Source organism: Daktulosphaira vitifoliae, unplaced genomic scaffold (genome assembly GCF_025091365.1).
Source record: "Daktulosphaira vitifoliae isolate Bord-2020 unplaced genomic scaffold, ASM2509136v1 Scaffold_4, whole genome shotgun sequence".
NCBI classification, from domain to species: Eukaryota; Metazoa; Arthropoda; class Insecta; order Hemiptera; family Phylloxeridae; genus Daktulosphaira; species Daktulosphaira vitifoliae.
In genome coordinates this window covers 31,833,190-31,905,278 of record NW_026099575.1, presented here as the reverse complement: position 1 = coordinate 31,905,278, position 72,089 = coordinate 31,833,190, and the positions used below count along the sequence as shown (strand labels likewise).

Here is a 72,089-nt window from a genome sequence, read left to right as displayed (position 1 = left end):
TTTGTGTTGAATACTATAAACTTTATTACATTAGGATAATTATTTTAGTGTAATCAGCACACTATTTTTTTCCAACATTAATCACGAGTGCGAATACGATATATCACTGTGCTTGTTAATATTTATTTAACTTTAGATAATAACTTTTAAATTATAGCTTATTCTTTTATGCAATAAAAATGCATAAATTGTAAAAGTATTAATCTACAGTAAAAAAATAATCTGCAATGTAAAACACATTCTTAATGTTTGTCACTTGTTTAAAAATGTAATTTAAATAAACAATTTTTCAATAATAAACCATCACACACTGTAAAAGACTTTATTTTCATTTTTTGTTAAAAAAGTTTAAGTAAAATAAACTAAATAATAATGCATTTTTTTTTTATCATTGTGAACTAAATACACTCGTATTGTAAATAGTGCTACACTTAAATGACAAAACATTGAAAAAAATTACCACAAGTTTGTCGTCCCTCTATTAAAACACACAATATGACTAATTTGCCTTTACTTTACTTACTAGTGTAATTTTTGATCATTTGGTTGCGATAATCAATTACTCAACACAAAACGACAATAGTAACTTATTTAGTTAATTAATAATTAGTCGTCATATTAATTTAGTTATGTTAATATTTGTTTAAAAGTATTCGTAATTTAATGGAATTTTTTAAGTGTAAATAATTTTTAAATTAATTGTTTAAAGTGTAGTCTACTTCGATACAAATTTCTGGCGACGCTGTAATGAATTTCAAACTCGATCCTACATTTCCGTTCTTTCCCTTATTATGTTTGTTGCACTATTTATTCTTTCTATTAATTGTCTTGGTTTAAAATTTCAATTGCGTAGACGTCCTTTTTTAAAAAACCCATAAAAAAATGGCGTTAAGTGTGGGCTACGAGCAGGCCATATAATATCTGGTCTATGAATTGTATTTATTCCGACCGCCTCCTGATGATTCGTCCGGGAAATATTTACACCAAATATTTACACTGAATCCATATTATGATACTATAGTGTATTACATGAGGATTATCTTCCGCTCAATAATGAACACTGTGCTAATTGTATATCCCAATTTTTAAAAAATTTCCTCATCCGTAAATTAAATATTTTCATAAGAATCTGGCTGTTTTATTTTAATTTTTTTATAGAGTTCTATACAAATTTGTGGCTTATAAACTTGCGACAAAAATTCTCCTCTCTTTGGAAATGGTACGGCAATCAATTATTAGAGTTTAAAATTTTCTAAATAGGCCAATAATCTATCTTCATTCTATCCTGAATTTTCTTGGTACTGAGTTTTAGATTATCCGCAATAATGTCCAACTTAACCTCTTCATTCTTAATACGACATATAATATTAGGATTCTTTTGGAATAAAATACAAAAATACACCTACAAATTTTATTTTCAATTGAAATTCATTAAATTTATTATTATTATTATTATTATTCATTTCTTTATTGGTCTACTTTTACCTCATCTTCCTTCAACATTCATTTCCATAACTGTTCTTACAGCTTCCGATTTTTATCTGTTCATAATATGACCAAACTATCTAAGATCTATTTTTTCCTAAAACTTTCCACCTCTCCTATCATATACTCGTTTATTGTCACTGGTTTTCTCATTTCACTTGACTATAATGGGCTTATGAACACTGAAGTAACAAATGTAAGTTTTCGATTGAACGTTATAAATACATCGTGTGAAAATTTCATCTAATGTAGTTTTTTAAAAAAATTATATGCACAATCAAAATTATTTGAAATTAAATTGTTTAATGCATTTTAAATAACTATATTTTAATTTTCGACTGTACAATTCTAAATAATAATATAAAATACAATTTATTATTTAGTATTATTATTAAAAGTATATTTATATAATAATTATTTTTATTTGAACATTTATAATAAATAATTAATAATAAACATTAACATACCTTTAATAATTTATTTACAAAAAATAAATGGATTGTTTGTCCCTGCGTACATCCGAGATGCGATTATTCGCCTAAGTTTTGTTCAGGACACCTCATACTATTTAACAAAAAAATTTACGCCGGCTATCGACCTGACGCAACCTCATTAGTCGCCCCTTACGACTAGCAGAGGGGCCGTGGATGTATTTTTATCTCCTATCCACAGGGAAATAAATAAATTTAATTAATTATATATTTATTGTTTATATAAATTATTTATTTACATATAAACATAATTAAAAACAAATAAAAATATATGTATAATAAATATTTTCTATATATAACATAATATAATAAATATAATCTAATTATATTTTTATAAATTTGTATATAGTATAAGTAATAAATATATTTAATACTTACATTAATTATTTATTTTAATTTGTTTTTTAGCTTTCGATAGAAACTATTAATATAACTTAAAAATTAGTGTTTATTTTAATTAATATAGTTGTTACAATAAATAGATACAATTAAATTATAATATAAAATATATGTAACATTTTATTTTCGAAAATTAAAGTATAGTTGTTAAAGTGCATTAATTAATTAAATTACAAATGTAAGCAGTTGTGTATATTTTTTAGAATTTAAATAATTCACTTATTTATATTGTCGTAACACAGGAAAGAAAAACTAAGTGTGAAAGTGTACCTGTGTGTACGAAGATGAATATGAGGAGGTGGTGCCTGCTGTCTAGGTATTCACGTGCGTGTTGTCGTACAGCAGTCACCGTGCTCGGCTGACACTCCGGGTTAGCTGTGGGTGTCGAAAGGCTGTTGTTATAGGAAGGGAGAATAAGAGTAACACCTAGGTATGAGGTGCAGACGAAGTGCAAGACACAAATACTCTGAAATGTCGAGGAAAAGAGTATATAGGTTAGAAAAGGAATAAACAAAGACTTTACTTTAAACAGTAAGCCGGACAGCGACAACCGAGTACTGAGACTGATGAATGACACAAGGCACTGGAGTCGACTGACGACGATGGTCAGGTCTATTGGGTTTTTATAATAATTACACCTATTGCCGATTTGGCAATAAATATTATTTGTTAATTCACCAGTCTCAGGCAGCGGATGTGCTGTCTGTATTTTATTAAAATAATTCTCACGATTATGAAAACGTGACACCATCACAATATAATTTTGGTTAATTATTTAAAATAAAAAATACAGTGTATTTTTTAAATTCTCGTAAAGTAAATTAAATTCACAAATTATAAATTGATATGTAACAAATTATTGTTATTAAAAAGTAATGTATTGATTAAAATTCAATATTTTAATATTAAAAATGTAGTTGTATGAATTAAAAGTTCAAAATATATAGTGTTCTATATGTAAGGAAACGGATTTCTATTGTTTGTATCAACTGACCTGTTTCCTTACTTACTAAATACTTTTTAGAATATTGTTGTGTAAAATTGAATCGGAAAAAAATCGTTTTCATGACGTAAAAAGTGCCGTATGATATTTGGGCGATGCATCTTGACGTGTCGAGCGTCTAAAAAAAAAGCTCACCTAATGGTAAAAAATGAACGGATTGAAATATTGTTTTATATGATATCTCAGAAATATTTCTGAGAGGGTCTGGTAAAAATATCAGACGTTAAATCGTAAAGGTATCAAAGTATACATATTTCATAATTATCATAAAATATGGATGGCGCTGGATCAGAGGGGTCTATCGTCCGTTTTAACCCCTTAAATTATTAGGCCTCAATACAATGAAAAATTGAATAACTCAACAAAGAATTTTCTTGGTTTTTTAATTTATTTTTACTATAAAAACTACTATCTGGTGTGTTGGTTAAACAAATGCGATAAAATTATGATTTTTTAATAATATTTTAGTATTTCAAGAAAGTTGTGTGGTGACCCAATGTTGTCAAATGCCACATGCTAATGAATGTTTAAACGGTGTATGCGTGTGTCGTCCTAACCCGGATGAAGATTGCCTGTAAGAACTAACAGAATTTTTTGGATGATACTAGATTAATAAAATTTATATTTATTAAACCATAGTATGAAAATTTACAGAAGTAAATATTCACCTACGTTGGGTGTACAATTGGCTAACACTCTTTCATTGTCATTTGCATTTGTATTTTTAGCCATCACTTTTGTTGCAGTCATTAGGAAGACTTTATTTAAGTAATATAATATTTTTATAAATAATTTTTGAGTACTAAATTTTACAACCAATCTAATAATATTTTTGAGGTCCTCAGTCAAGTATTTATTATTATTAGAATAACGCTTAAAATGAGGAACGAGTAGAGCATATATAATTATTTGAATATTGTTTAAAAAATTATTTCAGTCTCATTAAATTTACTTTTTAGTGCACGTATTGATTTTTAAGTCTAATCAATTTAATTGCTCTAATTATCTAAGTATTACAATTTTTATTGTAAAACCAAATGTCGATTAAACAATTGTTTTATAGCAAAATATTTTTCGTGTAATTTAAATAAGACAGTGCTTTCTTGAAAACCGGATAATATTTTTAATAGATGACGAGTTTTTGAGTAGGTTATGAAAAAAACATCTCTATTTCTTGCCTCTCGATCTCGTTTACATTTTGGTATGGATTGGTAAATTGCAAAAAACGAAAAGTAATAAAATTAAAAACTGATGACATTTTGTTTTTTAGTTGATTCTATGATTAGTGTAGATAACTTAAATAGAGCCTCGTGCTTTAAAGTGCGTAGTATCAAAAAACACAGAACCACCACACACTTCGTACAATTGTTAGCTTGCGTCAATCCTACTTTTAAAAAAATTGTAATTATAATAAATTTGTCATTATTTATTTGAAGTCCAAGTATAATGTGAGTCATTTTGTGGCAAACAACCACTCTCCCTTAATCCCTCCAATGAACGGCTATGATGTAAAACACTTTTCCCCAATTTTCTTTGAGACTTCATTTACGTTATCTTCAGAGCACTTCGTGTGAATATTACCAATCGCTCAACTTTCTGTACTACCCTCTGTAGGCCATTCCCATTAGGAATTTGCTTAAAATACTTACACAATGTACCGTACACATGTGTAAAATTGATTTTTGTCAATCAATTTTTAGGACTACCAAGTATTATATATTATACTTTTATATTTAGTAGAAAAATTTATATAAATAAGAGTTTATTTTTAACTAAATATGAATATAAATATTAAATTAGTTCATATTATAAATTAACTATTAACTATATCTTCACAGTTTAAAACTAAATCTTCAAATTAACATATTTTTAATCTTCATCACTTTCCTACTTAATACACATTAAATATTATTAGCCTTTCAAATTTTTTTTGGGAAATAAGGGCCAAACAGTTCCCTCACAGATATTATCTGTCTACGTACTTTCCAATATAGGTTTATATATAAGTAATCTTTTAATTATTAAAAAACAATAAAATAAATAAATAATACGATAAAGATTCAACTAATTTAACATTATTAACGAAATAAAGTAAATAAAATATCTAATTCAATTTATGAATTATATAGTTTTTATATATAATTATTTAATTATTCAATATATTTTATTTATAGTATAATTATATAGTTGACTAAATTACAGTTTTTTTTCTGTACACATGATGTGTTTATGCTGAAATATTGCTTAAATTATAAATAGTACAAATTTTCTTTTAATACATTTTTAGCTGCGGGTTTTGTAATTGTGATTCAATAAGCAGAGCAGGAAGTAATAGTTCTTTAAACGAATTTATTAAGGAAAAAATGCAAAATAGACCACCTAGTTATGATGAAATCGAAAAAGACCGAAAAGTTCCTATTTATATAAATCAAGTAAGAAAATTAATTGTATGTATCAACTATTCCTCTATTAATCTCTGGACAATATCCACCGGATATTATCCAGCCTTGATTTTATAATTTTCTTAATAATTTTTTTATTGATCTTTAAAACGTGTAAACATTTATATTTGTTTTAATAGCCTCCTCCTGAGTACAATAGTTTACGCCCAGGAAAAATAGAAATATTTCGAGGAGTCATTAATAGAGCTTTTTCTATAAGTGATGAAGTAGATATGAATATGTCTCCTCCAAATTACTCTACTTTCACTTCAGTATCAAATACTACTATCAAACCTACTCTTACACAATTAGCAGCATCTACAAATCAGTGTAGTGAAGAAGTAATACTCACGAGGCCTATTTATAGTAGTAGTTCTCAACAAAGTTGAGGTATTGTTTTGTTTAAAATATTTATACATTGTTTTTTCAAAAATAAATTACTATTATGTGAAAAACTAATTTCACAATCATAAAAATATATTTTTGTTTGTTAACAAAATATTAATATACTTGGTATCACACAGTAATTTATTTTAAGTCATTGTAATATAACTATTTTTACTCAGTATTTAATTTAAACAAAGATGTTTAATTCGTGTATATAAATTGTTTGTATACAATAAAGTGTTATTTAATTTTATGCAACCCAATTAATTACATACAAAATTGTGATTTAAAATATATTATGCGGTTATCTGATATTACATTATAACAAATGTTCGTACGGGCTTAATAATACATGACTGTGTTTTATTTTAATCCACTCGATAGTAAAATTAAAATTCATAATATTTATTGAAATTTATTCTGAAAATTTAGATCTGCTGAAAACTAAAAAAAGTAATTTTAATTGAACAAATTTTTTTAATTTTTAAATTGTTTTTATGTTACCTTAAAAGAGTCATAGTTACTCTTTGCCGTCCAGGGAGTCCAACCGATTGCCGGAGGCAGAGGTGCGGGGAGTCTTGAGTCCACTAACCATTTATGAAGTCTGCACTGTAGGCTACTTACCTATCACAACATGAAAGGAGTAGCGCGACCTGTTCATGGTTTGTTATAACAAGTGACATCGCGGGCCTTCCTCACCCAGTATAGTAAAAACCCTAGAGTGGGTTCGCAAAGGTCCACCGCCAAAACTGCTCTTTAGCCGTAATTTAGGGTGCACGGCAGAGCACCACTACTAACTCAATTCACAAAGTGAATTTCAGAGATTCGCTGGGAGTAAAGTGTGACCCTCTGCTCATTAAGGGTCATGCGCGCATGTCAGATGAACACCTCCCCATCTGTCCCTCATGCATTGAAACTAAACCCAACTGAGCCCGGCACCATGAATCTGGGCACGCTTAACCGACAATGTGGGCTTCCAGATTCCCTGGTTTACCAGTGATGCTAAAACTGCCTTGGACTGTTGGCGGTTGACGAGAACGTCTTTCTGTTGTGCCTGCCACAAAGAACCCATCCAGATCCTAAGTGACAGGACTGCTGAAGTCTCTAACCTGTTCAACCAGAATTCTGAAATAGGGATATGAAAATTCAGTTTTAGGAGTAAACTTCAACAGATCGCAAGTTTACCCGCTATTTTTAGTTTTTTTGTGAAAACGTAATGAATACACAGAAAAATATTGATGTTATACTTTGAATAACCGTTTATACTTTTATTCCATTTCCAAACTTAGGGTTAGTATGATGATAGCCTACCAGTTTGGTTGAAACTACTGTACTGGTTCAATTGATACATTATGGTTATTTTTCAATTTTTAAGGGTGATTTCTTCGACTAAATATAATTTGTGATCTTTTGACGTATTGTTCATCAAAATCAGTTAAGTGAGAGCTGAGATTGAGTGGTAAAAAGACATAAAAAAAAAAAAAAACACATTACAGTAAAATTAATACCTTCTCAGTTTCGCATCGAAACTAATAGTCTTAACAGTCAAGTGTCAACTTTATTTTTTTCAATAACAACATACATATTTTATTAGCTTATAAAATAAAAAATGATTGATCGATGACAACTTTTGACCCATTATTTCGGAAGTTACTTTAAAATATAGTGGCTGTGTTGTGTGGGTTATGTTACTTTTATCATTACGCATTACTCTACCGAATTCTTTTTCCTCTCTATATTTATAAATGTTACTGACTTCTGAAGTACTATTTTAAAAACTATTATAGATCAGCTATTTTCTTAATTAGGTTAATTTTTAATTTTATTATCTAGTTAGATATGTATGTTTTTATTTGAAAAAATATAGTTGACGCCGTTGTAAAGTATAAGGGATGATTTAAAACAAAACTTAATAATTAACAAAATGTGTACAAAATATTAATAATTTTTTATAAAATTACAATACTAAATTTAATTACTATAATAAGTATTTAGTCATATATTATGTTTAAAAATTATAAAACTTATAATCAGTATATACTTTAAGAAGTAGGAGTGGATAATGCTTATGGAATAATTCCATAATTTCTTTTAAAAATTAAACATTACAGATTTGCATCTAAGTGTCTTTTATCATAATAATTTTAATAACTGTTAGATATCATCTATAGTTGTTCCAACTATGCGATGTCCTTACTGTGCCGGGTATTTTTAATGTGTCTCTGATAAGTTTTTTGGCGCTAATTCCAAATATGCCCTTAGTTTTTCTTTATTATCGATATTTTAGCTACAGTTTGAGTATCTGTAAAATAATGGTTTTTACATAAAATGTTAATTAAAAAAAATTTCTTTTTCATTCACAAATTATTATTTGTTTCATCACTTTTAATTGATATAATCACTGTAAATGTGAAAAAACTTGATAAGTAAAAAAATTGTAATAATAGCTTTTTTTTATTTTATTTAAAATCTTTAAACATAATAAAATCTGGTAAAAAAAAAAATGTGCAGGTCTATATATTTTGTGTAGAAGGATGATGTGGTAAAATCAGATTTTGATAATATCAACTAATAAAATTAATTACAATAAAAGAAAAAATTAAAAACAGTAGAGTTTTAAATAATAGGCGATATTAAGATAAAATTATATTATATTTTAATATTTTTTATATTATTACAAATTTTATGTTATTATCACTTTAAGTATTTTGTTTTATAAATAATATAATATATTCCATCTATGATGTACTTTTAATTATCGATGATTTAGTGATTATAAGCATTTACAAATAAATACGTTTTGAATATTTAATAGTATTTTAATTTGATTTAGAATAACTAGTTTTAATTATTTTAAAATCATTCTAAAAAGTACTTATTAAAAATGTTTGATTTGAGTCTACTTCAATTGGAAGGAATATGAAATATTACTAAAAGTATCATGTTAATGTATATGTTAAAAATAAAATATTTTATTTTATAGTTATTATAGACCCTTATTTTTAAAAATATATACTTAATGGCTAAAAAAAAAATCACCAAAAATTAATTTTAAAGAAATCAAAAAAGAACTATTGTTTTCTCACCTAATTAAAATTTACTGGATAGACTCAAATTTAAATAACAAAAACTTCTCCTACCTTCGAAAGTTTGAGTCAACATTGATAGGTCTAATCTTCTCAATTCATTTTTTGTTTTGTTGTGTATTATTATAATATTAATTGTATACGTTATTACTTATTTAAATACTCTAATAATATTTTATTTGTGTTAACATTTAATTAAGTACTAGAATAAAATAATTATTCATTAATTTTAGATCGAAATTTTAAAACAAATTTTCTGAGTGCTATTTACAATAATGAATGTAATTAAAATAAGATTATTCGGCAGCTCTATGATTTGTTTTTATCTGTAAGCTGCCGCGGAAAATAACCATCGATAAATTCTGAGCGGTCTAGACACCAAAAGCACGGGACAATCAAACCCAACCTCAGTTTTTACGGCGACATAAATCTTAAAATTTCTCCGTCCTTAATTTGCGAAAATCATTATACGTAATAAATTTAAATATGATAACTATTGCTTGACGCCATTTTTCCTTTATAATAGTTTTTTCATTAGTTTTCAACTGAATTGTATAAGTGTTTAGTAAGTAAGAAAATGGGTTTCTGATGTTCTCATCGTTTGTCACAAATGATTACGTGTATTATGGCTACATGAATTACATTATGCAGTTGCTTTAACCGAGCACGTCAGTAAATACTATTATGTTGATTGATAACTTTGATCAGGTTAAAACAATTAATTTGCTATGTAATGTTAGAATAGATGTCATAAATATATTGTTTTTTTTGTTTTTATTGAAAACTAATACTATTAAATTTTTTAAATATTCTTTCCCATAAAAAACTTTTGATAGATATATTACACGATATTCAGAATATGGGGTGTTAATAATAATGTCGTTTTTAACATTATTGATGAAGGTCAACTATTAACGTGCCTGATCATTATGAGAAAAAAAATGTTTTTGTTATATACTCTAATGTGGTGGTTGAGAGGGTAAAATTTTTTTATAGAATGTAGGAGTTATTTTATTTTTTGTATGATTTTAAAAAGATTATTATCATTTTTTTTAACAAATCCCTTTCAAGCTACTTTAAAGTTTTATTTATCCCTCAAAGTATGCTTTTATATTTTAGAAAAATACTTATATATCATGTATTTTAATTTGTAATATAAAAAAATAAAAATAAAAGTATACATATTATTGTTATGTATACCAAATAAAATTAAAAATTAAATAATGTTAGACAAATATAAACTTAAAACAAATAACAATATTTTTTAATGACTAGATTAAAACAAAAATATTTTGATGAGTTAAAGATTACCAAAATAGTACATTTTTAAAATGACAATAGTAAGAGATTAATGGTAAAATGGCTACAAATAATATTTTAAAACTACAGAAATAATTTAAAATTTTACACATTCAGTCACACAAAAAATCAGTCTTATAATTAAACATAGCTGTAAAATAAAAGTGACTTAATTATCCTTTTTTTAAATTTCATTGAATAATGTGTTATTGTTAATAGTTTAATTAATTATTTAAGTATTTGATATCAAATACATTATCACTAAAGACTATTAATAAAATAATTTTATTTTATAAAAATATAACTTAATCTTGTGCTAAATGGTCATGATCATTAATTTTTTTGGCGTTATCTTCTATATTTGCTTTACTAATCCATAAGCCAATAAATTGATGTAATGTAATAATCAAAAATACTAAAGTTAAAATTGGAGCGATTCGAAATAATGCCGTTTGACAAAATACTAAAAGAGTAATTGAAGTGATTAAACAACAATCACTTAATTCAGAATAGTATTTTCTGAAAAATAAAATAATATTATAAGCATAAATAATTTTATAAGTAACTTTAACTTACAAATTTTGTTTCGGAATATCTGTTTGCCAAATAATACCAGCACATATATTTAATATAACTGAAGAATACCATGATGGATCAGGGGTTAAACTTGGACTATTTCTGTAATGAAATATTATTAATAATTTTAAAATCACTAGTTAATAAAAAAAACGTAATATTTACTTATAATTTCTAGCCCATTCTATACTGCATGGAAGATGGCAACCACAAATTAAAGTCCATAACAAAAACATTGAAAAATTAAAATGAATAGGAGTTAATTTTATATTTAATTCTGGTTTAACCCCTTTTATGAAATAGTCTTTAATAAATATCACAGGATAATAAATTATCTGTTCTACATAATCTTCAACCATTGAGCATATCTTAAAACATGATTTAAACATTTAAGTTAATAAAAAAAATCATATGCAATTTAATAATAATTGAAGGGGTCAACGGATAAAAAAAAATAGTAGAGGTAGTTTAAGCATTTTGATGAATCTGTCATTTACTATTCATTACATTGGTTAAATACATATGTGTCCATATAAAAAAATTCATAAAAATTTAAGGAAGAAAGGACAACCAATTTTTTTTAAGTTATAGTTATAATTATTTTTCAAAAAGAAAAAATTATATTAAATTTTTAAAGATATTGAGTAAGTTATAGTTAAAAATCAATCTCTATAACAGTAAATATAATTTTCAATTTTTTAGGAGTATATCTACTTTTGTAGTGTTCTTCTGGGTATTACAATAAATGTCATTGTTTTTATTCAAAAAATATTACACTTTTGATGTTATTTATCACCTCTATTCCTGACCTCTTCAATTGTTAAAAAAATTGTTTTTAAAATGTATTATACCAGAAAAAAGTAGAAAAATGCTGAAATAATTAGTCCAACAGTTCCACAAGTATTATAAGATATTATAATAGCTATAATTGAAACGATTACTGGTAATTTTCCTAATCCATAAAGTAGCCAATCGGACACTGTTACTGATTTTTTAAATGTTTTCACCAAAATTCTGTAAAATAGGGATAGAAATCATTCAGTGAAAAAAACAAAAAATTATTGATTTTTACCCGACTGCAATGTTATTTATAGTTTTTCCCCAAACCAACATAGTAAGCCATAGTCCTACAGTCACAATAAACATAAATGCGTTGGTAACACAATACAATAATGAAGAAAATAGCAGAGTTTTCAAAGGATTTCCAAGCCAGTCAACACCACCAATAGGTTGATTAATACTTGGCCATTGGTAATGTCTATAATTATAATTTATTTAGTATAAAGTAATTGTAAGAGTTAGTATAAATATTAAGAATTGACAACGATAATTGAATATCAATATAATTTTGATATAGGCAGTTTTTTTGGTAACATTGCATTATTTATATGGTATGTAAATATCGCGATATTATTAAAATTTATTTAAATGGACTTGTCAATAATAGAATTTTATATTTAATATAAATATTACATGGATATTTTTCACGCACATGATGGTATTTTTTAAATATTTAGACACTCCTATAATATAGTACCAAAAATACCAATAATTAATTTATTACAATATTAATGTACTGCAATATCAATATATTTCAGTATCAAAATATTTTCAATATTGCAGTATAATATCCAAAAGAAATCAAAGCAATATTGATGTTCAAAAAATATCGTTAAACGTTGTATATATATAAAGTGTTCTTACAAACAAGTCATTAAGAAAGTCGAAGTTATTAAAATTTTAAAAATTTTGAAAACAGATGGTGTTGAATAATGAAAGATTGAACAATCACTATGATTAGTTTCGGATAATTGTGCAAACTGGCATGACAACACTAATAAAATTATAGTTCCTATATATGAAGGGAATGTTAAGCCATACTTTAATCCTATTGTTCCAATTGTATCCAAGAATGATAACTCTAACCTAATAAACTCATATTAATAACTATTATACAACTGTAATATATAATATATTAACATCTTACTTAATTTGATAATTACATGTTGGATCTAAAATAAACTGTAAATATGGTTCTTCAATTTTCTTTGACACGGGAATATTTTCTAAGGATATTCTAAGAGGTTGATTTGATTTATCACTGGAATAATACATAAAATATGTTAGCATAGAAAAATAGAATGATAGAATGTATTCAAATACAAAAAAGAAAATGAAAGATATTTTTTAATTTATAACTACATTATTAAAATCAATATGTAAAATAATAATTTGAAAATTTTTATTTTGTACATCATCAATGAGTTAAACAAAAGTAAGTTGTACATTAATATAAATTGATGGTTGCTATGAACTACTTAAATTACTTTTATCTGTTCAAAGCTTAACACATAACACTATGGCAAATAAATATTTTTTAGATAAATTTTTGGATTTTTATATTTATGCACTAGTTAATTAAATCTGTAGTATAAAGTCCACCCAATTTGAAAACACTAGTTAAAAATTACTGTTTTATTTGCATCACCTGAAAATTATCACTTCTTTGGTAACTCCCACTTTATGAGTTTCAATAAGTATAAAACACAAGGTAATGATTAGGTAAAATATGTTTATGTCTATGTTTCAGTATTTTATAAAAAATTATGGAATAATGTAATTTATTTATTGAATTCCCCTTGAAATTATTTTCAAACTAATAATAATATTTTAACTAAAGATCAATTATTATTAATTATATAATAAATTAAACAAGAAATACCTTGAAATACCATGTAGTATACCTTGGGTCCATGGTACAATAAATTTTGTAACAGCATGGTGTTTTTTTTTTGAACAATTATATGGTATTAAATAAACATTATACACACAATCAGAACAAATACTATCTGACCAACCGCGCAAAATTGATTTATATTGTAAAGTTCCAAAGACATCTATATTCCACAATACCTTTTCCCATAACATCCCAAACCAAAATTGCCAATATACTATTTTTGTTCTATCTCTTACTTTGTACAAATCAGTATTTAAACCTGTCTAGATATAAAATCAATTGTAATTTATTAATAATCATTTTATTTTTATATTTTTAATGTTATAATTACTGGCTCTTTAGTATTTTTAATTTTAAATACAACATTTGAATGACCAATTTTATAAATATCTTCCAACTTGATTGTTATGTGTCTTCTTTTTAAACGCTTTGAAACTGATATAGTACTATTTGAAGACCAATTTTTTCCAGTTGCACTATGAAAAAATGATTTCATTTTATATTTTTATATTAAGTATAATATATATTTATGTTTTAAGCATGAATTAAAAACAAACCAAAATTTGTTTGTTTCAGGTTGTGATTTGCAAGAGAAGACCCAATCATGGCTATCAATATTTATGGCTTCAGCTGTAATTTCATATCCAAAGTTTCTATTCATTAATGGCACATAAACAAAAATTGATTTTGGTGTTCCTGATAATAATATAATAGATCGTTGAGCTCTGTATGTTTCATTCCATTCCATTACATTTGGTTCATTTAATTTCACTTTTTCAGGATGTAGTTTATCATGAAACCATTTTCCATTACTTCTCTATTTGTAAACAATTAAATTATTCAATAGAATATATAAATTTACATTATACAAACTTTATCTAGATGATAGATAGAAACTTTATTCCTCCACTCATAAATTTTATCAGTGGATTCTGAATCAGCTGAATCAAATAAAATTCTTACTAATACTTTTACTAATGATTTGCACCATAAAATACATTGGTGATCTGTAGATGTCCAAACACCAGGAATAGCTAAGCTCTAAGAGACAATTTAATTTTTATAATGTATTACTTTTAATAAATAAAATAACTTTTGTACTATGATAAATTTTTATGCTTAATCAATCAATAAATTGAAAATTATTGATTCAATCTTAAAAGTATTTAATACTTGTAAATAATAATTTAATTCAATATAATTTATTTATGCAAAAAAATCAATTAAAAAATGAATTTAAAAAACTTTTTAGTAAAACATATATTTTTGCTAGACATATAATATGCATTTGCAAACAAAATATTATTACTGAATTATAATCTTAATATGATTATATCATTATTATAGGTCTATAGGTACTATGTCCAGAAATTTTACATACCAATGTATTTATATCAGCATGAGGTGTATAGGTTAAACATGGCCAAACCATTATATCTCTATAGCCACCTCCAATTGATAAAAGTGAAATATTTGAAAGAAATGAAACCCTTGGCTTATCTACACCATTACCCCAAATACTTTCTACCTCATTGTAATATGTTTCCATGAAATGATCAGCCAAAAAAAGAGGTCTATGAGGTGTAGCTAATGTAATTATTAATTCAACTAGGCTTGTGTCAAATGTTGGTTGAATAAATAATCCTTTAGCTATTATTCCACCCTGAAAGTATAGTATTTTTGTAATTAGTATTAATCTGTTAAATACTGCCAAAATTACCATAGAATGACCAATAAGAACTATTGAAGTGGGTTTATATTCATTTTCATAGATTTGTATAATCTTATCAATGCATTTAGAAACAAAGTCTGTTTGTTGTGTTAGAACGCCACCAAATACAGCTGAATATTCTTCATTTAAGTCAACAGTGAAAAAATCAAACTTAATATTAGATTGTATATGATACATTTTTCTTATATTCACTGATGCAATTGAACGAACTATAAAAATATACATATATTAAAAATAAAGTTCGATAATAAATGATATTTTAAGTTTTTATACCTTGTTTATATGAGCCACTATGACCTGGTATAAAAATAACTGGAGTACCATAAAATTTCATTGATTTAATTTTTTCCATCGTTTGGCCTTCAGTATAAGCATACAAATTGTACTTACTTCTATTCATAATCACTGGAATATCCTACAAGTTAAATTATCAATATTAACCAATAAGTTGAACATATTTTTATTATGATAGTTTGGTATTGATGATTTACAATAAAATGGGGATATTCAAACATAAAAGTCATTTCGCAGTTGTTAGTTGTTTCTTGAGTTAGTTGTTTGTATATACCTAAACTAAATATCATTAAAATAATTGCACTAATATAGACTAGAATATTAGGACTCTTAATTTTTAAAATCATTGAAAAATTCATTTCAAAATTTTTCGAAATATATTACAAATATTGTTTTTGTATAAAGATCTTATGTAAAATCTAGATTTAAATTTAAATATTATAAGTTAGGTGGATACAATAGAATATTGTAAATTTTCGACAACTAAACAAATTTGTATTCAACATCATAATATTTTAAATAATAAAATAATTTAATAATAACAACAATAAAGTTAATTGCATAAAAATATAAATTAAATTAGTAGCAATAACATTCAATTTATTATGTGATAAGAAAATAATAGACCGCAAAAATGATAACAAATTGATAAAATTAAAGGGTTATTTTTCAATGTCAATATTTGAATAGGTAAGAATATGAAATAAAATATTTCGGTTATATGTTCACATAATTATAAATGTACTTTTATTTATTTTTTTAATAGTTTCCAAACATATAATAATACCAAGTCATAAATAATTTTATAACAAATTAGTTGATAGGTACATAAATGAATATCATTACTCATGTTTAACAATTGTTTAAAAAATTTAAATTGTAAAAAAAATTATTCTACTACTTATTACATATTTTATTACACTTCAATATCATAAGTCTTCAATTGAACTCAAACTTTTGTACCATTCCTTTAACTGAAAAGCTACTAATGTGCTAGGATTAATTAATAAATTACTAGCTTTTTGCGTAGTAAAATATTTTATTTTGTTGAATTCTTTTAGTATAGCTTGTTTGACAAATATAACAGGGTTACAGTTATTTAACCCTTCAAATTTATTAACATTTTCTCCCCATATCTTTAAAGTTACCTATATAGAAAAAAGATAAACAATAAAACTAATTTTATATCTATAATAAATATGATTTTAAAATTACAGTTCTCATAGACTTATCAATCAATACTATGTCTCGTTTCGCAATTTCTATTTTATCACTAGTAATGTTGCAAACTTCTATATTATTAATTTCTATACAAATTCCAATCAAATCTAGTTTTACAAAACAAAAACCACTAATCATCAATAAACATACATTACAATAATATTACTATTAATTACCACAAAAAGTATTTGCACAATTAGATAATAATACTTCAAATGTAGGAATGTTAAATGGCAATACGTCTGAAATCATATTTTCAGGACATTCAATAATAACCGAGTATGGTTGTAATTTAAGTTCAAATCCATATTGACAGTTGTTCCGTTTTAATATGGTATCTGTAATATAATATGTTTTACCTTCCTAAAATTCAATTAATTAAGATTTCATTAAACTAAAAATAATCATAGAACAATATAAGTAAACATACCTGAAGTAAATTGTTAATATGTATACTTAATGAATTAAATGCACAGACTCGTATCATACCAGTATAGTCTTCCATATTTAAATTTAAAACTTGACAGCGTCTATATGAATTTATGGAATATTTTTTCACTGTCTTTAATTTAAGTACATGACTACACTTTCTAAGTAATACATATTTTTGTTAAATAATATTTAAGTTTATTTAACAAGATTATTTTGTGATTAATCAAAATTGATTGATATTACCCATTATATTCACTGCTTAACTCTTTCACAAATCTCAAATTATTCTCTAACTCATTAAAATTTTGAAATTTTCTCTGCGTATGTTCATTTAAATTAAGGTTAATTAAAAAAGAATTCTTTATTTCAACATTTATTAATGGTAAAGGATCACCAATAATATTTCTATGAATCAAAATCGACATTTTTTGAACAACTATTATTTGTCTAACAGAAATATAGAAAAACAATTATTTAATCATTTTATTATTAAAACGAGATTTAAAATTTAAAAATCCAACCTTGGACTTTGATTTTTACAATCTTTGCCATTAACAAATTGAAATTTATCAATACAAAATATAGTTCCATACTTAAGCTGATTTTCAATTAATAAAAATGATAATCCACTGGATAAATAAAAATACGAGTTCATATGTATACCATCAGAAAGTACCATCCGATACAGCTTTTTATTATTTTTACACTCCACCACTTCATATCCCTAAATAAAAATTAAAAAACTTATTTACAGATTTAAAAATTTGAAATTAAAATTTACTAGCAACTGCAAAACAGCATTTTGAACCGAAATACCACAACATAATTTCTGAAAATATAAATTAAATAATTAAATTTTAGATATTAATTTGTTCAATACAAACACACTTCAATAGAGTTAGGCGTTAATTGTACAGTCATAATTAAATAACTTTAACTGTTTAATTCAATTTCAAACAATTACTAAGATAAATGTTATTAGTGACATTTAAATTTTAATTATATTCAGATAGTTAACTACTTTAATGACTATAAAAAATAACATAGTTCTGAATAAATGAGCATTAATATATTACAAACTATTGCTTTAATATTCTAAATCAGTCTGTATTTTCATATTTACACGATATTAAAACCAAAGAAAGTTTTTAAACTTTTATTAAATAACAAAATCGCGCTAAATTACAAATAATATATGAATAAACTCAGATTTTTTAAACATGAATAGGACATTGTTGCTTTATCAATGAAGACTGTCGTGATAGTAAATTAAGGCTATTATTTTTCATTATTACATGATAAGATTTTACTTATTATTATTTAATAGTTAGTAATTACTAATTAGTATGAGATATAAGATCTATATTTTCATATAGTCTATGGTTATATTAGAGGGAAAGTCTAATTGAATGATAAAATGAACGAATGACTCGGGCTATTCAGTATTGCCTAATAATAAATATTTCAATGTATAATAACAAATTATTATGTGCACACAGTTGAGCTGCAGGTTATAGACTAATTCTTAAATGTATTTTAACTAGTGATGGGAAATATCGAATAGTAACTATGGAACTATTCGATAGTCATTCAAAAACTATTCGAATAGTAAAAATATTCGACAGTTACACATGTATTCGAATAGTTTTTAAAACTATTCGGTACCTCCATTCGAATAATTTTTAAAATATTTGATAGTTTATGATAAAAATAAAATATTCGGTGGTATAAACACAATTCGAATAGTTAATCGATTGTTTAAAATATTTGAAAATGCCCATCACTATTTTTTTTTATTATTAATTGTATCCTATTCATAATCGTAGTACCCTGAATATACAGTTTTAACAATCCTATTTATATCGTTAGTGTTATTAAAACAGCAAAACTATAAATCCGACTATAATTTTACATAAGACCAATGTTTAAAAAAATTTAACTTGACATATTTTTTTTTACGAAACATTTTGTTGTAAAAATGATTATTTCGAAAATTAAGAATGATTTATATTCAAAAAATGAATTTTAGCAAATAATTTTTTTATTTTATTTTTTGGAGCAAGTAAAAATAATTTTAGAAAATTTTTATAAATACTATTTTAGAAGAAAATATTAAAATCTATAATTTATATTCTATACATTGTTACGCTAAGTGTGTTAGTTTTAAAAATAATAATCAAAAACTGAAAAATTACCTTTTTGAGAGAATTTTTAACCCCGCGATTCGTACCTGAAGGGGGAAAGTTATCAAAACCAAATTTTACACAAATACCTTTCATTTAATAAAAAACAAAATTGGCGGGTATGGAGATCTATTTAATGTTATTAATTGTATAAGAATTTATTTTAAGTATTCGTTAATTATCTTCTTATTATAATTAAATGTACTTAATAAAATTTTAGATAGAACTAATAGAATATTTTTTGAAACCATTCGCTATCCCATTCGAATATTTTTTTAAACTATTCGATAGTTTATGCTAAAAACACTCTATTCGGTTGTATAAAAACAATTCGAATAGTTATTCGATAGTTTAAAATATTCAAAAATGCCAATCACTAATTTTAACCTGATGTTAAAAAAGTAAAAAATATTAATATTATTAAAATAATATATAAAATAAAATATTCTTATCAAATTTTTAAATTCTCATTATCTCTATTCCTTAGTCATCAATAAGTATCAAATTTGATATGTTTGTAAAATTCAAGACCACTTAGATTATACTAGACAAATTGTTGGGAAAATTTTATTTTAACTTGTAGTAAATTATATGACCTTTAATAAGAGAATATAATAAAACTCATATATTTTCAGGCTAGCATATTCCATCTCGTTAACTTCTTCTTTTTTATCGCCTTAATCCCAACTACTTGGGGTCTGGCACACTTCCATTTGACACAATCACTCACATCATATACGCTCACATTAGCAGTTTTTATATCGCATTCAATTACTAAGTTTTGTATTTCTAATATATGTATATATGAGAAGTTCAGAACTCCTCATACTATTTGACAAAAATTTTACGCCGGCTGTCGACTTTATGCAACCTTATTAGTCGCCTTTTACGACTGTCAGAGGGGCCGTTGAAATATTTTTATGCCATATCCACAGAGACAACATTTATTTTTTGTAAATATATTGTCAAATGCATGTTGATGTTTATTATTTATGTTCAAATAAAAAGAGGGGCCGTAGAAGTATTCTTATTCCCTATCTACAGGAAGATATTCGATCTCGTTTACTAATTAGCTAATAAGTTTAGTGTATTATTATTGTTGTATTATTAATATCCAGTAATGAGTGCTGTTATTTATAATATTTGGAATATAAAATAATCAATTTACAACACTGAAAAAGGTAAACAAAAAATATTATCGACTCAACATAACAATCAGGATAAATTTTTTGCCTCATTACCTTTGAATGTGTATCATTAAATTATTGCTCAAATTGCCTTAATAAATAACTACTATAAAATGATTTTAATGTAAAACTCGTATATACGAGTCCCCATTTTTAAAAAGATTTTATGTTGATATTAGATTTACTTACATTTAAAGGTTAAGAAATAATAAATCTTAAAAATATTAATATATGGAATGATGTAGAAACGGGAAGTAGACAAGTGTCAAAATTTAAAATACATTAACCTAATCTAAACTTTATCATTTAAATAAATAATTGAAGTCAAGTTGTATAGTGATTAATTGAAATTGTAATTATAATAATTAAAGCAATAACGCAATAAAATATGTACCTCACTTTCTCAAAAATAAAAATAAAATAAAATAATTTTTAATTTAAAACTGATAATACGTGATTATAATCATTTTAATATTATCAATGTTGATACGTAATAAAAAAGTTTGAATTTATTAACATTTACTATATAAATTAAAAAAAAAAATGGAACTTATTGTTTGTCCACATTTATAATTTTAACTCAGTTCGCATCAAAAAATTTAATATCTAATGAAGTATTATTTTTTGAAATCCCAATTTACTTGGTAGCTTGTTTTCGTATCTAATTAGTGTAAAGAATTTAATATTATATGACACGTTGAAGTTTAAGTAACCTTTTCTATATTAAATAATATAATGTCAACTCAAGGTATTACTGAAGAAAAAGCTACTGTTCAATTAATGGAGACTAATGTAAGTTTATTAATTGGTTTGTAATGTAAATTTTAAATTCATAATAGTAATAATTAAATAAAAATTTGTATAATTTGATTGAAGGTTGCAAATTCTTCTATCTTGGATTTAAATAATCAATTTATGAGTACGCTTAGCAACTTGGAAAAAAGTGATGCAAATTTGCAAACTTCGAATTTTGTACAACCATCAATAACTCTTAGTCCTAAAAGTTTTAATGATGTATTAGCTTCCTTACAGGTAGATTGCTTAATAGTTAAACTTAAGTAAAAAATTAGAATTAAAATGGAAAATTTTATGTTAAAAGAGTCTTATATTGAACCAAAACAAAAGTAATAATGAAACTGAAGAGTGTCTGCTTCCAGTTTTACAAGAACTGGATAAATTAAGTTTGACTTCTTATTCTCTCACTTATTTTATTAGTCATTGTTTGCCAAATGAACAAACTGTAAATGTTTTACTCCCAATAAATAAATCTACAAGCGCCTGGTTAGCTGATCTATTCAGGTTATTATAATGTTTAAATACAAAAAAAAAAGTTGTAAAATGTAATTATCATAATAGGTAATAAATAAATGTATAATTTTGCTTAGATTCCCGAATTGTGGTGTTTTTTATACTGAAAACATGATATTTAGTTATGAAAAAGTGATATTGTTAGCACTTAACCGTAAATTTGGACCAGAATATTTCCAGTCACATACAAACCCAATAATATATTGCACACCGGATCCCGTGTTGATTGGCACTATTAAAAGAGCAATTTCACAAGTAAATATTTGTATTATTATTTGATTGAAAATGTTATTTTTTCAAACATTTTTTTTTATTAAATAAATTTATTTAAATCCTACAATTTGATCAATAATTAATAATTCATAATTTACTTCTTAGGTTTTAAAAAATAGTATCATATAAAAATATAAAAACAGTGTTATTATATAACTGTATCTAAAAATACACTATGATTAAATATAATTTTTTTAAAAAATGACACATTTTCATTCTTGTATATACAGTATGTTCAGTAAGTAAGGAACAATTCATTTATTATAAACAATGAGGACAATAAAAACCTATTTCCTTACTTACTGAACACTTTATATATATAATTAATTATTTAATACTGTTTTAATAAAGACAAAGGATATCTTTGTAAGATTATCTTAAATTTTTACTTTGTATAAATAGTATATTTCATGAGTTTCTTTGAAACCAAATTTTATATACATTAAAAAATGTTTATAAATTTATAATTGTATGTATGTATAATCATAGATGTATTATTAATTCAATTATCTAGTTTTGAAAAATATTAAATATAAAAAACATAGGATCTTAAAACATTGTTTCTTCCCATAGAAAGTGTTAAATATGTTATCTTATGTATTTTTCTCTTAAATAGTAAGAATATTTATTAACATTTTTTCAAATTTATGAAGATTGGCCTGAGTGAAAAATGCATACAAATCATTCCAAATGTTTCAAACGCATTATATCCATATAAAGCTGACGTAGAAGAATTTGAAAATATTATCAAAGGTGATGTGGAAAACAATAAAAAACCTTTGATAGTATTTGGTCGAGCAGGTAAAATAATATTTAATTTAATTTTAAAATATTGTATACATATACTTGTGAAAATTATAATTTACTTTTTACTTGTCTTCCTAGCACTTATTTCCTTTGGTTGATAAAATGTCTATTTATTAATGTTTTAATTGCTTAATTTAATATTATTATGCTTAATATTCATAAAAAATGTATTAAATAATTCTTTGAAATTATACAATTAATTTTAATTTAAAATATTGTTGTTAAAGTTTTAAAATTAAACTCTGGTATTATTTATAAAATACAGTATAAATCAGTTACAGCATGATTTTATTGCTCTAATTGATGTTCATTATTCACTGATTTTTTACTGTATATAATCTATGTTTTGTATTAAACGTTCTCTATAATAATAAATATTAAAAAAAATATATTTATAGGAGCTCATGTTACTGGGCAAATGGATGACATTTCTAAACTTAAGGAACTATGTAATAAGTACAATGTATGGCTACATTTATCAGGAGATAATTTATCTGGTCTTGCACTAGCATCTTCAAAGTCTCTAGTAACTATAGAACTATTATTTGGAATTATTGAAATATTTATATTTTTATTAAATTTATTTGGAATTATTTGTACATATTTTTAGAGTACTCCTTTGGCTGACAGTATGACCTTAACACCAAGCATTTGGCTCAATATTTCAGGATTACCTGTGGTGGTATCCTTTAAAACTATCATAATACACTTAATATTGATTTAATTTTTATCAGCAATGTGAAAGAACATGTTTATGTAATTACATTCATATCAAAACATTATTTTATGTGAATTGAACATGAGCATGTTATAATTTTAGACATGGTTGTGATTTAAATCTAAGATGTTATTTTTTAAGAAATTTTTTTTATCTAATAAAACTGAATTTTTAACTAAAAATATTCAACTATTTGATCAATAAAAAAATGTTTAATTTAATTAAGCCTTGATCAGGATGTTGTAAAACTTGATAGATCCAATATTGAAATGAAGTTGTTGTATCATAGTTATCATATAAAGTTTATACTTTAATGAAAAATTCTGAGCCTGGAAAGTTTTTATCCCTTTAATCTGATCATTAATTAAATAAACTTCAACCTGAAATATTTTATTTTCAAAAACATTTTTTCCATCATTAGCTCTTTATTTTAAATTAAAATTGATTCACTCATACATTGTATTGGTTTTAATCAAAGAAAAAACTGATAAAAAATTTAAGTGAATTTATTATATTATAATATTTTATATGAGAAATCTAATAGAAAACTAAAAATTATTTATTGTATAATTTTCTGTACATCATTTTGCCTTCAGGTTTTAATAATGATACTAAATTAGTTATTGAAAATTTGATTAATAATCTTGTATGCTTAAATATGTATAATTTTATATTACACACCAATAGTTTTGTATATAATACTTTTTATTAATTATCGACATGTATAAAGTTTCCTTAAGTTTATAAAAAGACATTATTTGAAAAACAAAGTGGTAGTACCGAAATATTAAATATTTATATGAGCAAAAGTTTGCCAATATGGACTTGTTTTCAAGTAAATAATTTTGATAATACATAATAATTTAAGTTTTTTTCTGTTGTTATATTATCGTATTTTTTTCTAAAATTAGGTTTTAGGACTTGATGCACTTGTACATAGAATACAGAAAAAGTTTGAGATTTGTCATCGCATATATAATTTAGTTAGTCGATATGATTGTTTAAGAATTTTGGTAATTTATTCTAATTATTAATTTTTAGTTCTTATAAAGGTTGTACTTAAATTAAAAGTTAAAAAAAATTGTAGTGTGAAATACAAGGACATATTGATGAATCAAGTGAAGAAAATATTGGTAACATAATTGCATCAAAAGATAACCTTCCAGTTGAGTAAACATAAATACAATTTTCATATTTTCTAAAATCATTAATTATTATTATTATTTTAGGAATTATTACATAGCTTATCAAGTTGCCTAATCATCCAATTTGCACCTAAAGATTGTACAGTGAAGGTCTCATCATATTATGATAAGCTCAATTCCTGGGTAAGCATAATATTTATAGTACATTCTCAATAATTTATATTACATTTGGTGTATTCAAATTTAAGAAGAAAAATATTTGTTTTCTATCTTTGATTAATCAACTATTAAATAAACATATTTAAATTTTTAAACTTAAAATAAATGAAAACATTTAATCATTCTAATTGAACTATTAAATTAGTTTGTTTAAATTATGCTTAACTCTAGTTATATACACATAGTTTTCAAATAATTTTGTATTTTTATCATTAGTAGTATACAATTTAAAAAAATCTTTTAAGATAATGAGAAATAAAAATTATGAAAAAAAATTTATTACTTTAAAATAATATATTTATAAACACAAAATAAATAATGTTATCATTTATAAACTATTTTGCTGATATTTTTTAGCTGGGACAAGTTTTAGAAAGAGAAATACCTGAAGCTCCATTAGAACTATGTGAAATTGAAAACATTGGTGTTGTTGTGTCATTTTCTCCCTTTACAATTTTAAATTCATTGATAACAGAAGATGATTGGGAAACATTTTCTATTTGTTTAGATCAACATATTGTAAGGATTTTAATAATTTATTAATTACAGTATATAATAATTTCTATTTCTTTAAATATAAAATAAGATCATTACAGTAGAACCCCAATTGTATTTTACACTGATAAATAAAAACTATGGTTGATTGATACTTTTTATTTTTATAATGACTACACACATGTATTGTCATTACATTTATTATTGTAAAATTTACAATTACATGTATATACAACTATAAAATGTTAATATGTAATGGAGAGTCATCTAATTTAACCACATTAGACTTACTTTTAGGGCTCTCCAAGGAAAGTAATCAAAGCTATAAATGTAGAACAGCGCTAGAATGTTACCTATAATTTATATATCGATATAATATGAAATATACTAAAATTCCCTCCTTAATTTAGGAATAATTGATTTAAAAAATCTTAACAATTTGTCATTTCAAGATTATAAAATTAAAAGTATTTCAGTACTTGAAATATGAAGCTCATAGTAATCTGATAAATTTATAAAGTATTATTTTAATATTTAAAAAAATTAAACTTTAGTAAAATAATAGTCAAGTAATCAAGGAAGCTTCGATTAAAAAAATGAAGTAACAAAAAATTGATTCTATGATAATTAAATTTTAATTTGGAAAAATAATTTTTCTATGTAAATTGATTTGAGTTGAATTTGAATTGAATTGAACTGTTGTTAATTAATTTTTTAAAAAAAAATTTGTAATAATTAAATCTTCCAAAAAAATGATAATTTAAATTCTTAGTACTGCATTTATTTATTTATTTTTAGTTTCTTCCGTTCTAAATATTTCTTAACGTTTTATCTATTTTTTTAAAGGAAATTTTACAAGCTACTGTTGATCATAAAGATAAGCTTATGAATCTAATAACTGAATTACCATCTCTTGAGTTTGTTGAAGTAGATGACTGGGCTGGACTTGGAGCTGTAAGATATATTCCACAACAATGGCAAATATCTGACCAACAATTAGCTACAGATCAAGCAAAACAAGACTTAAATAGATTAAACATTCGAATTGTTCAACAACTCAGATCAATTGATGCTGCTTTTTCCTTAGGTAATGAAATTAAATAAAAATTCAATTTGTATTTCAGTGATTTAGCCTTAAATTTTTTTGTTTTAGGTGAAGGAAGCGATGGATTAGCTTGTGTAAGATTTGGTATGGTAACAGCAGACACAGATGTTGCAGAGCTTTTATCATTAGTGCAAAGTACTGGAATTAAAGAAGAAGAGTCCTCTAAATATATTGACTCAATGGCTGAACTAGTTAAAAAAGGTTTTATTCCTTATTTTATGTTAAAAATATTGATGAATATCATTTTAAATTTTTGGTAGGAATTGAAACAGCTACAGTAGATTTAAAAAAAGAAAGTGAAGATAAAATTTGGCAAGAAGGAATATTAAGACATGTTCCTGTATTTGGTAGCTTAGTTAATTGGTGGTCACCACCAACAAAAAATGCAACGCGTGGTCGTTGGTTGGATTTAGAAGCAGGTGTAGTTCGATCTACAGAAATTATATATGAGAAAAAAGCACAAAAAGATGAAATTGAAAATAAACAAAAAGATTCTCAAATTGTTCCCCCTTTTGAATCACAATAAAATTTGGTAGAACTCTTACAAACTGTATTTTGTAATTTTTATTTATGGTCAGCTAAATTGTATGTACAATTTACATTATATAGATTATACTGTTCATAATTAATTCTCTGACCTATATACTTATTTATTTATTTTTTTACATTTTTGTTTATCAGATTTTTATAGTTACCAAAAAATAACTTCAACAATTTTATAGTATATATATATATATATATATCTATCTCCAAAAAAAAAAAAAATTTATTTGTTGTATTTTATTAAAAATTCAATTATTTATCTGAGAATAGTATTTTGTTATACATTTTACAATTTCATGTTATTTGTTTTTGTTAACATTTTTTGTGGTACCTTAATTATACATAAAAATTACAGTTGAAAACTATTTTAATTGTATTTCATTAAGTTTCAATAATTAATTTTCAGGTGTATTATATTTAAAATATATATTTTTAATAAATTAATTTTGAAAATTAAAAAAAAAATTTTTACATCAAATATTCATAAGGTTTCTTTTAAAGTTAATTTTGAGTCGAATAATTTAATGTAACTCATTAACTGATTTTATGATATTGATTAATATAAACAATATTTTTGTCTATTTTTTATTAACATATAGACTGAAAGTTTTATTATTACGTCTTGCTTATTTAAAAGCTAGCAGCATCCTCAATTCTCTATTAAATTGAGGTATTCATTTTGTTATACTATTTTCCATTACTGTAGCTTTAAATATATTTCTAAATATTGTGGGACAAAAACTAATTTAAGTTTATTAATAACATCATATATTTTTATTTAATATAACGAAGTATTTCTAGAATTTTAATTTATTACTCATTATATAATAAGTCTGAAAAACATAGAGGTGCTATAAAATTTTTTTAATTGTATACTGTTCAGTTTATTACAGTTTAAGAAGGTCAATATGAGACTTTTTAAAGCAAATAGTTTATCTCTTTATTACAAAAATTATATATTTGCATAACTATACATTTTAGGATAGGTTAAACTAGGAGGGCTATGGTAACCTACCTAGTTAGCATAATTGATTATAGAATAAATTACCTATTATATATAAAAATTAAGTGTTAAAACGATAAAACTCAAAATTATAAATTATAACTTCAGTTAAAATACTCTTAAAATTACACTACAATTTATTAAAATAAGGTAAAAACAAAATCACATGATTTTAATGATTTATTTATTTATTAGAATATAATATAAAATAGAAACAACAATGAGAAAATCTAATACTGATAGTCTGATAATTGCGCTCAGTGTACGTCATGGAGATACACCGTTAAATATAACATGTGCCCAATTAAAAACAATTTTAATAAAACAAGAGAAATATAATATTTCTCAAAATGGAGCACATTAAGATTCACTAGTAGAGGAAAAAAATTATAAACATAATAAACAATCATTACAAAATACAAAATGATAATAACAGTAAAAACTACAAATAATTAATATTTACATTGTCAAATTATTTTACAAAAATTATTTTTCTAAGTATACTTTTTCTGAGCTTTTAATATACATATTAAATTTGACATAAACATTAAACATTACTATCATAATATTTTCGTTTTACGTTTGTTTTGAAATTAATTATTATTAAGGGAACTTTGTTACATTTTACAGTATACATGGACGGTGAATAAAACATACCAACCCTTCCCTTTTGTATTATATTAATAAAAACAGTATTTACATTTTTTTATTTAGTTAAAAACTATTTTTAAATATGTTACTAACTAAAATATTTGACATATTGATAAGATGTACAAATTATTTCCCTATACAAACAAATTAAAAATCAAGGAACGTCAAACAGAATATTTAAATAATAGGTAATTTTCATTGAAGTTAATGCTTCTAATGACACAAAATTAATTATATACTGAAATAATATGTGATGCACAAATTAATTTGACCGTGTGTAATTATGGCATACATGCCATAAAAAAAGGTTTTCAGTGGTACTTTTGATAGAACCAAATATTTAATTATATTGAAAATATTTCAATATATATAACTTATTTTATTTTAAATAGAATTTATTTTTTTTATAAACTATGAATCAGTAATATCAACTCTATCATTTTTTTCTGAATTATTTGTTGATAGTACAGATATAGTATTATTGAGATTTAATGTTAACCATTGTTTTGTATGACAAAGTTCACCTAGTGAAGGGGAAATTGATTCATCTTTATCCTTTTTACATTCTGTTATGTTAGTAGTATTATTCATTTGTAGTGAAAAAATTTTACTCAGTGCTTTAATATCCATGTTATCTATTTCAGCTTTAGCTAATTCTTCATCAAGAGTAACCTCTGTCATAAGTGAAATAGGTTCATTTTCATCTTCATCTGACAATTTAGAAGCTAAAAAAGAAAAAAAAATGTGAAATAAGTTCTATACAATAAAAAATAATTATATATCATACAAATGCATTTTGGTTTTAGAGGTTTTAAATCAGATGCTTTTGGTTCAAATGTATCTTCAATATCATTTGAATTTTGACCAGGGAAAAATTGGCTCTGATTTGTTTCAATGGGTTGATTTGAACTACTTATGTAAAAATCATCATCAAATATACCTAAAAATAACCAAGAAATTTTATTTTTATAATTTCAAATTTTTCATTATTGTTATTTTATTCACTTGTATTTAAGCTGTTTTCTAAATTTAATGGAAGTACTGAATTAGTTTCTTCTTCATCTATGAACATTGGACTAGTTGCATCTGTTTTAGATGGACCAGATCCCCAATCTTAAACATTTTACATAAATACTTTATTATATTCAATACATCATTAAACAGAAAATACTGACAAATTTTCATTACTGAATAATTTCTTTACAGTATTTATTTAAAGGTAGTATAAAACAACACCATTAACATTTTTTTCATAGTATTCTGGTCAACAACATTAATTTAGCAAGTTATGTTTTGATATTCATCTACATCGTTCTTACCATTAAATGTAGACAAATCAAAATAATTAGGGGCACACTCCCAAATTGGTCCTGTTTCTATATCAAAAACTTCACTTTCATCGCGAGGATATTCATAAACACAATGATAGTTTTGCTGTTTAAATGAAACAGTTTTTTTAGGTTTCTGTAATAGTATAAAATCATATACATATTAAAAATTACCATTACTTAATAATGTTTTGGTGTAAAACTTACAGATTGATGGTTAGATTTTCGCAATGAAGTTTTAGTAGGAGTGGCAGTGCTATTCCAGATAGATGGAACAAATTCTACTTCATCATCTTCATCACTTATATCTTCAATAGACTTAACCAAAGTTTTTTCATTGTAAAGTTCATTCTTATCTTCTGTATTATTAAATAAACTCTGCACGTTATTTAATATACCAACATCAGGTGACGAAATATTCAAAGACTCTGTAAATAATTTTTCATCACACTTTTCATTTACTAATGATACTTTAAAATCTCTATGATTTTTCAAATTCATAATAGGTGTTGTATCAACACTCTTCCAGGAATCAGCTTCATTAATTAAATCTACAGTTGTTAAATTAGGTTCTGAAATATAAGTTAAGGTTAATTCATTAACTGAAGGCCAATTACATCTATCTAAGTTTATAGAATCTGGCAGTGAAGTAGAGTGAGCTAAGTTATTTTCAAAATTTAAAAAATTGTTTAACCAATTTGAATTTTCTGTATATTTTTTTTCATCTAAAAGCTTATTAGATATTATTTTAGTTGATGACTGCAGCAATTCATTTATACTTTTTAAAGCATTACTCTGTTTGTCTTTAGGTAAATCACTATCACTATAAGTAGGTGAAATAAATTGATCAGATAATTCTGCAGAGTCAGAAGAAGAAAATGATATAGCTGGAATAGTTTTACTAGTTGAACCAGGTGATAAAGAGTCAGAAGAATAAGTTGCAACTGTGTCAGATTCTAAATTTTCTAGAAAATCATCAGTGTCAGAGTACAACTCTTCAATTGTATATGTTTCATTTAATACTTTTACTTCTTGTTTTTCTGATACATCAGTATCTAAAATAATTGCTTCATTTGTAACAGTATCCACTATTAAAACATCATCATGAATTTCATCTTCGATTGAAGAGTCTACTAATTTTTCTCGACTTATAACTAACCCATCAGTTGATGTTTCTGTTAACAAAAATGAAGGGCTTGGATTATCAGAAAAACAATCAACAATATCTTGACCTTCATTTTCATCTTCTTCAAAGATTGTTGACAAGGGTGGAGGATAAGCATTATAATGTATTATCATGTTTGTTCGATCTTCATTATCAGACTGTTTATCATTTTCTTCTATCGAGTTATTTAAATTTCTAGAATCATTATCATTCTGATTTACTTTTCCCCGCAATTCTTGTCTAATTGCTTCAGCATATTCTTCATTTAATGATAAATGTTGTTCTTCATCAATACAATCATCTAGGCTTAAATTATCTGGTAGCCAACCTGAATTATTTTTTTGTTGAGGATGGAGGTACCATGATTCTGATAACCCTTCAATTATATCATCAATTTCATATTGACCTTTAGTTTCACAATTTTTGTAATTTATGTCTACATTTTTTTCTATTTTTTGTGTTTTGCTTATATCATATAAATCATGGGCTTTGACTACTGTAATCTCATTATCATCTTCGTCTTCAGATTTATCATTAAGAAATTCTGTACTACCATCTTCACTTGTTATTTGTTCAATTTCACAACCTGAATCATCTGAACCATTTTTTAAAACTACTGTATTATTGTAATAATTATACAATTCATTTGAATCAAGTGGTAATTTTTGTATACTTAAGGTTTTACTATCTAAAGTATCTTTACTAGATATATCTTCACAATTAGTGTAATCAGATGTATGCCCAGAATCAAACTCTAACGTATTATAATTTAGTTCTTTTACAACATGTTCTACATTGTTTTCTTTAAATTGACATTTATTTTCATTATCAAAAGATTCAACTCGATATGATTTATTTAAGCCAAAAATACTTGAGTCCCATTTTATTGATTCAAATGGATTAAATGTAAAACTGACATTTTCAAAAATTGATCTATCTTCATTATTTTCATTGCTATTTTCTGATAGAGAGGATGTTACACCTTTTAAATAGTCTATTGTAAAATTCTCACATGGTCCTAAAAGAACAGAGGAATTACAGGAAATTGTTGAACAATGGTTTGTACTTGGCAAAATGAAAGGATTTTTATTTTTATTATTTTCCGAGGCTTCAATCTCTAAAAAAGGATTGGTACCGAAGGTTTTTAAATCCTTTTTAACTTTCATACTACTATCAATTTGTAGAGATAAATAAGAAAGTGAATCATCATCCCTGTTTTTCAATGCAGTTTGAAATTTTTTTAAAGTACTTTGAAACTCATGATCATCTTGAGCATTTCTCAAATCACTATCACTTGTATAAATAAAGCTATTCTGTAGAGGAACAGCTAAACGATGATACTTGAAACTATTTTGTCTGGAAAATGAGTTTAAAGGAGTATCACTTTCACTACTTTCACTAGCATCAATATGAGTTAGAACCATTAAATCAGCAACACTTTTGGATTTTTGTTTAACTTTTTCAGAAAATTCTCCTCTTTCAATTCTTAATCTCCACTGTTCATCTTCTGTATCAGTACCTGATGAGTCATGTCCTGAACGCCTTCCAATATATGAATCATCATTAAATGTATTTCCAAATAATGGTTTACCAATTTTATTGTTGGCTATAGGGCCAAGTTTAAAATTTACAATTGGAGGAGTACATTCATCAGATGATATTGGCTCACCTGCTAAAGCTTCATCTAATTCTCGAATTGCATTATTTATACCTTCCATATATTTGATGCTGTCATCATTTTTTATCCATGGATCATTCGAGGCAGATAAATCTTCTAATGATCCATGTAAAATTTCCAAAGATGGAGATTTTTTTGATGGGTTAAATACATCAATTCCACTAGATGCAGATGGTTGAGAGCTAATATCACTTGTATCATCTGTAAACAATTGAATATCACGAAATTTTGAATTATTAACTGAACTCATTCCTGAATCACTATCACTTTTAAAAAATTCTTTAGAATTCACTGGGCTAGTGTCAAAATTTGCTTTAAGCATACTATATGTTTCTTCTAAAGAAGAGATAATTTCTGGAAATGTTGGTCTTTTTGTAACATCTGAACTCCAACATCGCAGCATAATTTGATATCTGTGACAGAATAAAAAATAATTAATAAGTTAAAAAAAAAAATTAATAAATGATTCTGAATTACATTTGTTGGGAAAGTTTATGATGTTTAGAAATTGGAGGAAGTAATAATGGTGTTGATTCAATAAATACTGCTGAAAGAACAGCTAAATCACTGAGTGAGCTATATGGCTGTGCACCGTTTTCCATAATCTCCCAGATTACAACACCTGCACTCCAAACATTTCCTTCAACAGTTACCTAAAAATAAATTTTTTTATTTTATAATAAGGAAAAATAAAATTTTTTTTTAAAGCATTTAACATAGTTTAAAAAACTTTTATTTTGAACTAAAATTTTTTTTTCAAAAGTCATTAAGTTATATTTTTATGAATTTACATTATAAATTTTTTGCAAGCAGTTCTATTTGAAATTTTCAATATAATTTTTAAAAGGATCATAAAACAGCCTAGGACAACTATTTCTAAAATAATTAATTACTTTTTTTGTTTCAATTACTGGTTCTGACACTATTAAAGTTTCTGGAGCACTCCATCTAATGGGTAATGCAACACCTTCTTCAGTAACATAATAATCTTCTTTATATGTTTGAGTACTGATACCATAATCACCAATTTTTACAATATTATCAGGAAAAACTAAAAAATTACGAGCTGCTACATCACTAAAAATAATAATTTAAATTAGTTATTTATTGATTATTTAAAAAATTTATTTTGATAATAAATACAATAAAAATCTGAGTTTGGAGCTTTAAACATTTTATTTTTAAAATATTATTTGAATCTCATTCATAACAACTGAAATTAAACATAATGCATTTGAAACAATTTGTTTAAATAAAATGTATATATGTTTTTTTGTTAAATCATTTTAAAAACATTTAAAAATATTATAATTTTATGACTCAGTTAGTTATATCTGGTATAAGAAATCATTTATAATTAATTGGGGATATTATACAATACTAGTACTTCGAAGTTGAAAACCTTAAAAATGACTTCTAAAAATTACAAAAATGTCAAAAAAAAAAAACCTTACAATGACTAAAAATAATCATTAAACAATAGTTAAAATATTTTTTTTTAATTACCCACTAAAAAATTGTAAAAGAATAACAAGTTGTGAAAATGGGCAAAATGTTACAAAATTTTTTTTTTGAACTTTACAGACATTTTTTAAATACTATTAAAAAACATGCAATTTTTTTATATTTAAACAAAAATCAATTAAAAACTGTAGTTTAGTTTAAAATTAAAAAAAATCTATTTTTCTGCACCTTGATTAAAACACAATAAAGTATATATTCAATGGAAACAAACACAATCATTTGAAACAACAAAATTTATTTAACCGGAAAAAATTTTTTGTGTATTTATTATGTTTTTATGATACTAAGTTAAAATTTCCTAACATTAATTCATTATTCAACATTGCCTAATAATACCTGATTCATTTTCATAAATAATATTGATAATCAAGTGAAAAAATATGTTAAATGCAATTATGAGATTATTTTTACTTATAAAATGTAAAAGAATCATTTCTATTTTTTATTGGCATGAGGATTATTGTTAATCAAATTTTTTAGATATAATAAATTTAAAATGAAATGATATTAAATTTCTGAGTTAAATGTATATTATTGGTGTTAAAAAGTTTTTTTCCTATATTTATTTCACTTTGTTTTATTTAGAATTTACACTTATCAAATCTATGCACTTTATCATCAATATCTATACACAAAAAAAATGTTGTATTTCAAAAACAAACACAACAAATGTATGAATAAAATATTTTTATAATTATTTAAAAAATGCTTACGTATGTACAACACCACTTTTTAAATATTGCAATAGACCATTTATTACTTGAACAGACATTTTAAGTTTTCTTTCTAATTGTGTTTCATATTCATTAGTGTCGGCATGTTTTCGTAGCCAAGATTTTAAGTCACCCTAAAAAAAATTATACATTATAAAAAATGTAAAAAATAATTTTAAATAATGAACAGTTTTATTTAATTAAGACACAAATACCCATGGACTTGATTCAAAAATCAACAGTAATGGATCCATTTTTATACAAGCTGCAATTAGATTTAAAACCAAGTGGTTGACATTCTTCCCATTAAACTTATGGGGAGTGGCTTCTTGAAGAAATTTGAGACGTTCTGTATCCGTAGCATCATCTTTGAGGATACGTACAACAACTTTAGTATTTTCTCCATTGTTTAAAGCCACTGCTTCACCACCAACCACCTTGATTTTAAAAGTATACAATCAAAGTTAATATATAGTATTAAAAAATTGATTTCTATTTACCCTTCCAAACCACCCAGAACCCAATTCATGATGAAATTGTAATCTAGATCTGGGGAAATTTGATAATGGATCATCTGAAAATATAAAAATTACAACTTAATATAAATGTTTAAATAATAATTAATGTTTGCAACTGTATGAGTGAATGCTTGCATACTTAGCCATTCTTTTAATAAAGATTGATATTTAATTGAAGGGGATAGTTGTTCAATATTAATAATAGTAGAACATGACCGTGAGAGTTCATTATTACGGAGATTACTTATCGGATTGATAAATGCCAATCCAGGAGAATTAAGATCTCTGGAAGATAATACCTCATTCTGAAATTCCTACAAAAATAAAAAATTTGTGTTATTTTCATTATTTCAATAAAATTAAATCAATTAAACATTCAAACCTGAGATAATTGTTGACCCTGATTGGAAGGTAGCACAAAAAAAAATAATAATAATAAAATTATTTACATATTATGAATGTTTGCTATCAAAAATCATTTTATAATATTTTTTAGGTATTATATATGATAAGAAAATTATTTATATTAATAGATTTATCAATACCTTTTTACAATTTTTATTAATATTATTATAAATCCTTTATAAATTGTATACTAGTGTTGACAAATGACATTTCAATTTGTTGTATAAAAAAGTTATTAAATTGTGTGTTTTACCCTACATAGAATTCTCTCCTGAAAATATAAGCTAAACCAGCGCTTACTTAAAATTTACATTAAGTTATTTTAATGCTATCATAATCATTACTTTAAATATTGGATGACGTGTAAATCAATACATTGCTATATATATCATAGTTGTAAATCGATAATAATCAATTGTTTGGTTATTGTAAGAAAACTAATATTGCATGGAATAGTAACCAAAAGATGTTCACATTAAGGAATAAACCTCTTATGACAATGATTAGTAGTATTATGATTGTTTACGAGGTCAATGTTCTTCACAATGGCGCCCCTAACATTGGTCATACTTGATACTATAAAAATCGAGAATAGGGGACATACATACACAATGAGAAACATTCATTTCGTTACGATAATGAAAATTATTTCTAGCAAATCTTATTTCTACTGAAAAATAAGCGCATCTTAGTTGAAATGTTTTACAGAAATCAAAAGTAACGTGTAAAAGTTGATAAAATTGATAAATATTATTTTTTTAAATTTTAAGTTCTCTATGAAATGCGACATCCTATTAAGTACACTTTTTAAAAAGTGAAGAAGTATATAAAACATGCGTAAACATTTTTTTTCTCACAAAAAGCACAATTCAAAGAAATTACGATTTTCCTCTTGAAAAAAAATAATTTAGATAAAACGTATCAAATAACAATCTTATCTAATATTAAAAAAATATATTATTCACTTCGAAGTTATATTTGATTATAACTATTATCAGCTTTATATTTAATTAATTTATTGAAAGAAAATTGTCGCCCTAATGTCAGTCAATTCACACATCTTGACATTGAATAATTATTTTTGCATCATTTACATTTGATAAAATAATTTTTTTAAAGATTTATATATTTTATTACCCTATATGGTGCATCTATTTAATTAATGAAAGTATATATTATTTAATAAAAAATACTTATTTGTTGCTAATCACATGATAAAATTGTACAGCTAAAATAATTTTTTATTTATTAAAACAATGCGCTTTTTAAATGTAAAATAAATTGCACTGTATAATTAAAGTTTTATATTAAATAAAAACGTGTAATTTAGTAATATTATTTTACAGTTTTTTTTAAAACTTTGTTTTCCATTAAATATGTAATAAAAGTCTTGATAATGGCTGGCCTTCACATTGAATAATTTGGTTATTTCCAAATTGTATTATAGAATTATATAATTTTTGGATATAAGGGCTTGTTTTATATTTTTTCAAATTGATAATCCACTCGCATTTGATTATCCATTGATATAAAGACAAAAAATAACGAGTTATTTAATTTTGATAGGTAACAGACGAACTATATGTTAGAGTTAATACAAGTAATTCAAATAATTGGTTAAGATAATATTTGGTTTTTTTATCGTAAAATATGCGCTAAAAAATCATTTTAAATAGAAAATAGTAACCATTTATTTTTTGAATAAAAACAGTATTAGATTTTTTATCTATGCTATGGAACCTTCGTGGAATACAGTAAAACATTAAAAATAAATTGATTAACTCTGTACGACTTTTAAGAAGAGCAGTAGTAATTATTTAACGTCGAGTAATTTGATTTTTATCAAATTGTGTATTGTAGTATCGTGGAAGTATACATTGTCATGCTATAATCAAATAATAATTTTCATAAGAACAGTACTACGAAAAATCCAGTTAATTCTACTTTGACTTTTATATATATGAAATTAAGTTTTTATATACTCTTTTTAATTAAATAATAAAAAGTCAAGGTTTGAAACGAATCAAATAAATTTTTTTTTATGTTTATTTAGTGATAAAAATACAATCAATATAAGTAGAAGTATTAATCACATTTTTTTAATTTCTTACTTCTAAAATAAAAAAATCAATCAATAATATATAATGTATTCATAGAGATAATGTATTTTTTACTGCCAACGCATTCTTGTGGTTTGCCACAAAATATAATATAAGTGTCTCAAATAATCACTCAATTAAGCGTTAACACTCGTTTTATATGTTTGAAAATAACTGCTTATTTAATAAATAGAACACACATTAGATATTTATAGTTGATACTGTAGTCAGAATCTAATAATACTTGCATACACACGATTAATTCTGTTAATTTATTTAAGGAAACGACTATAGACCTTATTGTATCTAAGTCTATCTCAAAAAAACTTTTTAAGAGTGTAATTTCATGCTATTTTTATTGACACATGAAATATTTTTACTAATATAATTTTACATAAACTAAAAAATGTACTTTACTTTTCCTAATTTTATGAAAAAAAAAAAAAATAATAATAATAAATATTTTTAAAAATAATCTTTTCCTTGTTTAATACAATTGAACATAATTTGGATATCCAGAATATTTTGGATTTAGGATATTTTGGTTCATCAGATATTGTATGAATATCGAGATCGAATAATTCTATTGTTTTCTAAATAAGTTTATTATTTCATTACATAAAAAGATATTTTATAGTGTATATAATAAGACCCTCCAATTTTTTTTTTGAAATTACGTCTATGCAATATTTGTTATTTTGAATCAAAAAATACTAAATTTTTATGGCGATTTATTTCTTTAAGAATTTTTTTTCTTATTTGAGACTTTTTTTTTTTTTGAAAACTCTAGAAAAAGTAATATATTTATTGAATTAGTACAAAATATTTGAGACGAAATTTTGGTTTGAGAGGGTAAAACAACTCCCTTATTCCCTAAGGACCACCTCTATGAATCAAATTAGTTCAATTTTAATAAGACATAATGAAATTTATACAATTAAAATAATATAATTAATAATTTAATGTGTAAAAATATATATTAATAAATTGTAATAACACACGAACGTCATGAATAATCAAATATGATAAATGCGTGTCCACAAATAGACATATTAATGTTGTTTATTGATAATAAGACGAAAAGAATGCTTGTAACAAATGAATGGTCATCCCTTAAAAAATTCTAATTATTTTATTATATTACACNTTGGTACCGGTTTAATAATTTTTTTTTAACTATACAAAGATCATAATGTATTTGTTAGTAAAATACAATTTTGCATAATTTCAATGTATTCATATTAACATAGTTATAACAGGATACTTTGGTTAGGGAACCTCACTTTTATGGAGACTATGCTCTAAGCTCAACAAGGAGCTAAGCTCACTCAGTTAACAATATAGTTATCCAACAAATTAAAAAAATTATGTGTGTTGTCATATACGTGAATAGTATTTTTTAGAGAAAGAAAAAATACAACCAGCATCCTCAAAAATGTTATACTAATAGATGACTATGAGCCTCGCAGAAAAAAAATGAGCATTATTAGTAGCACGGTAGAGTGTACATATAATATACCAACATGACTGTACCTACGCACGCAACATCCCTACTATATGAATTAGAATGCTTGTAACAAATGAATGGTCATCCCTTAAAAAATTCTAATTATTTTATTATATTACACTGCAAAATTGGGATTTCCATTTAAAAAAATTAAATTTAAGGTTTTTTTAACCCAAAAACAAAAATTTTGACCAAATATTATTGTAGTCTTATAAACAAAAAAATATTTTTCTTTACTCAAATAAAATTTTTTTAATAGTTTTTGAGAAAATATCTAACCAAAAATCAGTTGCTCTTTATTTTACACAGTGGCATAGTAAACTCGTTCAGGTGCATATTTTACAGTGTCCCTAAAAAAATTCAGCCATTCATTTTGGGAATAAGCCTTCCCATTTTTTTTAAATTCCCTCTTAATCCCCCTAAATCATATAATTAATTAAAAATATTTTTAATATTAGGTAATGACAGTATGATAGACCATGATAAGATAAAATAAAGAAATTAATTTTTATTTTATATATTAACTATTATTAATAGCTCATAAAAATACTCTAAACTTTAAGTGTTCAGCTAACTCCATCTCATTTTTAAAAATCTTTCTTAATATATAAAAACGTTTTATGAGATTTTCAATTGTATGATTTTCAAAATAAGTGAAGTTATAGAAAAATATTTATTTTTAATAAATTTAAATGCATATATTTTATAAGAATCATTATTTTTAGCATCCTAAAAATTATGATGAATCAATCTTAAAATAAAGAGCTTATAGTATATAGTAAATATAGACCTATTTGTGACTAGATTTAAAAACTTTTTTTTTAAAATCATACTATAATACATTTATAAATATATATATATATGTAATTTAAATATTTTAAATTAAAAAAATTGCAATTGTACTAATTTTTCAAAAATTATTAATAAGCAAATCAATTTTTGAAGTCTGTATAAAAAACATTTTAGTTAGCAAATTTTATATCTCCACTACCCCAATTAGTTATATAATAAAGTATATAGTAATATAAAAAAAATAAGTAATTATTGACGATATTATAAAATTAGGGTAAAGTCTAAGAAAATAGCATATAAAAATCTCAAATGTTATTTTTTATACTAATTACCTTAATACAATTAGAGTGTAAAATAATAGTTCAAAAATTATAATTTAGTTATAAATAAAATAATTTACCTTAAAACTAAATCGATTGTTACGGCAACAATCTAAACAACCAACAAGAAATACAATAATACAAATTGTAAATAAGACAGCTACTACTGATGCTTCTAGTATTACATTAGAACTAGACCAAGCTGAATTTTTATTATGTTCAAGATCTGAAAAAAAAAATAAAGAACAAATATTATATCTTGTAACTAATAAAACTCATAAATAATACTTCTTATTTGTTGTAATCCTAAAAGACTTCTAAATGATAAATATAGCTTAAATTTGCTAAGCTTAATTTTTGTTTTTATAAAATTGAGGGTATAAATTTAACTTAGAAAAACACTACCATTAATCAACTAAAATTAAAATTTTTCAATTATTATTTTATAATAACCATTATTTAAATTACTTTAAAATGTATATATGAGATAATTTTAATACTAGTAATAATAGAAATAATATTTTAATAATTTTTTTTAAATAGTTAAAATGAGAAAAAAACATTTAAATTTTGTCTTCTAAAAATTAAGAATATTAGTAATATGCTTTTTTGTTCTAGAACGTCAAAGCGATACATATAAAATTGGTTGAATGCACTTTTAAAATACAAACTACTAAATATTAGCATAAATAAAATTGTAAATAAAAATACATGGTATTTGATCAGGTGAAAATTCAACAGATATTTTGTAAACAAACTTGGCCATAACATAACACATACTAAAAAAATTTTCTATTAACATAATTATTATTAATTGAAGAGTATGGTTATAGTTGTTGTTTAACATAGACATTAACAAAGCTTATTATTATTAATTATGAAACTTTACAACATTCATGTAAAAAAAAAATTTTTTTTTTCAAGGAACGTTTTTAAAGTAAAGATCTGGTCATGGACACTAATGTAATGGTCAAGGTTAGTTCATTGAATTCTATTTGATATATTATATCTATATATTTAAATATTTTGATGAAAATTTTAAGGTAGTCAGGCTTGATCAGCGTTATACAGCATTTTTATAGCAAAAAAAAATAAATGCTACAGAAAATATAAGTTACCTGTCAATAATATATAAACTAAATATTTTAGTACCATTTTAATCAGCAGCATATTTTAAAGTGTTAAAATAGGCTAAGTCCCTATAGCCATGCTAAACTAAAATTTTAGATAAAAATCACTCATAAAAGGGCGCTAATTTTTTTTTTTTTTAAATTCCTTGATACACTAATAATTCTATTTTAGTGTTAAATAATAATACAATGTGTTAAAATTAAGCATAGAACTTTTTCTTAGGAGAATTTTTTATAGAATTAATTTTTTCCAGTAGGAAACTTTTCTTAGTATACATTAAAATGGTGTCATAATTTAATTTATATTCAATAATTTTAACTTAAAAATTTGGAGTAAAATGTATGTACTACCAATAATAATGAGTTAATTAGAGTAAAAAATAGACTTAGTGACATTAGTTCTCATGTTCTCAAGTTTTCAACATGATACACAATTTATGGCAATAGGCCAATTTGAAAGTGTCATTGCGTCATAATATTTTTCTAATGATGACTTTAATAAATTGCTGTGTGAGTAGTAAATAAGACGGGACAAAAATAAAATTTAAAGAATCAGGTAAGAATATACCAGAGTTCAGGGTAGGTAAAGTTTTGTCCAAGGAGATACAATGGGTACACAAATTTATGATTTAATGTAAAAGTAAATAAATAACAAGTCTAAATATAATAATTTGTATTTGCATAACTAAATTAAATTTCTTTCATTCTTTAAACTTTTTGATAGGATTTTTAGCTTTAAATATGAAACTTGGTATATACTTTAAATAACTATTATGATATAAAATGTATGAAATAATCAATAGTTTTATTTTTGTCTACTTAGTCTAATTTAATAATTTTAACCGCTATTGGTCTAAGTTTCAGACAAAATAACACTCTAGGCACTCCCTTAATAAATATTTTAAGAAATTTTTCAATATTGTTAAATAATATTAAGTATATCCTTAACTCATAAATTTTAAACTAGTTTTAAATAAAATTAATTATTATTTTATCCAAATTGTTTTTTAATAATAATAATAATAATAATATATGTATTTAGCTTCAGAATTATGATGATAAATATTTAAAATATATGTTATTTTAAACAAGTAATATAAATAGTAGCCATTTTCTTACATAGTATAACATAAAAATAAATAAGATATTGGAAATATATGAAGAGTACATGGAAAACAAGGTAAATAAACTTTTGAAAATTGAGGAACACAATATTTTAATTTTAAAAACGTCGTGTTTTTAAGAGTACATCTTTTGAGGGTTGTTACTTTCAAATAACTCAATTATTCCACTATTTCTGCAGCTTAAAAAATACATAGAATATATTCTCACATAATTCTCAATTTTGAAATATATGAATCTATCTGGTTTTTTTGGTGTATCCTTTATATGTCAATATATTTTTTTTTTTGTTAGTTATCACAGTACTTCAAAAATTAGTATTTTATCTTTTCAAAAGTCTCTTTTGAAATTGGTAAAAAGTAAAAATATACTTTAACATTGTACAATGTTTAAGAAATATTATGCAAATTAACGCAATTTCTTGTAAAATTTCAGATACAAGAAGAAATTCGATATTTTTTATTTTGGTGTATAAATGTTTTGACAAACTATGAATAAATTTATGACATATTTGTAAATTAATTACGTTTCATGTTTATAATGGTAACAATTTAGTATAATATAAATAGTTTGTTATAAAATGCATAGTAAAAAAATCAAGATATTTTATGTTCTTATCACCTCCTAGTGGAAATGCAACCGAAGATCTAACCCAGATTGAAAACAATCCCAACAGCAAGTGAACAGCCAAACGTTCCATTATATTCTTTTACTAGCTTATTGATTCAAGGGACATCTTTATAACATTTATTTATAAAGAAAATCCATCACGTACAAAAAGTGAGTTTAACATATTTTACACGTACAGCACTCAGTAATCACTCTATTGAATAATGACGGACGGTATGAAACTATATCACATTATCAATATCTGATCAACAAATTATTAACAAATTTTAATCACTAGAATTATAAACGGATAACAAAAAATTTAATAAAAAATTAATCAAAAGTGATGATAGCGAGTAAAGGATACTAACAGTTACGCACCCAGACAACACGCATAATCATGACTCACAAAACTGGTACGATTATAACTACGGATTACAGTCCACTATAGAGTGCCGTAAGGTGGGGAGACATTGAAATAAAAAATTTCACATCCTACAGAAAACATGATCTAAAAATCTCCGATTTGCAACACTGCTCAGTGTAATGATACGATCATCTTTTTACAGCAGCTGTGATATGCTCTTATCATATAACATTTAAGTAACCATGGTAGTTGATATAAATTGATTAAGATACCAATATAATCGTAGAGTAAATAGCAATATTTATTGTAAAACTAGATAGCAACCTTTATTTCATTTTTAAATTTTTTTTTCTTCAAATTGAATATCTATCTTTGTAAGTAAATAATAATAATAATAATTGTACATTACCTTTTTATAACCACTCTATAGCTTTTAAAAGTTCCATAATTCTTTCAGGGTTAAACGTTATATTATTGCATTAAGAGCAAACATTTTTCTTTAAGTCACTCCCAAATGAAATCTTGTCTACGTTCCAAAGATGTTTCAGTGAAAAGTAATGCCCGGAATTATACAGATTTATACATTTTATCAAGTTATTCAAAACATACTATCAGCTAGTATACATTTTAATTAATTGTCTTGAAAACTTAGTTATTTTTTATGTTTTTTTAAAATTTTAGATATTTGAGGAAAATATAATAATTCTAAATTTTGCATAAATTATAGGGTGTTATTTCAGTTTTTCTGAATAAGCATATATTTTTAATGAGCCATTTTAAAATTTATCACTGCATTTTCGAAAATTAACGTAATTTTATTTAAAATTTATTAAATAATTTAATTTCAAATAATTACCATTGTGTATAAAACAATTTTAAAGAACCACAATAGATGCAATTTTCACGCGATATCTTCATAACGAAGAGTTACTTCATCTGCGCGTACTCGTAACACGCACTGTTTTTTTTTCATTAATATTTGGGTGGTTAATAACGTAGAACAAAAAAAAACTATAAAATAATACCTTCCTCACTTAAAAAAAAAATTCTGGATAGGCCACTGATTTCTGCCAGTGCTCATTTTTTCACGTCATATTTTAAGAAAACTTAAAGTAACATTTGAATTAGAGCATCTATATTTAATAATTTGTTAGTAAAGTACTTACATATATATATATTTTTAAAGAGTTTAATATACACGGAAAAAAATTGCAGTTACAATATAAACGGTTTATATAATGACAATTGCAATTAGGACAGTTGGAATGACTGAATATTTGGTTACCCAATCATTTATTTAGATATTCCAACTATTTTTATTAGAGTTGTCACTTTATTAATCATTTATTTCTTTAGTGTAGTTATTAAGAAAAAATTAATTTAGAAAAAAGATTTTAACAAATAATTAGTTTTAGTATTATTATCATCTATAATCCATATAATAATTGAATCGGTGAGTGGAAGAACAGTACTAGTCCAAAATTCGATATTTCGTTTTTTTTTACGAATAAACTCATCTAAGTATTGAGTGTAAAAATATTACTAGTTCAACCTTTTTTTACTTGCTACAGGTATATTTATTATTTTGATGAGTGGAAAAACAGTGTTTTTATTATCATTTATTTATCTCTATGGTTATCGTTATTGTTGTGGTGTGAATGTGTGCTTACATTAATAATTTTTTGCAATATTAATAATATTTTATATAAGTACATATTTTGTTTTGTTTTTTTGTTTAAACGTTTTTGTGAAATAAAAATGACTGACTCTGACACTACGTCAGGTGAAGAAAATGAAACACCAAAGATAGGAAAGAAACGCAAAGTTTATCCTCAAACATGGAAACGTCAAAAAATTAAGATCGCTCGTCAAAATGGAGCTTCTTATACTTCAGTATCAGGTAATCTAGTTACTTCTAAAATTACTGGTCCTAATTGCGTTTGCAGACGTAAATGTATAAATACGTTTTCCAATGACGAAAAAAAAAAAAATTCATAATTTATATGATGGAAAACCGAAAAATGAATTTGATACTTTTTTACTCGGGCTGATCGAAACAAAATCTGTGATTAGACGCCGCCAAAGGTCTGAGATTGGTGAAGCAAATGCAAAACCAAGGGCGAGTAATTTTGCTTACTTTGTCAACAAGAACGAATTACGCATATCTGTTTGCTAACAGGCTTTTATGAGCTTGCATGCTATATTACATATTCAAGTGCAAAGATTAACAAGTATTTTGTTATTTGGTATATCACCTAAAGATGGACGTGGAAAGCACAACAATCGACCGTCTAAGATAAAAGACGAGTTCATTGTAAAGATGAAGGAACACATTGAATCATTTCCGCTGGAAACGTCTCATTATTCTTTTAAACCTTTACGATATTTGCCTTGTACCTTAAATACTAAGGAAATGCACAGATTGTTTATTAAAAAGCACCCAGATCTTGAAAATAAAATAAAATATGAGTACTACCTAAAGTTTTTTCAAGAAAATTATAACTTCAGCTTTCGTCGACCTTAAGTGGACGTATGTTCAGAGTGTGAGAACTTGGGATCAAGAATCCGGGATAAAAACTTAAATGATAATGCAAAGAGAGTAGCNAATAATGCAAAGAAAGTAGCAGCAGCGCAGTATTTAATCCACAAAAAACGTGCCAATAAGTTTTATAATAAACTTAAAGAAGTTGAGAATCTATGTAAGGAAAATCCTAGTGTGGCAGCAATATGTTTCGATTTTATGCAAAACCTTCCTTTACCTAATATACCTGTTCAAGACGTATTTTATTATCGTCAACTGTGGGTAAATACCTTTGGAATTCATGATTTAAAAGAAAATACGGGGCACTGTTACGTGTATCACGAAGGGCAAGCAAGAAAAAGCCCAAATGAAGTTAAAAAAGCTTAAGTTACTAAACAATAAAGTGTTACTATTATGTTTTAACTATTCCTACTATTTTATATTATTTTTATTTTAATTTAAAAGAAGTTATCAGGGAAATTATAAACAAAAACATAATTGATCAGAAAAACAGTACTTGTCCGATGATATTTTTAAATTGTTTTAAAATAAAAAAAATTTTTTTTATGACCAATGATTGTAATAACAAGCTATTAGGAACTTTGTAAAAACAGCTACAAAATTTCCTGGCTTCTAAAGTTTATAAGTTACTGTAAACAGAATTTTTTAACTTAAAAACTTGATTATTTCAAATTTTACTTTTTGGACTAGTACTGTTCTTCCACTCACCGATTCAATTGTATTTTAGATATTTATCATAGATATATGCAATACAACAGGAACTTTTTTAATTTTTGGGGGAATAATCCCTCCATGCCATCTAAATTTAACATCCTAATTATTATACATTTGTTAGAATTAAGAAAAACAAAAATGAATATCAATTTATCATTGATGTACTCGTTATGACTAAGATAAACTTTATAAACGCACAAAGTCTAATTTAATAAAATCATAATTATTGCTATAAAAACGTTTCGATAACGACAAGATTGTTCAAAATCTAACCACTATATGTTCATAATTTTTTAAATATTTTTTATTATAATTAAGCACAAGTTAAGTACCCGATTGAATATTTCATTTCAGTATTACTTGTACAATATCAAGTAAATATTAATGATAAAAAAATCCAACAGACTTAGAATTTTTTTATAAATCATAACATGTATGATACAATTAAATATATTAACACTTCAAGATTAAAGTTCATTAATGTAGGAACATCCTAAATTTATGTCGGTTCTATTAAATAATTTACAACTAAATATTATACATTTCTTTACAATAATATGCTATATATATAAATAAAAAATTTACATTAACTCATAAGAATATTTTTGTTTGATTTGTTTCAAAGCAACTTAAAATATATTTTAATGATTAAAATAAATTTAAGAACTTCTCTGAAAATATTTAGCCATATTTTAGTTTTTTAATTTCATGTTTATAAATTTTTAGTTTATACTAAGAAAATGTTTTTCACTATTGTCCACGCCAACATGATGAAGCCTATATAAGCGGCACCCTTGAAAATTAAATGACAAATGTACAATCTAAAAAAAACATAAATAACATTAATTAGTTAAAAATAGATTTATTAATTATAAAAACATGAACTAAACATTAATATTTTACTAATTATTTACAGAAATAAATTACTGGTGAATACATGATTTTGGTTATTAAAGTAATAATCACACCCAAAATAATATATACTAGGTATTGTTCATAATCGTAGTTAATCGATATATAACTACACCGTTATATAATAATTGGCTAATTTATAGTAGCTATTATTATTATTATTATTGTTATCTATGAAATACAATTGTAGATTCATACCCCTTAAGACGTTTCTTAGCCGCTGGTAATTTTTCTGGACCTTCATTTAGTAAAAATTTGAGAATTCCTTCATGGTAAGTGTGTAAGTAATCATTCCATTTCAGCTGTTTTAGGTCAAATGGGTATAACGCTTTATCAGTTTCACTTAATCGTCCCAACAATTTTTTCACATTCATGTTGTTGAAATTCCATTCCTTCGTAGAAAAGTACACCAATATATCAGTGAACTTCTCAATTTTTTTATATTGGTCTACCATTCTAAAATAAGATACAACTATTAATTTTTAATTGTTTATTTAGATTTATTTGTTACCTAAGTTTTTTCCCCGTAGCAATAAAAACCAAGTCCAATAAGAAAGCAGGCAAAAAATGTAAAACGAGCACGGTCAGTTTATGCAGAATAACAGATGAATGAGTTATTAACGTCGGATACCACATGGCCTTGACCGTCGGTCGCTCAGCTATGTGGGTCATTAGTGTGTCGGCAAACATTTCCCATGTTAGCGGGTTATCCGCCGAAGAAACGAAATTATATATTTCAGTTTCAAACTTGTCTGTTGGCTTCTGTTCGGCTGTAAATCTAAAATTTACAAAAATTGAGTTAAATGTTTGTCTTTCGAAATACGAGCAATATTTGTTTATCCAAAATTAATTTTTATATTATAATTGACAATTTTATATCAGTAGCCATTGTGATATTATAGGATTTGTTTTTATAACTAACGTTTATTGCAACAACCAACTAAGAGAACTCGCCCTTTTTGGCGCATTTGCCAAAGTCATAGTTTACAGATTAACACTTAGTAATCCAAATGCGTTCCAAGATATCAACTGAATAATTTGACAGTAAAAGCCATACTACGAAAACGAGCTTGCGACAATGATGGTGATAACTAATGTTCAAAAGAAAGGGGTGTACATAAAATTAAGTGTTTTCATTTGGCGTATAGCGTGGGAAAAGCTAATTTAAAAAAAGTAGAAAATCAAAACTTAATCCAAAATAGAGCCTATCCGCTACTAACTATAATTTGTAAACATTAAAATAAATTACTAAAGCAAACTATACGGGTAGAATAAAATTTAAATCAAAATAAATAGTTATTAATTTAAAGATGAATAAATCCATTATTCTTTAATTATTTTGATTAATCGTGTAATTTCTTTAAGGCTACCTGACGTTGGTGTCATATGCAGCAGCAATGAGAGCATTAACCGTCAAATCGGCTGGAACTAAGTCTGTGCGGAAATCCATTTCACATGGAAGTGTCTTTATGATTCCTGTCATTACTCCAGTGACGATGCCTGTTGGTCCGTATAAATTATCGATCCAGCCCGGTAAGGGTTCGCTGGCCGTGGCAATAACTGTTGTGCATAAACAAAAGGAAATATCGTTTAAGAAGTGTTACTTATACATATGAATAGATAAAACATAAACATGACTCACCAATTGCTGGTCTGAATACAGAAATGGGCAGGTCACTGGCTTCGCTTTTGATCAATTGTTCAGCAGCGGCTTTAGTCATAACGTAAGTGTTAGGAAAAGGACCTAAAAGACTAAAATAACAATTCCATCTATCATTATTCCCGAAATATGTTTACATTGATTACAATGTTTTGTACAATAATTCTTGAATATATAAAGGTTAACATTAAATAAAATGTTGAATTAATTTATTAATTACTAAAATTCGATTTAAATATGTTCTATCTGTTTGAATCTCGTTTTGAAATAATAGATATTTTGTATAATAGAGAAAAATACATAAAGAAATCATAATAAAAATATCAAAATGTATTTTTTTTTAAATTTATTCTTATGTTGCCACACAAGTGTTACAGAGTTCATAACTTTACGTCAAATTTTACTTAATCTTTGCATTTTATTTTTATTTATTTAAATAAAACTTTTTTAACTCTAAAATTCAAGAATTTTTTTAATTGTATTAATTGAAATTAATTTTTTAATAATAATTAAAAATATAATTAAATAATTTAAGACAATGACGCAAAGATAAGATAATCTGACTATCAGATCAGAATTTAGATAATCAGATAATTAAAAACTTTTCAGGAAGAGTACAACAGCAAATTTGTTTTACATAAAATTATAGCAAACTAAATTAGTTTCTTTTTTATAACTGGACGCAAATTACCAGATTGTCTGATTTTTGTATAAATTCGTGAAACATAATTTTATCGTTTAAAATGCTATATAAAAGTAGGTTTTAAAAATAAGAAATCGTATCAATTATCGCACTAGTACCTGTAATTATTTAATTTAACACAAAGTAATATTATCAACAATAATATTTCTAAAGTTTTATGTATATCGTTTTAAATACATGTATATAATACTATTATGTTTGACGAATTTGAAAAAAAAGGTACCCATTCTAATCTGACTTTTAGTCACGATGTCTTAAATTTTTCGCGTTTTTAACCAAAGCTAATATAAGAATTAATTTTTTTTCCTTGTTAAATATCAAACCTCATAATTTCAGCAATTTTTTTTAATAATATTTTAATTCAAAAACTAATTTTGAAAATTTAGAAATTAATGTAACTATTATTCGTTATTTTAACTTACATAGGTTTCATTTTTTCAAGTATATTTGAACTTTTTGTCTTGTACAATTGTAAAAGTTTTTCATAGCTGTACGGTAAATTATAAAATCGCTCATCTATTTGTTTTCTATAACAGTTGGAGAAAGCTGTAGATACATGCACATATGACTGAAAAATACAATTTTAAATATTTAAATAAAATCTTATATTTTGATTAGTTGAATAATTGGGCATAGAATTAATAAATTGAGAATAACTTTTAAAATTATACATACTTCGAGATTTTCTATTTTTCTAGCTAATTTGATCATTTCTCTTGCACCTATTATATTTATACCAATAGCAATGTCAAGACGTTCATCGAATCGTACTGTGGCAGCGCTATGGAATATCACATTGACTTCTTTGATTAGAATATTCATGTCGTCACTAGACATACCAAAATTTGGCTGACTACAGTCTCCGCTTATTGCGAATATTTTCTTCAACTTAATTGGATCGATATCTTTAAAGATCTATAATTAAAAATAAAAGTTATTTAAGATTTAAAAATTCAGTAAGCTCATTTAAGGAATAATTATTAAATTACCGGTAAAACAAACATAGCCTCTAATCTTTCTTGAGCGCTCTTTCCTTTTTTGCCTCTTACAAGCATATATATGGATTTTAGTTGAGGACATGATCTTATTAATTTGTTGATTATTAATTTTCCCAAAAAACCAGTTCCACCAGTGATGAATACAGATTTATTTTTGAAAAACAATTGAATGTTGGATTGATTAGCTAGTAAATTTTCGGCCATTTTGGACCAATTTTTTGTCTATGATAGTAAATTTAGAAAAAAATTCGTTAATAAAAACTTCTAAAGCCCGCTAAATAATAAATTAGGAATAGTAAGTTTAAAATAATTAGCGATGGACCTTTTACGATGCTTAAGTTAGAGTGTATTAGTTTCAAAAAGAGATATTAGAAAAAAGTGATAAGCAAAAAAAAATTCAAACTATAAACACAGGCTCAAGGACAGTTGACCTATCCTCAATTTGGTACTGTAAATGGTTTGCCCTATTAAAAATACAAGTAACTATACTCAATTCATCAAAAGTAGATCATCACTCGCATGACTCGAGATTTTAACAGTTAGATTTGGTATTCAAATCGTGCGTTCGAATAATAAATTTTTATAATAATTATTTAAGTAAATGACCTGATTATTTTCATTTTTAATGAAAAATATGATGGAAATATTTTCTATTTTGTGTAAATTAAAATTAATGCTGTTTAAATTCAAACGATTTTACTTGACCATATCATTTGATTAATAAAAAATAATTATTTTTAAATTTCCTTACTCATTCTTTCAGAGTTTATATTTTAATAAATAAAGGTTGGATACTTTAAATAATATAATTGGATAATTATGGTTTAGAGAATAATTATAGTTTAAATATGAAATTATAACGCAGAGAATATTTATAACACATTATTATGTTAGTTAATTTTTTGATACAATTTGTTTTACTTCTATCAATCGTTTTCATTATATATAAAAATTAGATATTTTGTTTTTTGTTAAACCATAATAATACAATATTATTAATTTATTATTTATGTTTGAAATAATTATACTATAATTTTTTTATTACTAGCAAGCTGATTCTTACATATATTTAGAAACTTAATGAGTCTCAACAGAAAAAAAAATAATATCAACAAGGAAAACTAAAAAGCGTTGATGTTTTGTCAATTACTGAATTAATAATAAATTTATTATTAAATATATTGAATTTAAATTGGTTTTAAAAGGTTATTTATTCTAATTTTAACATTTTAGAACATATTTAGTCATTTTTATAAAATATATATTTTTATAATTTTCCTTATTTTAATTTTTTTTCTATGAAAAAACTTAGTTTAATAAGAAACAAATATACAGTTAAATAATTCATATCTAAAAGCATATCGTCATTTGCATAAAAATATTACGCAACTCGATTTTTCACAACTTTTTAGGAGTAAGAAAAAAATACCATTTTTGTAAAACTAACAATGGAAAAATATTTTTTAATACTTAATTATACCAAGAAATAATAGATACATTTTATTCTAAAAACGTTTAAAATATGTATTACTAAAATAAGTATGTATTTCTCGAAAAAATTAAATAAATAAATAGGTTTTTTGAATATTTTGAAAATACTCTATAAGTTTTCAAGATAATATTTATGGCATATTATTAAGTTTTAGGAACCTAAATACTTACTCGATGTTTAGGTGTAATATTTTGAACATTTATTATTTTGAAACTTAACCAATTAACTTTGATTATGTTTTCTCAATACCATTTTAATATAACTATATTATCAAAGAAATTTTTTTCGCAGGATAATTCGAAAATATAATCATTTATCTCAGGTACTGTAGAAATATGTGTTTTATTGATATTACTAGTACTCAATTTGAAAATTATTAAATTAACCCAAGAGTAATAGATTTATTGATTTATGTAAAAACCTTTAGATATTTTTAATTGATTTTAGGTACCGTAATATCAAATACAAAGTTGTTGTATACGACTTTCATACAAATGAATCGTAGCATACCTATTTCTGGCCAACCGGAGCAATAAAATAAAAATACTGTAATTCAAGTTCAGAACATTAAGAAATGTTAACGTTACACTAAAAGTTTTTTGAAGCCATAAATAACTTTTTACACAGAAACAGGAGAATTAGTTTTGAACGGCTGATGGTAAAACGAAAAGTGGTACCTACGCTGATATGTGTCCAATATGTAAGTAGCAACTAGTTGTCTAAAATGAACAATGAAAGTATCTTGAAGATAAATTTTCTACAATAAAATGCCAACAACCTACTTAACATTTAAACAAGCACTTATTTACATACTCACCCTTATAGCTGAAAAAAATCTAATAACTATTTAAAAACCAGTTTATGAGAGTATATTTTCTACTATAAAAAAAAGAGCACAGGATCTATTCAAGAGCTAATTTATTAATGTGGTAGTATTGTGTGTGCACTCGGATGACTACAAGTGTAATTATTATATACGTTATTTAGCGAACACCGGTTCCAGTCATTTTGTTACAATTATGTGTTAGCAATTCCGAGAAAGTTATGTTTATATACTAAACATCGAAGTTTACGGTTAAAAATAATTTCTCCTGTCCTCAATTAGTCAACTAGTATGATCCGGGTTCTTTTGTAAGCTCGCAGTGTTCAAATATAAACCTTAAGTTTGAGATATCAACGTAAAAAATTTAAATATGAAATTTAAACAATTATTAATCTAACGATTCAGCCAACCCTTAGATTTGGCGACACCATTTAATTTTAAACAAATACGTAGGAATGTAGAAAAATGTCTTACATCTATACATACATAACTATATGTACGTCTACTCTTACTAACAGTTAAAATATTTTTTTTATTTTATATAGTAACCCAGTTGATATTAATTATACTATAGGTTAAAATTTAAATCAAATATTTATTTAATTGGGCGATTTGTTGTAAGAAATTACATTTAATTAGTTTAATTTTACTAATTTTTCATCTTGAAAATAATATAATATAGTAGAATAAAATTAATCAATTTTAGAAATGAAATGAGTTATTAATTTATTATTAATTTTCTATTTTAAAAATTACCAAAATTTATTTTAATGTCATAGATTCACGAGGAAGTAATTTTATAGATTTAATTAAGTATAAATAAAATATATTTAAACTGCAATATATGTATATTTTTTATTACTTACAAGTGATAATTTTAATGAGATCCTTGTTTAGTATTGTCGAACACTTAAAAAAAAAAAAATATTTTACGTGACGTTAAGGAAAAATAACATCACTTAAGAATAAAAAAAAATTTTTAACACCCTCAAATAAAAAATCATGTGTTCTGTCTAGTATCCGGACGACACTATCCGCACAACAATAACAGATGAATTGGTCATACTAGGTTTTTCATTTCACTTCGTCAGCCTCTGGCTGTGTATACACTTGGGCTTAAGTTATTGGAGATGGTACGTTCCGTTAGGAACCAACATGCGGCAATGACCCCCTCTTACGATACTAATGAGTGAGTATGAACGATTCATAATAAAAGTCATAACCTGTGATTACTTTTGGAATACCTAAAACATGTTTGGGTACTTATGATGCTTGTTGTTTTCATTTTTTCTATATCAGTTCAATAGAATGTAATAAAATTTTTTATACTTAAACTTTCTTAATATTTTACCATCTCGTATTTTCAAATGATAATCAAATGGTTTAACATGTTCCCATGCCATAAATAAAATGTCACATCTTGCTCAAAATTACTTAATTTATATTCAATTATTAATATTTATACAGATTAGATTTAATAAAAATGTTAAGTAATATTTTGTCGAAGTTTTAAGAAAAATCTTTTAACCATAAGTAAGACATAAAATTGATTGTACCTTACATGATTTAAGTTGCACTATAATTATGGATAGATAAAATTTAAACTCCGCTAGACTTAACGTAAACACCACATGAGTCCTATATGAATGAACATTTTTGTTTCAAAGTCATCATAAGTTGTCCGTTGATAATGAGTTTTGTTTAGGTGTAACTATAATATTTATAATTATGACAGGTTAATAAACTCTTACTTGATAAACACTGAATCATCAAATATGTCATTTATAAACTTCAACTGTAATAAAATAGTGAGTTAAAAATCAAATAACGATTGCCCTTTGACCTTATAAAATTCCTCATCACTGAAATATTGAAAATTTATCAGAAATTTCTTTTTAGGTTTTAGACGTATGATGTTTTATCAGAATATCCTTCAGGTTTGTATTATAGAAAGGACAAACGGTACAATGCCATCAAAAATCATTGATTTTAAAGGCTCAATCTTAGATAAATTCGGTTTTTATTTGAAGCTGAATAAGTAAAAATTAATAACACGAAAACAAAGATAAAATTTTAATAAAAAACTTTCGGTTTTTGTATAAATATACTTTATATATATATATTACCGAAATAAATATCGTGATTAATGTGTATTACAAAATGTTTTTAACAAAAAATATTTTTTAACATCAAATTTAATTATTTTTGAAAGAAAAATAATATCTCGTTATTATGCTGTTGTTAATTCGTTATTGAGATAGTAGTATCAATATTATATTATAACTAAGCCAAAAATATAGTAAAATTTTAGACCATACGAAAGGAAGCAGGCTATAAAACGGACAACAAGATTTTTCAATTATTTTAGTAAAAACTAAGCACGTCGAATGTAAATACAATACAATGACCGCGCTATGTGGTTTAGCGGCTGCCCCACTTATCCAGAAAAATGTAGTACCATAGTAGCAGACCTACTTAAGGCTGCGTTGAATTCAGTGTTAAGGTCGTCGATTTTTTTATAATAGCTTATGACGTACGTACTTTTCTAAAAGTAGTGTGTTATTTTTTACAACTATTTTTTAGAAAAAGTTTTTAAAATGAAACTATTTATTTTATACTAATAGTAACAAATAGTTGTATAGAAATTGTATACTAATTAATCATTAAAAATATTAGACCTAATTTTTGTGATATATTTTAATAGAACTAATTTTTACAAAGTTAAATATAAATATTTATTTTTTGAGATAAGTACTTTATTTGGAATCAATAAAAAAAATGTTTGATTTAACTCTAATAGTGTAAGAAAAACTAATAATATTTGTCACTTATATTATTTATTAATTGATACCATGACATATTGATAACCTTTTTTTTAGGTGCCTTCAAAAGACACTCCTGAAAATCAAGTTGAATTTAACTCCAGTTCTTGGATATATAATTGCTAATAAGATAAAATATTAAAAAAAATGAAAATGAACAGTTAACACGATTACTGTGTTCAGTTGCGAAGAAAGTGGGAGATTCCAAGTAGTAAATTTTTAATATAGATATCAGACTAACATGTTTATTGTAGTTGAGTTGGTGATAATAAATTTTTTTTTAATACTAAATCATTATAGACTAATAATTTTAAAAAACTTCTTTTCTAATCATTTTTGAAGTCAGTATAAACATTGATTTTAAACTAGCATTCCAAAAAACTTAACTTAAATGAAAACATGACACATTGTTGATGCAAGTAATATAAACATAAAAATCAACACGTTTTGTCACAAATGTTATGTAAACTAAACATTCAAACATAATAGACCTTTTTAAGCGACCTTCTAAAGTTTCTGTATGGTGATCAGGTTACTGAATCATTTATTAAATATTTAATGCACTTTAATATTAATTAAAAGTTGTTTTACATATGCATAATCTTAATTTGAGACATTAACTATAGTAATGATATCTCAACTGTATAGATACATATCAGTTATGAACCTGGTCACGGTTTAGTTATCAAGTATTTCATTTATTTTAAGGATTGAATTAATTCCATTTAAATGGTCTATTTATTCAGAATGTCTTACCATGTTCTGATATCTTAAATAAATTTAGATTCAGCGAATATATTGCGTTACTTTTTTTTTAATAATTCTTATAGTTTTGACTAAGTTTAAAACAGATTTTATTACTATTCTTTAACAAAAAAATAAATGAAAATAAATTTTTTAAATGTTTTGGAAATTTCAAAATAGTAATTTTTTAGCACTTTTCTCACAAAAAAATTTGATAAATTTAATAACTTTAGGCTAGGTACTTATTGAATACCAAACATTAATACATTGAGTCATATAAACCACAAAATGTTTTTATTTTTATTTGTTACTGAATAGCTTTTTTTAGTACAATTGATTGTTACAATAATAGAACTCTTTGAGTTCGAAGTTATAATCTTAGTTAAAGTCCCTTTCAAGTTACATGATTTATAATCAAAATTCAACAAAAATAATTGGATAAAATTGTTTGAATAAATAATTTTTTTTTTTGATGGTCCGTTCCTCTGAAAATATTGTTCTATCTAGAAGTAAATTTTGTAACCTAAAATATATTAATTTTGTGTCAAACATTATTGTTTATATGAAAAATTACGTTCTTAACAGGGTAATAGTGTATTTTTAAGTAAATGTAGTATTTTACTGTTAACCATAAAATAACGAACTGATTTACTTTTCCATAATTTGAGCCATTGTTTTAATTTTGATCGATAATAAACTATTGACTCAAGATTAAAATCGATAATTTCTTGTTTAACTTCACATTGAGATTGATTATAAAAATTAAAAAATTGTTAAGTGGATAAAAAATATAAAATAATTCATAGCGTAATTATTAGTTTGAAGACTTATTCTTTTCCTTATAATTTTTTATATAAGGCAAAACAATGAAAACTTTTCAATTTAAAATGAATATTTTTTTCAATGTGATATTTAATACGTATAGCAGACGAAGAGGAATATATTATTAATTCAATGAAAAATTTACTATAATATATACAATGATTTTATTTCTTTTTCTTTTTATTATTACTATTATAGTGACTATTACATAATATTTTGAGGATATAAAAGAAAAACTGGAATGCAAAATAAAATTGATCAGGATTAATATAATAAGGAGTATTGTACCTGTGGTTATATATAGTCAGATAAAGTAGGTAATTCGACAAAAGATAGAATAATAATCTCTAAGGAGTTAAAAATTGAATTTGTCTTTTAACAGATAGAGTTTGTATTCGATTCCCTAAGGTTTAAGACTTTCAGAGTAATAAGCTTAATATTTGACTAGGCTAATACACTTTTTTTTTAATGCCAGCAAAATGTGATATAACCAATAAATTGACAATCATAGTAAAAATTGTTTGTTGATACACAAATGTTAAAGTATTAATTTTACATTTATTCAACTGGAAAAATTTTTACTAAATATTTATATTTATAAATTTTAGTGTTGGTGCAATAGCAAACACAGTATGCAATTGCACGGGGTCTTTTGCTTAAAACTTACACTAAATCTCAAATCATTGCTCTAGAACTGACAAGATAAATATGCGCTTATTAATGTTGATAGAATGAAATTTTAAGAATTAACTACTCAATTATTTTATTTTTCTTATTATTATTTCATTGAACGGTATTCATTTAAAATATTATATATAAAAAAAATGATCAGTTTTATATTATTCTATTTCCGGAACCTAACATGTAACAGAGTATTATGGCCCTCTTTCACATATTAGGGAATCAAACATTGTTTTTCGTTAAGCGAATGATAAACGGGTCGGGTATTATTATTACTTGCACTTTAAACCAGACACCATCAATGAGAAAATCACAAGAAAAATCTCGTTGGTACCTTAGAGATTGAAATGAGACCCCGTCATACTTAATCAAACATACGTTTCTACGCACTAGACCAGACGGACCCCTAAATATTATAAAAATATAATATAATTTAATTTATATGGACACAGCAGATTGTGAAGTTCTTTTTATTTGTATTCCAATGATTGAGAAATAATTTCAATGTATCTTCTTGCAACCAATCTAACTAATCATATCAATGAAACCTTTAAAGTTTGATAACCAACTTTTACTAAATTTAAAGACGTGTTAAGATTTAAACATATAAGAATAAAGTAATTCGTAAAATTAATATTTCATTTCATCATTAATTAAAGTCATATTAATTTTCTTTTAATCATAAACAATATTTATATTATAATTCATGACAATATTTACATTAGTAAAATTTTATACAACATATTAAAATTTATAACAAATAATTGTTCAAACAAAATTCGTTAATAATAATATACATTAAAAAATATATATTAGTTACAATTCACATATAGACATTTTTTGAGAGTGATGATATTGGAAAAATGAATGAAGAATTAACAAAATTACAAAGAGTCACTAGCTAAAATGAATTAAACAAATCATATTAATATAATAAACGTTTTAATAATTTAATTATAAATCATTATTGTTTAAAATAGTTGTTTTTAATTTTCTATAATTACGATTAAAGTAATAATAATGTTGTGTTCAATTTTTCTAGAGCAAAAAAAAATTTATGTGTAGAAATACATATATTTATTTTTGAGATTAAAGCATATTAAATCCAAGTTATTTGATGTTAATTGTTATGAATGATAGTTGAAAAGTAAAGATATAATGAATGTTGTTTTATAATCAAGTATTTAAGTGTCAATTGAGCTTTATTACATTTGTATACAATATTATAAGAAAAGTATCAATTACCTTGTCTATTATAATCATAATATTTCCGCTAAAATTATGTGAAAATTTTCTTTGATGGCTACTCCTAATAAGTTATAACGCCCTTAACGCAAGTTTCTTTTATTTTAACAGAAATTAGGCTCAACGAGTGTTCTAGTAACTATTTTAGAAGAGTTAGTAATCTTGATTGTGTGTTGGTATTAGAGCTCTGCGTAGGTTTTCGTTTTATTGCCCGACCCAGACCGCCAATTCCCAGAAAGGAGCCCAGTCTAAACTCCATTGATTTTCTATTTGACAAATTTAGACTAATTTCAGGACCATATTATAAGCCTTAAAAGCCAGGCTCAGCCCATCAGTTAAACATTTTTTAATTCCGCCACATTTACAATATCAATTACCAAACCAAGATCATTTTATTTTTCAATAAAAAATAATGTTTAAACAAAAATATTTAATATATTTAGGTTAAAAAAATCATATAAATACTCATTTATTTAATAATATGATAATTTTAAAACAATATTAGTAATAAATTATTACTAATTATTATTGCTAATAATAAAATAATCTGTTTATGAATTTATAGGTTAGCTTTAGGAGTTTAGAAATAAAGTCATACTTGTCGAATGATAAACATTAGTTATATTTAAATTGTCGTTGGTGTAAACAAAAAAAATTGTATTCTCTTATCTAAAGGAGATATAATTTTTAAATTATTAAATATTTTTATAATATTTCAATTTTGCAGCACTTTTAAGTCGGCAGTAAAATTATAATTTTTTTTTGCACATGTGCTCATTAATATTATTTTTGTGGTATGTCAACTTTTTATCTTCAAATCACGTATGCCGTTTATGAAGTTTGGCAAAATCTGTATGTATTATAAAAAAAAATGGCGTTTATATCTTTAAAAATAATTTTTATATAGCCTCTATGAATAAAAGAGTGTGGGATAATATAAAAAGAGTAAATATACCTTTAAAAGACTTTATTCAGTATGTTGTATGTAAATTACTGACGAACTTGTTCACGCATTCTCGGTTCAACCAAGTGCTTCATATACATGTATACGTATTTAGATTAATTTTTTTTTCATTGATTAATATGTATAACACTACCTCATAGTATTACACATGTTATAATAATGTTATAAAGTAAAGGTGTTGTATAAAACAATAAGTAGTACAGATGTGCACAGTGGTTCAAAAAAAAAAATAAATAAAATGGCCAAAAATCATATCACTTTAATTACATCCGATAATATTGTTAAATAGGTTAATATGTACGTTTTCGAGGTCGCTAAATTATATAAATTTTTAATTTGAACCCTTTTAAGAGCAGGTTATAGAAGATGATTTTAAAATTTAATTCAAGTGATTTACGGTTTTATACAATTTTGGGATTGTAAAATTCAGATTTTAAATTGATTTTTCAAATTTAAAAGTATGTTGTAATAAGGTAGGAAATTTAAAATCTCGCAATTATTATAAATTTAATAATTTTATTTAGTACATTTTTTAATAACTTTTAAAATAATGTTAATTTGGCTGCTACAAATATCTTCTTAAATTTAGCAACCTCAAAAATAAAGCTCATATAATACATACATAATTGCATAATATAAAATAAACAGATAAAAAATGGGATATAATTTTAATCAAGCGTTTTTAAGATACATCTATACAGCTAATCCAACGCCAAAAAATAATTTGTCACTGATATTTTATTGTGGTTTTAATTTCAGCGTGAAAGTGTATAAAATACATTAAGATTAAGTTTTCTAAACATTTATTAGATAATACTTTGGATAGATACTATGAACCTGTTAAATTTTCATTAAAATATTATAAAACTTGTCGTTAAGATCTATATATTTATATATAATTGGTATACTACAAACACTAAAATTTGAAAACAAATTATTACTAGTACTATTTTAAATTATTCACATTAAAAATAAAATTAAAAAATATAAAAATTTTATTGGTTAAAACAAATTTTTTTAAATTTAATTTAACTTCTTTAGGGTAACTATTGAATTTTTGAAATATATATATATATATATATATATATATATTCAATTATTTTGGGATAAAATGACTGTTGTGAGACAAAAATTTTCAATATAAATTTGATTTTGGCCACTTTTTTTAAAATTCAGATCACTGTGGAGTGCCTGCTACAATTCATATCAACACATTTTCAAGAAATATGTTGGATTGGCAACTTTAATAAGACTTCTCTCCAAAATAGTACAATCTGTAATCCCAGTATTATAACGCCATTCATTTAATTTTTGGCGAATTCTATAGAATTTAATGTTTAATACATAACATTTGTAGTAGTCAATCAATTCCTCCGAAATATGTATTTATAGATATTTTGCAATGTGACCAGTTTTTTTTACGTAATGGTCACTATCAAAACTACGGCGGCAGCTATTAATGATAAACCACAGTTCACTGATTTTGTGTTGTTTATTTGTGTAGGTAACCCGTTGTCAGAGAGTACGCTACTCGCCAGAACTACAGCCGATCCACTCTTTGCACCTGTCGTCATTGTAACGGCATTAGTATTCATCGGGGCAGTACAACCCTGAAAAAAATGTAATTTTTTATTCCTTAGAACTAAACAAGTATATTATTATTATTTATCTTAATAGATAATAATGATCTATCTTTATCACATTATTAATATAATATGACTCAATGGCCGGAAATGAGCTTTTTATGACTCAGTTCGGTCTCTTTAGACAATTCGCGACTTTCTTCATACTTAGGATGCGTAGTATGGTTGTTGTTATAATTTTTGAGAAGTCGTCCATCCAAGGACTAGCAACTACTAATATAGCATAATCTCAATTACAAATAGTAAATTAGGTGTTGAAATCTATGGTTAAAGTCAACACGTCTAAATTAATTACAGAGTGTATTATTAGATGTAGTCAAATACAATTGCAACTATTTACTAAGCAGTAAAATTTTTATAGAGAGTTTATATTAACAAAAATCGTCTTAAGAATATATTGACAGATAAACAGACATATTCAAATAATTTTTGCAAGTCGTACCCAAAAGGCTCATCAAGCCCAAATCTCTCACTCACGAAATATTATATTTTTATTATAATTATATTTAAAAAATTTTAGAAGGAGGAATAAATTAATCACTTCATCTCGCTTCCTTTTAATTGTGTATAAACAGTAAATAAGCTAAATATTTTGCAAATTTGCATGTAGTGACTGTACCCTATGGGCAATAACAGCTATACTAGTAAATTTTGTTAATTAATCTTTTATATTTATCGATAGTATTCACTTAGAACTTCAATATTAAAATAAATTATTGCATATTATATTGTCTTAACGACGTTATTTTTTAGAAGAGTTTATTGTAATGTTATTTTAATCATCTAAAGCATGAATTGTTTTTTGTATAAAACATTGTAAACGGATTTTTATTAGGAAGCTTATTTAAATTTAACGTTTTTTCTTTATTCAGTTTTTTTGATAATGGTTTTTGTTTCTAAGATTTATTATTTTTTAAGTTTTTAAACATTTCACCGCCTGTTCTGAATCTATATTTTCTGCTGTTTATTATATTTGTTGAAAATTTAATATTCAAAATATATATGATAAGCATAATGAAATTGATTCCGTGTTTTACTTGGGTTTATCCCTTTATTATTTATAAAGTTTTTGTGACACATCACTATAATTTTATAGTACTTTATGACGTACTTAAGTATATTATTACAAAATATTATATAATTATTTATAATACTGTAATTACAACATTAGAGAGTTGTATAAAAAGTTATAAGCTTAAAATAAAAAAATTAATTTTCTATGAGGGCTGACATTTTTTTATTCCAACTAATCTAAAAATGATCTCTACAAAATTCGAAACAAATCTGATTATACTATGTTTGTGTAGGAGTTAACTATATTTGTGTAGGAGTTTGTTTTAGTAGATGTTTACCAGTCACCAACTCAATATTAATATTAAAATTTAAATTGAAAATTAATTGCCAAATATAATGGATAGCAAAGAAAGTATTATTATTATTATTATTATTATTATATTAAACGAGAGTAGAAAACTATTATCAAAAAATTATATAATATTATTATTATTATTAAATAATAAATTATTAAAAAACGAGCCTCAGTAATATTAAAATTGTTGATAGTCCTTAATTTAACACTACTTGATTAATTCAACATGAGTAATTAATAAAATGGACAAAAAAAAAAAAATACTAATATTAGTGAAATACGTAAATTAAATTAAAAATTAAGAAACTAATATTACTTTTTTTTATGGCAGGAGCATTAACACAATGTTGTGATAATAGTTATTTTATCCTCGAATACATTTTTGTCAAAACAAAATTTTTATTGAAAATTAAATATTTAAAGGATTTTCAAACAAAGTACAGTATAGTTACCCATTAACAAGGAAATGATTATTTCTCAAACTCAAAATCATCTGTGCCAGAAGTAAAAAATATCATGTCAATTCTGCTCTTGTTTAAGATTTCAGTATGTAAAACATGTATATCTTCAATTCGTTTAGTTTATTAAAAAACTAAACTAATTGTGTTTTAACAAAAGAAACTACACATCTCTTTGTTATACATCTGGTAATTCAAAATGTCCCTGTAATGCTCATATAATAAGTAAATCAAAGGGAAAATCGTGATTACAAAATATGTTTTTCTGAATATTTGATCAATGTATTCTACATAATTATTTTATGTACTTTTTAATGATTTCTTTTATATTTTTGACGTTACTTATTCTTCTTAGTTCTCAGATTAATAATTATTTCAATAAGTAAATGAAAAAAAAAATTAAAGAAAACATATATAATAATTTTGATATCGTATTATAGCTAAGTTTTTTAACTGTAGAAATCATATGTGTAAAAATTTACTAATTATATTTGACTTAATTATTTTCTTTAGTAGTTATTAGTGTATAAATAACCTATCGTTGGTCTAAAAACATTTTACAATAAATATTTGCATTTATTTCTTCAGTTCTGTTCATATGAAATAAAAACTTAAAATTAAAAATTATATTTCGCTCTTCTATAATTACTTAAGCACTAGCTTATTGTGTTTAATGAGAAATAACTATTGTGACAAATTATATTAATAGGAAATTATTATTTAGGTTATTATGTTTTAGAAACTATTTTTTCAAACTTAGATAGATTATAAAGTCTATAATTGTGTATTAATTAAGATTTCAGTATACATATTTAATATTTTAAATAATTATAATGGTTGATTTAAAAGTCGAATTTAATCAATCACTCCTCCTTCCCTTTAGTGATTGCGCATCTGACATTGGTCAAGAGCCACGGTCAGGAATAATACGTTTTTTGGCACTTAGAACGATTGATATTTTCACTCTTTTTATATATTCAATACTTAGATGTAATTTAAATATAATTTCATACTAATTTAATAGATGGCTACAAAATAAAGAGTATAATTTTATTTAAAGTATCAGGTGCAGAAGGTACAAGGGTACTCATCAAGCAATAACGTGTTCGTAATCTAGGTTGACAGAAAGTTTGTGATTGCATAATCGCTCAAAAATAGGGCTGAAGTCCCTCAAATCATGAAAATATTTATTTTATAACATCGCCCATATAGCTGCTACAGAGTGGATCAAAGTTCCCATACATATCGTTGATGTCGCCAGAAATCACTCTTCTAATATTAATTTCTATAACTATTAGTACACAACAATCTATATAATCTTGCAAGAAACTACGACGTAAAAGTTTTTTATCATAAATTGGAATTTACCCACGAACTAAGATAAAATTGTCTGTATATGAGGTCTTTCAAGCGATTCTATTTTAATATAAATTTTCCGTAGAAGGGGAAATGTTGAAGTAACGTCGCCATCTACTATTTTACATGTTTTTCCCCAATTTCTCCACTTCGTTTTTTAAATTTTGTATTCTAAAAACATGTTTGTTACTATACGTAGTTTACTACTAGCCAAATATTCCCAAAAATTTTATAATAAAATAGAATGACGCTTCCACCGACTTTGTCGTGTTCAGTCCATTTAATCTTAGTTTGTGATTTTATCTTCTACATATTAGCGCTCCTATGGATCACTTGTATGGATATGATAAAAGGTGCCAATCATTAAAATAATTTTTTTTTTATCATGACGAATTATCTATACCATATAGCCTATTGTGAACATATTGCGTTATAGAGCAGTGAGTTTTTAATGTTTTTATGATAAGACTAAAAATCTAGTTTTGTTCTGTAACCATTCTACCTAAAAGCGAAAATAAATTTAATTTTAACACAAATTTTCTTTACAACATTGCCCGTTTGGTGATAAATCATCTAATAGGGACATCCAATTAGGTAACCAATTGGTTATTTCTTCGTTAGTTCCTTAAGACTATTCAGATATAGGTAATGGCGTGATAAAAACTGAAAATTACTGATTGGCATTTTCAAATATTTTAAATTATCAATTAACTATTCGAATTGTGTTTATACAACCGAATATTTTATTTTTAGTATAGACTATCGAATAGTTTTAAAAACTATTCGAATAGACTATCGAATAAAAAATTCGAATATGTTGTGTAACTATCGAATATCTTTACTATTTGAATAGTTTTTGAATGTCTATCGAATAGTTCGAAAGTTACTATTCGATATTTCCCATCACTACTGAAAATAGATATTCAGAACGTTAATTCGACCGCTGACAAACACATCACATATATGATATTATAATATGTATATTCAGGTAGTATAGCAAAAATCACTATATTGAGAATGGTAGGAATGTATCTTGTCGATTACCCACTTACGGTGAATTGTAATGCTAGTCAAAGGGGTTTACGTCAAATATTACATTTTTTTTTTATGAAATTTCTACAATAATTTATATTATTTTTGGTTTTATTTCATTTATATTGTTCAAAACTGTTTAAAAATAGCTACGGTTTTTTCTATTTAAAATTTCCTAATAAAATGTTATGTTTAAAACTTATATAACTTTATAAGAATTTGACTTGGTTTTCTCAAGAAAATGTTTTTATAAATTCTATTACATCTTATAATTATACACGTCCTGTATCGCGCGTTGTGTTGATATACTGTCTATTTAAGTATTATTAATATTTTGTAATTTTAAGATTTTAGCATAAAACTATTAATAATTTGTGTACTGAATTTTGAGTATAATCCTTTGTTTTTTTTTGAACTTATAGTCAGTTATAAATACAGTTAATTTGGCATTCAATACTCAAAATATATTTACATTTTTCATATTGTTATAAAAAGTACAAGCTATCTGGACAATTCATCTCCGGCTAATTCATTAACAGTCAATTTTTTTATTTTTAATTAATTAAAAAATACAAATTAGGAAGATTAAAAACTCTCCGTCTATCTCTCTCAAAATTACTATTTATAAACAATTTTAAACATAGAGTATATTTAAAATTGTATAAAATTTCTCCTTTTATCACTATTAACTTTATTACTGTAAAAATATATTGTAATAATTTTTTGTAAAAATCAATCAAAATACTTTTAATAATAATTAAATTAAAAAAAAAAACCCAGCACAGTGGGGTCGTGGCATAGGTGGGTCTAGTATAGATGATATCTGACAGTGATTAAAATCACTATCATAAAATACGCTTCGATGCAAATCTGTAAATAGTGTTTAATTAAAAAAAAAAAATTTGTTAAAATAGCATATTTTTGAATACGGTAGCCATTTGCGCATAAAAGATAGGTCGTCGGGATAAATTTTTTTATTTTATTTTATAGTACATAAAATAAGCTTTAATATGATATATGTTTAAAGGACGCAGTATTTCCGGAACATTTTCAAAAATTAAGTTGAAAAAGTTATTTTTTGTAAAAAAGTTACTATTTTAAATCCCCCCAGTGAGCAGAATAAGTGTTAGATTTTAAAAAAAAATTATATTAAATGAAGGGGAAATATCTAAGGTTTCAACACAAAAANTTATTAAATGAAAGGGAAATATCTAAGGTTTTAATACAAAAATATATTATTTTTATTTATTCATTTTTTAAAAAGTTATGGCAGTTTTAAGTACAAAAAACATCCCGATAAAATGTAATTTTTATCGCAAACATTATATTTTATTTTAATTTTCGATAGCCATTTTCACATAGAAGATAAGATGTCGGGACAAATTTTTTTTTTTCATTTGATAGTATATAACATAACCTTTAATTTGATATATGTTTAAAGGACGCAGTATTTCCGGAACATTTTCAAAAGTTCAGTTGAAAAAGATCTATGTTTTTTACAATTTTTCAAGTTTTGAACGCCCTCTATATAAGGGTAAATTGTCCAATTTTAATAAAAAGTATGTCAAATGAAAGATGTACTTATAATGTATTTAGAAAAAAAAAATTTGTGCTGATATATACATTTTTCAAAAAGTTATAGCATTTTTAAGTTGAAAATTTAAAATCGAAATTTTAACACAAAAATAGCGTTTTTTTAACTACGGCAGCCGTTTACATGCAGAAGATAAAGTGTCGGGACAAATTTTATTTTTCATTTTGTAGTACATAAAATAAGCTTTAATTTGATATATGTTTAAAGTACGCAGTATTTCCGGAACATTTTCAAAAATTAAGTTGAAAAAATTAGTTTTTGTAAAAAAGTTGCTATTTTAAACCCCCCCAATGAGCAGGTTAAGTGTTAGATTTTCAACAAAATGATATCAAACGAAAGGGAAATATCTAAGGTTTTAGTTGAAAAAAAATTTATGTTGATTTGTTATTTTTCAAAAAGTTATAGATGTTTTAAGAAAAAAAAGTGAAAAAAATGACAAAATTTACCGATTTTTAAATTTGTAATTTTTTTGGATATTTCCCCCATTTTCGGGGAACGAGGGAATTTTTAAGTATTAAATTTTGGCGTAGAATGAACTGACAATGAATTGACCACCGTTATGAATTCATCTACGCGGTGAATTGAATCGCGAAAAATCTTAAGTTTAAACATTAAAACAGTTTAATTGAACTTTAATAAAAAAATGTTTGAAATTACGCTATAAATAAAATTGTATTGTTTGTATTCATGTAGAATTTGAATTAAACATTTTTATCAAAATGTAATTTGTTTGTTTTAATATAAAATTATTAGGACTACTTTAAATTAAACGTATAGAAAGTGACTCAGTGATTAATTCACAGTGAAAATGTCTAGTGTTTTAATTTTACATAATACATATAAACCTGAATAATGATACACCATGATTTGGATCGTACCCAAATTTAAATTTTTGTATCTACCCCTGTATATTTCCATATTAATGAGAACACCATTAACATTTTTATTTTCATTGCGATCTCGTTATTGTAATTACAGTATATATAATTCACTACGATTTTCTTAATGTGAGATGGCATTAATATATTGATTAAATATTTACCTATTTTTTAAAAATAATGTCTGTTATTCTTTTTAACATGATTAAGTACTGTTGTATTTTTCTACAGTATTCATCAATAATAAATTAAATACTCGCTGATTGATTAATGTCTCACGCAATATCTTTAAAACTACAAAATTATATATCATATTTTCTTTTCAAAAGCTTATACATGCTACTAATTAAAAATAATAAATAATTCTACCCTATAAAAGTCAGGTAAGATTTAAATGAAACTCAATTAATTTTAATTTAAAAAGTTCGAATTTTTAAAATTTTATTACAACTTTCTACTTTGACAGCAAAGACGGATTAGTTATAATAATAATAATAATAATAATAATATAATAATACATTGTGGAATATTTTTTTTTATACGCTATGTCATTATCAATTACAAATTCGGTTACTCAATAATAATAAAAAAATTAATAATTATATTAATACTAATATAATTTTAAAGACTATTATATATATATATATATAAATCATTTCGAAGTGAATACGTTAAATTTCATAATATTTTTATACTTGTAATTGTATAATTGGCAAAATTTGGTAAAAATTTCTAATATGACGATCAATTTCTTATACTAGAACAATTGTCAGGACAATTTTTTTTTTTTTAATATTATAGTTTACAATAAAAGTATTTATTTAATAGATTAAAAGACCAACGTTCCAGAAAACGTTTAATTGAGTTTAAAAATTTGTGTACATGCTTGGATGGTTTTTTCAAACTCTCCTGTACTTAAATTTTTTATTGAATTTTCATACTAAGCATATCAAAAGGAAGATTATTATTTCTAGTTTACTATATTAACTTTATTTGTGATAAATATTTAAAAAAAAAAGTTTTAACAGTATTAAAATGCAGAAAACGAAATTTAAAAAAGTTATTTTTTATAATATCGTAATTTTGAAATATTTTTGAAAAAATTTGAAAATAAATGTGTTTTTTTAATTTTTGGCGTCAATTAGTTTAAATAGTCTAAAATTAGGTTCATTTGATGAATTAGCTAATAAAATTAGCTTAGTGAAAACTAAAAATTTTCTTGTATTAATATTTAAAAAAACCCAGCACAGGGGGGTCGCGGCACAGTGGTGACGTGGCATAGTTGGATCAAGTATAATGATATCTGACAGTGATTAAAATCACTATAAAAAAAAAAACGCTTCGATGCAAATCTTTAGATAGTGTTTAATTTTAAAAAATTGGTGGATTATTCCAAAAGCTTCATAAACTGCTAGTTCCTTATTAATATCCTGATTAAGANTTATTCCAAAAGCTACATGATCTGCTAGTTCCTTATTAATATCCTGATTATGATATAGTATGTCAAATGAAAAAGAGATTATTAAAAAATATTATTTCTCATAAAAAAATTGTATTGATCCATATATTTTTCAAAAAGTTATAGCATAATAATGTTAAAAATGTAAAAAATAATATCGAGAATTTTCACACAAAAATAGCATTCGGTAGCCGCTTTCACTACAAAGACAAGTCCAGAGGTCAAAATTTTTTTTTTTAAATTAAAGTATATTACATTACCTTTCATTTAAGATATATATAAAAGTGTCAGACTTCCCGGAACATTTTCAAAAGTTAAGTTGAAAAAGTTAATTTTTTGTAAAAAACATGTCATTTTAAATCCCCTTTGTGGGCAGATAAAGGGTCAAATTACCAAAAAAAATATACCAAATGATAAGTAAAGACATCAAGCATCTATATAAAAAAAATTATATTGATATGTTCATTTTTGAAAAAATTACGGCAGTTTTTAGTAAAAAAAATTGAAAAAATGTCGAAAATTAGCGATATTTAAATTTGTAATTTTTTTGGAAGTTTCCCCCATTTACGGGGAACGAGGGAAAATTTTTCAATTTTTAAGGGTAATGTCTTCGACTAGATACGATTTGTGATTTTTTGACGCATCGTTGAAAGAAATTCGTTCGGTGAGAGCTGAGAAAAA

The 72,089-nt window shown here is 24.4% G+C and overlaps 7 protein-coding genes and 1 long non-coding RNA gene across 17 annotated transcripts in view; 3 read left to right on the top strand and 5 right to left on the bottom strand.

Moving 5' to 3' along the window:
- The window catches only part of LOC126906114 (uncharacterized), a 13,851-nt gene extending 7,367 nt beyond the window's left edge, over window positions 1-6,484 (top strand). The window contains exons 3-6 of one of the 2 annotated variants that reach the window (XM_050686401.1): window positions 3,847-3,952; window positions 4,018-4,146; window positions 5,666-5,810; window positions 5,960-6,484. In XM_050686401.1, the coding sequence (XP_050542358.1) occupies window positions 3,847-3,952; window positions 4,018-4,146; window positions 5,666-5,810; window positions 5,960-6,208 (629 nt within the window). In that variant the 3' untranslated portion in view covers window positions 6,209-6,484. The remainder of the gene's footprint in view (window positions 1-3,846; window positions 3,953-4,017; window positions 4,147-5,665; window positions 5,811-5,959) is intronic. The other variant, XM_050686402.1, reaches the window with a different exon arrangement.
- Window positions 6,485-10,594: 4,110 nt separating this feature from the next.
- Window positions 10,595-16,957, bottom strand: LOC126906111 (GPI inositol-deacylase). Of its 2 annotated transcripts, none has more exons than XM_050686394.1 (15): window positions 16,128-16,445; window positions 15,910-16,051; window positions 15,625-15,845; window positions 15,286-15,567; window positions 14,778-14,945; window positions 14,462-14,721; window positions 14,236-14,380; window positions 13,890-14,167; window positions 13,155-13,268; window positions 12,872-13,093; window positions 12,240-12,425; window positions 12,019-12,181; window positions 11,333-11,535; window positions 11,168-11,269; window positions 10,595-11,110 (listed from the first exon to the last, which is right to left on the bottom strand). In XM_050686394.1, exons 1-15 carry the CDS (start codon window positions 16,287-16,289, stop codon window positions 10,897-10,899), a joined length of 2,862 nt encoding a protein of 953 aa, XP_050542351.1. In that variant the 5' UTR covers window positions 16,290-16,445; the 3' UTR covers window positions 10,595-10,896. The 2 variants fall into 2 exon arrangements, with proteins under 2 accessions (XP_050542351.1, XP_050542352.1); XM_050686395.1 differs by lacking the exon at window positions 16,128-16,445 and adding an exon at window positions 16,851-16,957 and having other exon boundaries at window positions 10,596-11,110.
- On the bottom strand, window positions 16,655-18,899 carry LOC126906113 (replication protein A 70 kDa DNA-binding subunit-like). 3 transcript variants are annotated; one of them, XM_050686400.1, is made up of 8 exons: window positions 18,660-18,899; window positions 18,365-18,412; window positions 18,105-18,307; window positions 17,827-18,030; window positions 17,582-17,741; window positions 17,328-17,514; window positions 17,146-17,258; window positions 16,655-17,078 (listed from the first exon to the last, which is right to left on the bottom strand). In XM_050686400.1, exons 3-8 carry the CDS (start codon window positions 18,260-18,262, stop codon window positions 16,860-16,862), a joined length of 1,041 nt encoding a protein of 346 aa, XP_050542357.1. In that variant the 5' UTR covers window positions 18,263-18,307; window positions 18,365-18,412; window positions 18,660-18,899; the 3' UTR covers window positions 16,655-16,859. The 3 variants fall into 3 exon arrangements, with proteins under 3 accessions (XP_050542357.1, XP_050542356.1, XP_050542355.1); XM_050686399.1 differs by having other exon boundaries at window positions 18,664-18,899; XM_050686398.1 differs by lacking the exon at window positions 18,660-18,899 and adding an exon at window positions 18,472-18,653.
- A 2,568-nt stretch (window positions 18,900-21,467) lies between these two features.
- LOC126906112 (pyridoxal-dependent decarboxylase domain-containing protein 1) lies at window positions 21,468-27,931 on the top strand. Its single transcript, XM_050686396.1, has 15 exons — window positions 21,468-21,745; window positions 21,830-21,985; window positions 22,053-22,252; window positions 22,339-22,516; window positions 23,188-23,335; window positions 23,740-23,867; window positions 23,952-24,023; window positions 24,811-24,894; window positions 24,971-25,072; window positions 25,147-25,224; window positions 25,289-25,387; window positions 25,781-25,942; window positions 26,765-27,005; window positions 27,072-27,224; window positions 27,284-27,931. The coding sequence occupies exons 1-15, from the start codon at window positions 21,689-21,691 to the stop codon at window positions 27,547-27,549; spliced, it is 2,124 nt and encodes a 707-aa protein (XP_050542353.1). The 5' UTR covers window positions 21,468-21,688; the 3' UTR covers window positions 27,550-27,931.
- Window positions 27,932-28,736: 805 nt separating this feature from the next.
- Window positions 28,737-44,606, bottom strand: LOC126903670 (uncharacterized). Of its 3 annotated transcripts, XM_050682032.1 has the most exons (15): window positions 44,502-44,606; window positions 44,143-44,392; window positions 41,350-41,495; window positions 36,529-36,546; window positions 36,286-36,460; window positions 36,129-36,202; window positions 35,844-36,065; window positions 35,629-35,762; window positions 34,285-34,468; window positions 33,869-34,044; window positions 30,756-33,804; window positions 30,540-30,684; window positions 30,226-30,333; window positions 30,008-30,160; window positions 28,737-29,945 (listed from the first exon to the last, which is right to left on the bottom strand). In XM_050682032.1, exons 2-15 carry the CDS (start codon window positions 44,219-44,221, stop codon window positions 29,632-29,634), a joined length of 4,977 nt encoding a protein of 1,658 aa, XP_050537989.1. In that variant the 5' UTR covers window positions 44,222-44,392; window positions 44,502-44,606; the 3' UTR covers window positions 28,737-29,631. The 3 variants fall into 3 exon arrangements, with proteins under 3 accessions (XP_050537989.1, XP_050537988.1, XP_050537991.1); XM_050682031.1 differs by having other exon boundaries at window positions 44,143-44,586; XM_050682034.1 differs by lacking the exon at window positions 36,529-36,546 and having other exon boundaries at window positions 44,143-44,585.
- A 3,619-nt stretch (window positions 44,607-48,225) lies between these two features.
- Window positions 48,226-55,384, bottom strand: LOC126904376 (fatty acyl-CoA reductase wat-like). 2 transcript variants are annotated; one of them, XM_050683375.1, is made up of 9 exons: window positions 54,336-54,353; window positions 52,018-52,248; window positions 51,704-51,943; window positions 51,451-51,596; window positions 50,308-50,417; window positions 50,036-50,225; window positions 49,177-49,443; window positions 48,864-49,121; window positions 48,226-48,574 (listed from the first exon to the last, which is right to left on the bottom strand). In XM_050683375.1, exons 2-9 carry the CDS (start codon window positions 52,228-52,230, stop codon window positions 48,481-48,483), a joined length of 1,518 nt encoding a protein of 505 aa, XP_050539332.1. In that variant the 5' UTR covers window positions 52,231-52,248; window positions 54,336-54,353; the 3' UTR covers window positions 48,226-48,480. The 2 variants fall into 2 exon arrangements, with proteins under 2 accessions (XP_050539332.1, XP_050539331.1); XM_050683374.1 differs by lacking the exon at window positions 54,336-54,353 and adding an exon at window positions 55,208-55,384 and having other exon boundaries at window positions 48,227-48,574.
- Window positions 55,385-55,431: 47 nt separating this feature from the next.
- LOC126904377 (uncharacterized) lies at window positions 55,432-57,448 on the top strand. Its single transcript, XR_007703735.1, has 4 exons — window positions 55,432-55,530; window positions 56,077-56,149; window positions 56,241-56,278; window positions 57,221-57,448. It is a non-coding gene; the product is annotated as an uncharacterized LOC126904377 (long non-coding RNA).
- A 5,535-nt stretch (window positions 57,449-62,983) lies between these two features.
- LOC126903522 (alkaline phosphatase-like) overlaps window positions 62,984-72,089 on the bottom strand; it is a 111,994-nt gene continuing 102,888 nt past the window's right edge. For all 3 annotated transcript variants that reach the window (XM_050681696.1, XM_050681697.1, XM_050681698.1), the window contains one exon: window positions 62,984-63,229. In XM_050681696.1, coding sequence (XP_050537653.1) covers window positions 63,038-63,229 — 192 coding nt within the window. In that variant the 3' untranslated portion in view covers window positions 62,984-63,037. The remainder of the gene's footprint in view (window positions 63,230-72,089) is intronic.

What these genes read in the sequence shown, in the direction of transcription:
- LOC126906111 (XM_050686394.1), bottom strand. Translation starts at nt 16,289, where the DNA reads ATGAATTTTTCAATGATTTTAAAAATTAAGAGTCCTAATATTCTAGTC. An exon ending in CATTTTTCTACTTTTTTCTG is followed by an intron (nt 11,536 to 12,018) that starts GTATAATACATT and finishes TCATGTTTTAAG; the next exon opens with ATATGCTCAATGGTTGAAGA. An exon ending in GAATGGGCTAGAAATTATAA is followed by an intron (nt 11,270 to 11,332) that starts GTAAATATTACG and finishes ATTTCATTACAG; the next exon opens with AAATAGTCCAAGTTTAACCC.
- LOC126906113 (XM_050686398.1), bottom strand. Translation starts at nt 18,504, where the DNA reads ATGACTGTACAATTAACGCCTAACTCTATTGAA. An exon ending in ATGCTGTTTTGCAGTTGCTA is followed by an intron (nt 18,308 to 18,364) that starts GTAAATTTTAAT and finishes ATTTTTATTTAG; the next exon opens with GGATATGAAGTGGTGGAGTG. An exon ending in TGTAAAAATCAAAGTCCAAG is followed by an intron (nt 18,031 to 18,104) that starts GTTGGATTTTTA and finishes TATTTCTGTTAG; the next exon opens with ACAAATAATAGTTGTTCAAA.
- LOC126903670 (XM_050682032.1), bottom strand. Translation starts at nt 44,221, where the DNA reads ATGGAACGTTTGGCTGTTCACTTGCTGTTGGGATTGTTTTCAATCTGG. An exon ending in TTTATTAAAAGAATGGCTAA is followed by an intron (nt 36,203 to 36,285) that starts GTATGCAAGCAT and finishes TTATATTTTCAG; the next exon opens with ATGATCCATTATCAAATTTC. An exon ending in CAGTAATTGAAACAAAAAAA is followed by an intron (nt 34,045 to 34,284) that starts GTAATTAATTAT and finishes ATTTATTTTTAG; the next exon opens with GTAACTGTTGAAGGAAATGT.
- LOC126906112 (XM_050686396.1), top strand. Translation starts at nt 21,689, where the DNA reads ATGTCAACTCAAGGTATTACTGAAGAAAAAGCTACTGTTCAATTAATG. An exon ending in CAATATGGACTTGTTTTCAA is followed by an intron (nt 24,895 to 24,970) that starts GTAAATAATTTT and finishes TTCTAAAATTAG; the next exon opens with GTTTTAGGACTTGATGCACT. An exon ending in TGATGCTGCTTTTTCCTTAG is followed by an intron (nt 27,006 to 27,071) that starts GTAATGAAATTA and finishes TTTTTGTTTTAG; the next exon opens with GTGAAGGAAGCGATGGATTA.
- LOC126904376 (XM_050683374.1), bottom strand. Translation starts at nt 52,230, where the DNA reads ATGGCCGAAAATTTACTAGCTAATCAATCCAACATTCAATTGTTTTTC. An exon ending in AGGCTATGTTTGTTTTACCG is followed by an intron (nt 51,944 to 52,017) that starts GTAATTTAATAA and finishes TTTTAATTATAG; the next exon opens with ATCTTTAAAGATATCGATCC. An exon ending in CTTGAAAAAATGAAACCTAT is followed by an intron (nt 50,418 to 51,450) that starts GTAAGTTAAAAT and finishes TTGTTATTTTAG; the next exon opens with TCTTTTAGGTCCTTTTCCTA.